Source organism: Scyliorhinus torazame, chromosome 12 (genome assembly GCF_047496885.1).
Source record: "Scyliorhinus torazame isolate Kashiwa2021f chromosome 12, sScyTor2.1, whole genome shotgun sequence".
NCBI classification, from domain to species: domain Eukaryota; kingdom Metazoa; phylum Chordata; class Chondrichthyes; order Carcharhiniformes; family Scyliorhinidae; genus Scyliorhinus; species Scyliorhinus torazame.
In genome coordinates this window covers 10,988,267-11,057,660 of record NC_092718.1, presented here as the reverse complement: position 1 = coordinate 11,057,660, position 69,394 = coordinate 10,988,267, and the positions used below count along the sequence as shown (strand labels likewise).

Here is a 69,394-nt window from a genome sequence, read left to right as displayed (position 1 = left end):
GCAGAGTATCGCCAGTACTAACAGTACTCCCACAATGTAGGACAGGGAATACCAGGTGATGAACTTGTCACACAGGTCGGTGTATCGGTAACTATCTCGGGGTTTAGTGTATGGCAGGGGTGGGAAACATTCACGGCTTGTGTGGTAGGGGTCAGGTGGGTAGCGTCCGCGCGCAACTGGAGGGATCCCGCTAAGATCCAACTGTAGAGCATGATGGTTGGCTTCATCTTTCCTTCTTTCTGTCTTCTTCTTTTCTTCTTCTCAGGTTCCCGGGTTCTATGGACACAAGCATAATTTCTGTTATTATCTTGTTTAAGATCTCGTCTGTCAGTCTGTCTGTCTTTTATTGCCAATCACCCATTATAATTGGTCACCATCTGTGACTCCCTCATTTTTTCTTATACCAAATATTTTGGACAAGACATCCGAGAAAAATACTGACACAGTGCGAGCGGTCTCACAGCATGTGCCATCTACCATCCCAGTGTTTGAGGATGTAAATAGCATCTGGAAGCAACCTAAGGGTTGCCATAAAGAAACAAAGGAGTTTTGAACTTAAAGAGCCAAATGGGGTGCGTATGGGCCGCGGCGGGTAAGAAATGGGTGGAATCCCCGGGTAGGACGGTGACCAATGCCGTATCTGCTCTACCCGAGCGTAGCTGACCAGAGGGGGGTCCTCAGGCAGGGTTTAATCCGTAATCGTCGGGCAGTGGGTCTGGGTCAGGGGCTTTAATGTACGTGATCTTGAACGGGTCGCTGGAATCATGTTCGGAAGCGCTGGGAGTGGGGCCTGGTGCAGGGGTATGATCGTAACGTGGTGTGCTGGGGCTGTCATCATCGCTATCGCTGTTGCTGTCGCTGCTGGTTGAAGGAAGGGAGAGGCGGAGTCATGCCTCTGGGGTGGAGTCGAAGTTGTGTCTGAGGACGGACTGGACTGGTTGGGGAAGGGTAGGAATACGTCGTACGTGGGCGGGGCGTGCTCATTTGCTGCTGCAAGCGAGATGTGGTGTGCATGGTTGTTCTGCGAGCCTTAAGCTGGTTTATGTGAAACCACGCAGACTTGCCATTCGGATAGGTGATCTTATACTCAGAGGGGCTGACTTTATCTGAGATGGAGTATGGTCCCGAAAATTTGGGGGAAAGGAATGAACTTGGGGTTGTATAGGGATAGCATCACTTGCTGCCCTACTGCAACCTCAGTGGCTTGTACCGTTTTATCAAAGCAAGCTTTGCTTTGCTTCTTGCAGGTTCCAAGCCTGACGGCTGTTGCAAGCTGGGTGGCCTTCACGTTCTCTATAACTTGTTGTACTGCTTTCTCATGCATGAAGGCGGTGACTGTGGATGGCCAAATCCTGTCCTAACAAATAGCCTGTCCCTTTCATGGGGTGTCCGGTCATGAGGGTGTGGGGGGTGTATCCTGTCGACGTGGATACTGTGTGTCGAATGAACATTACTGCAAATGGGAGAACTGAATCCCAGATGTTGTGCTGTTGCACCATTTTTCTGAGGGTGACTTTTAGAGTTCTGTTCATCCTTTCTATAATGCCGCTTGATTGGGGGTGGTATGCAATATGAAACTTTTGCTTTATTCCGAAAATTGTGAGGACGTTTTTCATCACTCGTCCTGTAAAATGGGAGCCTTGATCGGACTCTATACTGCGTGGGAGGCCCCATCTTGTAAAGGTGTGCTGGGTTAGGATTTTAGCTGTCGTTTTGGCAGTGTTTGTTCTGAATGGAAAAGCTTCCACCCATTTTGCGAAGGAGTCGATGACCACCAACACATACTTAAAACCATTTCTGTAGGGGGGTTGGGGTCCTATATAATCTATTTGCAAATTCGTCCAGGGGCCATTAACGGGGCGGGTGTGACTAAGCTGAGCCTTTCTTTCATATCTGTCCGGATTGTTGTGGGCACAGATTAAGCAATTCTCAATGTAGTGTGTAACATTGGCTTTTAAATCAGGCCACCAGCAGAGGGGTCTGAGGTGGGCTAGGTTGGGTTCAATTCCCTGGTGTCCATGATTGTCATGGAACTGACAAATAATTTGATTCCTGTCCTGGCTGGGGACTACATAAATGCCGTCTTTTAGAATCACACCGTCATGTGTGGTTACCGCATTTTTAAACTTATCATAAGGGGCTGGGAAGTTGCCTTTTAAAACTTCCCTGAGCTTCTCATTTTCCTTTTGAGCCTTTGCCAAATCTTGAATGTTGGTCTGTGAGACCTGAACTGCGTATACTGGGGCGCTTTCGGGGGGGGTTCCAAAAGTGACCATGTCTGAAACCTGCCTTTGCTAGGGTGTCTGCTTTACCGTTACCGAGGGGGAAGAACGATGATGACTGCGAACTTTGATGATTCCATATTTCCTATCTTTGGCCGTTTTCAGAATATGTTGGAGTAATGGGGCTGAGGGTAGGGGCTTTCCGTCTGTGGAAACAAATCCTCTAGTTTCCCACAGGGGTAGGAATACTGTTAAACTGTTGCAGACATATAAACTGTCCGAATATATGTCGGCTGGGGTCGGAAACGAGTCGGGGTGATCTACAATGCACGCTATGGCTGCCAGTTCTGCTGCCTGCGAGCCTAAATGTCCTGGTAATTTTAACAAAATCTCTTCTAGGGCGCATCCGTGCGCGTCCTCTACATAAATACCGCAACCGATAATTCTTTTCCCATTTAAAACTGTGGAGGAGCCATCCACATAGATTCTAAGGGGTGCGCATGTGTCTGTGGGCTGGGGTTTCGGCAGTAGCCAACCAGTCCTAGAAATGACCAGAGGGCTGAGACATTATGGGGCAGGGGTAATTTCACGATCGAGTCGATTCTTTTCTGCTCGATCTCACGTTTGCCATGTGTGATTACTGTTCCTAAGTAAATCACTTTTTCCTGTAAAATGTGGGCCTTCTTGGGGTTTACTTTACAGCCAATTTGTTGTAGGAGTCCTAAAAGTTCAGTGAGAAGCGAAATGTGCTCTCCCTTTGTGTCCGTCTGTAGTAGCAGATGATCTACATATTGGACTAGTCAATTGGGTCGGGAAACCTTTGCTAATCCATTTGCCAGCTGTCGGTGGACAATGGAGGGGGAGCTGTGGAAGCCTTGTGGAAGGCACGTCCACGTATATTGCTGTCCCTGGAATGTGAATGCGAATTTGTATTGGCACGTTTTATCCAATGGAATGGACCAAAAGCCGTTGCTAATGTCCAAAACCGAATTTAACCGAATTTGTTTTTGACTGTAGTCCCTGATTGAGCATGGTCTCGGGACTCGTGGCGGCGGTGGGGGCTGCTACTGGGGTTACTTTGTTCAGTTCCCGGTAATCAATGGTCAGTCGCCATGATCCATGGGGATTCAGAGAGTCGTGAACTCCGCCCAGTCCATCACACGAACCTGCCTCCCATCCATTGACTCCATCGACACCTCCCGCTGCCTGGGGAAAGCGGGCAGTATAATCAAAGATCCCTCCCACCCGGCTTACTCACTCTTCCAACTTCTTCCATCGGGCAGGAGATACAGAAGTCTGAGAACACGCACGAACAGACTCAAAAACAGCTTCTTCCCCGCTGTTACCAAACTCCTAGATGACCCTCTTATGGACTGATTTCATTAACACTACACCCTGTATGCTTCATCCGATGCCAGTGCTTATGTAGTTACATCGTATATGTTGTGTTGCCCTATTATGTATTTTCTTTTATTCCCTTTTCTTCTCATGTACTTAATGATCTGTTGAGCTGCTCGCAGAAAAATACTTTTCACTGTACCTCGGTACACGTGACAATAAACAAATCCAATCCAATTCAAATCCCTGATGGGCCAAATTGGTGCGTAATTCGTGGAGGCTACTGATCGGAGTACGCCTTGATCAAGCAAACTCTGTATTACTTTTGAGATTTCTCCCTCTGCTTCTTGGAGAAAACCGTATTGCTTTTGGGGTCTGGGATCAGGACCTGTAATATTCACTAAGCCAGCTATCTTGCCACAGTCGTGCTTGTGCTGTGCAAGTGCTGCTTTGTGTTGCTGCAGGACTTCCCTAACTTGTTTGTCCTGACTAATGGCTCGCGGGTCGAACCAGAAGTCTCCTACTGCGCTGATCCGATTTTTGTACTCTCCAATTGTGAGCGTGGTGGGGGCTCGTGCTGTCTTTGCCATTCTCCATACACATTTATTTACCAAGTCAAATGCGAGGTTGTGGCAGCTCATGAAGTCAATTCCTAAGATGTGTTCGGCTGTCTGGGGTAGATCGACCAGAACTACGGGGTGTTTTGTTCCACTGGGCTAAATAGCTGTTTTTTAAATCAGACCAAGGCAGACCAGCAGCACGGTTCAAATCCCGTACCAGCCTCCCCGAACAGGTGCCTGAATGTGGCGACTAGGGGCTTTTCACAGTAACTTCATTGAAGCCTACTTGTGACAATAAGCGATTTTCATTTCATTTGGATTGCTACAGGGGCTGTGATGTGTCCCTGCTGTAAATGTCCTGTAAAACCGCTGAGTGTAATGGTGTCGTTCGTGGGCCACGTGTCTCGCTGAAACATCGTGGAGGAATTGAGCGTGGTGCAGGACCCTCTTGTGTCCCAGAGGAATTCTACGGGGTCCCCGGACTGAGCCTGCCACTACCGGTCTACCGGACTTGTCGCAAAGGGAGTCGCAGGCCCAAGTTGGGAATCCCGAACACCGTCAGTTGGTGCCGTTTATATCTGCGTTCTCAGAACGGGCGCTAACGCTTTGGATTGGCTTTGCCCTATTCTTATTTAGGGTGCCTGTCTGTTGGTTTCTCTGCTGCTTCTGGGGTGCATTGCACTCTCATGCATAGTGTCCTAATTGTCCACAATTGTAACACTCCTGGGATTTGGGTTGCTGTGGGCTGTTCCTGCCGTCATTTACCCATGCGGGGTTCTGGTGCGCCCTTACTGGATGCATGTCTGCCTGTTCTTCCTCTGCTTTAACAAGCGCTGTTCTGCCTTGGATGGACTGTTCCCAAGTGCGGGACAATCTTTTCAAAACCCATTTCCCGTTGTGGGCCTCATCCGAGGGGTCGTAATTTGCGCAAGCTCTCTGTCCTGCCTCTGTCGCATGAGAGACTAGGATGCAAGTCCATTTGGCCATATTATCTGGGGACAAATGGGCGCGGGCTAACTCTCCGAATACTGCTGTGAAATGTATCCACAAGCATCCAGCAAACGCTGTGGAGTGCTCTGTTTTCTTTTGCCTACACTTGTTTAGTCCTTCGACGGGGTCTCCTTTGTTATAGCCGATCACATCTAGGATCGCCGTGTGCATTTCTTGGAGTGTGCCTCCTCCTACGTTCTGTGGGTCGGGAAGGGCTGCCACGACTGAAGGGTCAAGGCTTAAAACTGTGAGCTTCACTTGCACCTTTTCATCCAGGCCGTACATGGTCGCCTGCTGTTTAACTCTAGCAAAGAACTGGTGGGGGTCCGATGTGGGTAGGAACGGTGTAATCTTATCACACGCATCCCTTAATTGGGTGACGGTTAACGGGGTAGTGTATAGGAAATCTGAGTCTCCGTCTGTTGTGGCCCTGCGCTGTGTGGTTACAGGGTTCATAGGGGTGTGTTCTGCTTCTGCAGTCGGGGGTTGGGGTGATTTTCGTTTCTGGGGTTTTTCCTGTGTACATGTCCCATGTACATATCTATGGGCAGTCTCATTTAACTCCTGCCAATCGGGGCCGTTTTCCTGGTCTAATTGGGGTCCAAACGTACTCTGAAACCCATTCTGAACAGAAAGCAGAGATTGCAATTCTGCAATTTGCTTCCGGCACTTTGCGTGATCTACTGAGCTCTGCCTTTGTTCCGTTGTGGAAGTGTGGAGTGCTCGTAGGGCTGCTTTTAAATCGCGGCACTGTTTCTGCAACTGCTCGACTTGTTGTTCGGTTTCCTGTCTTACCAACACCGCGAGTTGCGTGTCCTGGTAGGCTTTGTCATATTGGGACTGAAAGCTGCTCAAATGGGCGAGACAAGGCTGGTATGCCCGCTTGGCATCCTCCACCTCCTTGTCCCTCACCGCTAACTGCTCTCTCAGTTCCTTGTTCTCTCTCTCATATCCGTTCACATCTCCTTCACTACTCTTGTCTCTCTCCTCAATCTCTCTACGGAGCGTCCTCACGACCTCCTCTGTGCATCGCAATTGTGCCAAGCAGGACACGATTGCCATCGGCTTGCGAGCTTTCCCTAAGCTCTTCTTATGGATCTCTGTCAAGTTCTCCCACCAAGTGAAATGAAAAATGAAATGAAATGAAAATCGCTTATTGTGACAAGTAGGCTTCAAATGAAGTTACTGTAAAAAGCCCCTAGTCGCCACATTCCAGCGCCTGTTCAGGGAGGCTGGTACCGGAATTGAACCATGCTGCTGGTCTGCCTTGGTCTGCTTTAAAAGCCAGCGATTTAGCCCAGTGTGCTAAACCAGCCCCTACACTCCCGGGACCTGTTTCGTCATTGGTGCAGAATTCACTCCAAATTCACATCCTTTCCCGTTGAGATATTTTCTGATCTCTTCTTCCCATACGGGACACTGTCCTACTCTACTGGTCGCTGCGACCTCGAATTCCTGGGGGTTCATAAGGCGTTCCATTGCCTTCATTGCCATTTTCTCTATCTCTGGGTTCTCTATACCAAATTTGGAACAGGAAGTGATAAAGTGGTGATGTAAACACGGGTACGGCTTACGCTAATTTCCGGCCTACAAAACTCCCGACGGTTTTACGCAACAAAATCTCTCAGGTTTACCTTATATCCCTGTTAGTACGCAAGCAAATAACACACTTCCGAATCTTGGAGGTTTGATCAGTATCGTTCTTACACTTGTGGTTTTGCTGTTTTCAATTAGATTCCAATTCAAATTTGGGTTCTCTCGGAGTGACTAGGCCACTTCTAGGTGAAGTCCCGTCAGATGTCGCCAGTAAATGTTGCTCTCTTTGGTTGTTACTAAATATGGTGGTCAATATGATCACCTTCCGTAATTCTAATTACCTTTGCTTTAGAGTCGCCAGGTATCTTTCGATACCGCCACAAGGTTCAAACCCGAATACTGATCAAAGAGTCAATACACCAGTTAGTTAGTTCAAAGTCAATACTATTTATTTACACACACAGCAATATCTACTCATGAGTGAAATACTACAGACTAAACTATCACTACTGCTAAAGCCTATACTTAGCTTCGGGCGCCCACATAGTCAGGGGAACAATGGCCGTTGTTCGGTTCTGAGGCTGCTGGGGTCGAAGTGGTGAAGGGGAACAGCTAAGGTCGTCCGTCTGGTAGTGAGCGTTGACCTTGGACTGACTTACTTCTGGTGCAGCTGGTGGACTGGTCTCTCCTCGGTGAGAGCCGGGTCCAAGAGAGCGTTTCTCTCTCGGGGCCTTCCTCTTATACCCGAAGGGGGCTTCACGCGCTTTTGGCGGGCCTTGAACTTGGCCCCAATCAATGGGGCCATTTCTTGATCATTCGCATTGATCCTGACCAATAAAGGGTGGGTGCCCTGATGGCTGGGCATGTCCTAGGTGGCCGTTGGCCTGCTTTGTTTCTGCTTTCGGTTTGGGGAACTGGCGCCCTGAGGTCTGGGGCCAGATCGGTTACTTAAGTATCTTCCTTTGTTCCCGGAGATGGGCTATCCATATGCTAATGTGCCTACAGTTTCAGTCTCGTCTGGGAGCTGTTTCTCCAATATGCAGACAGGCTCTGTGCCTGCCTGCTTTCGTAACATTGTCCATTTTTCCCTGCAATCTTTGCAAATGTCCATTTTGTATTCTGGAAGTGGCCATCCCAGATGGCTACTACCTGAATAATTGCAGCAAGACATCCCTGTTCCTGTACTCAAACCCTCTCGCTATGAAGGCCGACATACCATTTGCCTTCTTTACCGCCTGCTGCACCTTCATGCTTACCTTTAGTGACTGGTGTACAAAGACACCCAAGTCTCTTTGCACAATCCCCTCTCCTAACTTACGTTCATTCAGATAATAGTCTGCCTTCTCATTTTTGCTACCAAAGTGGATAACCTCACATTTCTCAAAATTACCCTGCATCTGCCATTCATTTGCCCACTCACTCAACTTGTCCAAATCACACTGAAGGATCTCTGCATCCTCCTCACAGCTCACCCTCCCACCCAGCTTTGTGTCATCTGCAAATTTAGAGATATTACATTTTGTTCCCTCATCTAAAACATGAATATATATTGTGAATATCTGGGGCCCTAGCACGACCCCTGCGGTTCCCCGCTCGTCACTGCCTGCCTATTGGAAAAAGACCTGTTAATTCCTACTCTTTGTTTCTTTTTTTATAAATTTAGAGTAGCCAATTCTTTTTTTTGCCAATCAAGAGGCAATTTAGCATGGCCAATCCACCTGACCTGCACATCTTTGGGTTGTGAGGGTTAAACCGACGCAGACATGGGGAGAATGTGCAAACTCCACAGAGACAGTGACCAGGATCGTACCTGGGTCCTCAGAGCCGTAGGCAGCAGTGCTAACCACTGCGCCGCCGTGCCGCCCTACTCTTTGTTTCCTGTCTGTCAACTGGTTTTCTATCCATCTCAATAAACTAACCCTGATCCCATGCGCTTTACTTTTACACACTAATCTCTTTTGCGGGTCTTTGTCAAAAGCCTTCTGAGAAGTCCAAATATACCATAGAACATAGAACATAGAACAGTACAGCACAGAACAGGCCCTTCGGCCCTCGATGTTGAGCCGAGCTTTGTCCGAAACCAAGATCAAGCTATCCCACTCCCTGTCATTCTAGTGTGCTCCATGTGCCTATCCAATAACCGCTTGAAAGGTCCTAAAGTGTCCGACTCCACTATCACAGCAGGCAGTCCATTCCACACCCTAACCACTCTCTTAGTAAAGAACCTATCTCGGACGTCCCTCCTATATCTCCCACCCCGAACCTTATAATTAAGCCCCCTTGTAACAGCTACATCCACCCGAGGAAATAGTCTCTGAAGTTCCACTCTATCTATCCCCCTCATCATCTTATAAACCTCTATTAAGTCGCCTCTCATCCTCCTCCGCTCCAAAGAGAAAAGCCCTAGCTCCCTCAACCTTTCCTCATAAGACCTACCCTCCAATCCAGGCAGCATCCTGGTAAATCTCCTTTGCACCCTTTCCAATGCTTCCACATCCCTCCTATAGTGAGGTGACCAGAACTGCACACAATACTCCAAATGTGTTCTCACAAGGGTCCTATACAGTTGCAGCATAACCTCACGGCTCTTAAATTCAAGCCCCCTGTTAATAAACGCTAACACACTACAGGCCTTCTTCACGGCTCTATCCACTTTAGTCACAACCTTCAGAGATCTGTGGACATGAACCCCAAGATCTCTCTGTTCCTCCACATTCCTCAGAACCCTGCCGTTGACCCTGTAATCCGCATTCAAATCTTTTCTACCAAGATGAATCACCTCGCACTTATCAGGGTTAAACTCCATCTGCCATTTTTCGGCGCAGCTCTACATCCTATCAATGTCTCTTTGCAGCCTACAACAGCCCTCCACCTCATCCACTACTCCACCAATCTTGGTGTCATCAGCAAATTTACTGACCCACCCTTCAGCCCCCTCCTCCAAGTCATTGAGAAAAATCACAAATAGCAGAGGACCCAGCACTGATCCCTGTGGTACACCGCTGGTAACTGGTCTCCAGTCTGAAAATTTTCCATCCGCCACCACCTTATATGTGATAGCCAGTTACGTATCCAATTGGCCAAATTTCCCTCTGTCCCACACCTCCTTACTTTCTTCATGAGCCGACCATAGGGAACCTTATCAAACACCTTACTGAAATCCATGTATACGACATCAACTGCTCTACCTTTATCTACACACTTAGTTACGTTCGCAAAGAATTCAATCAAATTTGTGAGACAAGACTTACCCTTCACGAATCCGTGTTGACCATCCCGGATTAAGCTGCATCTTTCCAAATGGTCATTGATCCTATCCCTCAGGACCTTTTCCATTAACTTACCGACCATCGAAGTAAGACTAACTGGCCTATAATTACCAGGGTCATTCCTATTCCCTTTCTTGAACAGAGGAACAACATTCGCCACTCTCCAGTCCTCTGGCACTATCCCCGTGGACAGTGAGGACCCAAAGATCAAAGCCAAAGGCTCTGCCATCTCATCCCTTGCCTCCCAAAGAATCCTAGGATATATCCCATCTGACCCAGGGGACTTGTCGACCCTCAGGTTTTTCAAAATTGCTAATACATCTTCCCTCATAACATCTACCTCCTCCAGCCTACCCACCTGTATCACACTCTCATCTTCAAAAACATATCCCCTCTCCTCGGTGAACACTGAAGAAAAGTATTCATTCAACGCCTCTCCTATCTCTTTTGACTCCATGCACAAGTTCCCACTACTGTCCTTGACCGGCCCTAACCTCACCCTGGTCATTCTTTTATTTCTCACATAAGAGTAAAAAGCCTTGGGGTTTTCCTTGATCCGACCCGCCAAGGACTTCTCATGCCCCCTCCTAGCTCTCCTAAGCCCTTTTTTTTAGCTCATTCCTTGCTACCTTGTAACCCTCAAGCGACCCAACTGAACCTTGTTTTCTTATCCTTACGTACGCTTCCTTTTTCCTCTTGACAAGACATTCAACCTCTTTTGTGAACCATGGTTCCCTCACACGGCCATTTCCTCCCTGCCTGATAGGGAAAACGTATCAAGGACACGCAGTATTTGTTCCTTGAACAAGCTCCACTTTTCATTTGTGCCTTTCCCTGACAGTTTCTGTTCCCATCTTATGCTCCCTAATTCTTGCCTAATCGCATCATAATTACCCCTACCCCAATTATAAACCTTGCCCTACCACATCCACTGGTTCCCCCTCGTCAACTCTACTAGTTACACGGGGGAGCACGATGGCGCAGTGGTTAGCACTGCTGTCTCACAGCGCCGAGGCCCCAGGTTCGATCCCGGCTCTGGATCACTGTCTGTGTGGAGTTTGCACATTCTCGTTGTGCTTGCGTGGGTTTCGCCCCCACAAACCAAAGGTGTGCCGGTAGGTGGATTTGCCACGTTAAATTGCCCCTTAATTGGAAAAAATTAACTGGGTACTCTAAATTTTTTTTTTTTTAACTCTACTAGTTACACCCTCGAAGATTTGTCAAGCATGATTTCCCCTTCATTAATCTATGCTGACTCTGTCTGATCCTGCACCTATTTTCTAAGAAATCTATAAAATCTTTTCTATAAAATCTTTGAGCATGAATTCTAGAATTCTTCCCAATACCAACATCAGGCTTACTTGTCTATAATTCCCTGTTTTCTCTCCTTGCTCTTGTACTCTATGCCCCTATTAATAAAGTCCAGAATACTGTATGATTTATTAACTGCTCTCTCCCCATGTCACCTCAATGATCTATACACAAATACACCCAGGTCCCTCTGCTTCAGCGCCCCTTTTAATATTTTACTATTTATTTTATATTGTCTCTCCATGTCTTCCTACATGGCAGCGCGGTAGCACAGTGGTTAGCACAGTTACTTCACAGCTCCAGGGTCCCAGGTTTGATTCCCGGCTTGGGTCACCGTCTGTGCGGAGTCTGCATGTTCTCCCCGTGCATGCGTGGGTTTCCTGTGGGTGCTCTGGTTTCTTCCCACAGTCCAAAGATGTGCAGGTTAGGCGGATTGACCATGATAAATTGCCCTTAGTGTCCAGAAACGTTAGGTGGGGTTACTGGGTTACGGGAATAGGGTGGCGGCGTGGGCTTAAATGGGGTGCTCTTTCCAAGGGCCGGTGCAGACTCGATGGGCTGAATGGCCTCCTTCTGCACTGTAACTTCTATGATACCAAAATGAATCACCTCACATTTCTCTGCATTGAACTTCATCTGCCACCCATCTGTCCACTCCACCAGCTTGTCTATGTCCTTTTGAAGTTCTGCACTGTCCTCTTCACAGTTTACAATACCTCAAAGTTTTGAAACATCTGCAAAATTTGAAATTGTCCCCTGCACACCAAGATCTAGATCATTAATATATATCAGAAAAAGCAAGGGTCCCAATAACGACCCTGGGGAACACTACTATCAACCTTCCCACAGCCCGAAAAAAATATCCATTAAATCAAATAAACAGTACTTTTATAAAGCAAATATGTTTTCTTGGCTAGGTTTTTCCAGCATTATCTGTTCTTGTTCCATGAAATCAAATCACTCTTTATATCAAATCATGGCATGGTTTGTCGGAAGAATCATGTGAAGAAATAATTCCTGATACTAGAAATGACCTTTTACTGATTAAACCTGTGCTCCACTTGTTCTGTTCTCACGGTTTTAATATAAGATAATATTCTGCTTAACAAATGATTATTCGCAGATAATCGTGAAGAACAACAGCCAGCACGTTAACTTGATTTTTGTTTTAAATTGTAAATGCTGGAAATGCAACAACAGAAAATGTAAAATGTGCAAGGCATCTGGGAAAAGACAGGTTAACATTTTGGGTGTCAACGGTCCAAATTCTCAGTATGAGATTTGGCAGAAGCTAAGAAAAAAGACACGTCACTGTCCGTGTGGAGTTTGTACATTCTCCCCATGCCTGTGTGGGTCTCGCCCGCACAACCCAAAGATGTGCAGGGTGGGTGGATTGGCCACGCTCAATTGCCCCTTAATTGGAAAAAAAAATTGGGTACTCTAAATTTATTTTTAAAAAGACAGGATGGTAACTGTTTGCACATTCTCCTTGTGTTGCGTGGGTCTTACCCCCACAACCCAAAGATTTGCAGGGTGTATAGATTGGCCACGATAAATTACCCCTTAAGTGGGAAAAAAAAGAATTGGGCACTCTAAATGTATTTCTAAAAAGGGTGGTAACTGTTCAAGGCAGTGTAAAAGTGGAATTAAAGGCTATGCAAGTTAAGAAACTATTTTGGCAGCATGTATACAATAGTAAACATAGAATGTCAAATTAAAAAAGACAACAGGACGGTGTTCACAGCAGGAAAATGGCGCATTACCGGGCTGGTGATTCCCGGCGAGAACAGTTTTGTAGATACTTAGAAAAGGCTGGTGTATTGGATATGCTTACACAAGTGTTGGATGCCCTCTATGAGGAGCCGGAAAAACCCAACAATGCAATGGATTTTTTGAAACAGCATTTGGGAACAGCAGGCCCTGAGACTGCAGATGTAGAAACACTACGACTTGAAGTGATAGAACTGAGGCAGAAATACGAGTTACTACTGGAGGAAAATAAGGATTTAAAAGCTAAGCTTGCACAGTTTGACCCTCCGAAAGAGGAAGGGCAACCTGAATAATAAATCAAGATTCTGTACATCATCAGAAGAATGCATGAAAGGGATCTGATAAAATCACCTTGCAAATTGTCTTGAGTTTGGGGAATTGACTCCTCTTCGGGGGAAGAAAATGGTTTTAAATGCAACCAGTCTTTTAGGTTACACCTGCCAAATGAGTTGCCACTTTCAGTTGACCACAGTGCAATGATACCACTGTTGTCTGCTTCTGCTGTGCAGCATTTGGAATTCGATACTGCAGCAGTTAAATTGTATTTAACTTAAGCCAATGTACCAATACAATCTGCAAAGAACTTTGATTCAAAGGTGGCCAATAAATCCACGTTTAACAAACATTGACCGAGCTGTCTTAAATTTTGTGTTGATATTGGCATGGTGTCACCAGAGACCTGAGATGCATTTCACATTATGTTTGACCAATAGAGTTTGTTAGGCACTCATTTCACACTTTGGGGGGAAAGCTGCACTGAGCAGATTAAGAAACATTATTTGTATTGTGCTTCCTGTTAGATTGGGGTCAGGGGAGGGATGAGCCAGGGATTAACAATTTAAATTAACACTTGGCCTCTGGAGCCTGGCACTGCACTCATGCTCACAAGCCACACTGAAGAGGTGTTACCATTGTTTGGGATTTCATGACATTCAAGTCAGAATATGGGTCTCCTTGTTGAATTGTTTCCTGTCATCATGCCAACAGCCTGGGGAAAGTTAATGGTGACCCACTGACAAAACGGTGTACACTAGTGCCTTGGAGCAGCAGGTCCAGGAGTAGTTGTATCAACGGACAAAGCATTTATCTGAAAACAGACCTTATTGGCTCATTTACACAAATTCAATTGTTACTTCTAGTTGTACAGGAGTTCAATTTTCCCTTTTTGTAGTTACTCAATAAATTCTCTTTGCACATCCAAAAAAAACTTTAAAAGGTAAGCGCCCAACGTGGGGCTCGAACCCACGACCCTGGGATTAAGAGTCCCATGCTCTACCGACTGAGCTAGCCGGGCTGATGAGAAACCAACACCCCTTCATTCATTCCGTGTATGGGGCTGGCTGACACTTGCTTTCTGGGTGGTGTTTTTTAAATTAGTTTATTTGATTCAGTTGCTTTGAGAGGTGGAACAGACAGAGATCCCCCCCCCATTCCTATTAATTTCACCTGGGGGGGAAACCTGAGGCGCGTTTCCCGCGCTGCCACTTCCGCCTGGTGGCTCACGTGACCCCAAATGTAACAATGCGTGCAACAATCGCGGGGAGGTGCGCGCGCAGCCGGTGTTCACTGCCTTTCAATGGGCAGGTAACGTTCCGGAGCAGAGCAAGTCTCAGCTGTTATCCTGAATCCACGGATAAAGGGAAAGGAATTTCCCTGTCCAAGGGGTCAGAAAACAGATAGCGGCTGGCTGCCCCCTCCCCGCCTTTTGGTAAATTGCTGTGATCTCAACATCAACTGAAAACATTCAGGGGGGGAAAAAAACAATATTTATTTGTTTAAGTTGAATCAAGTCCAATTTCTATTCCGCGCACGGTGCAACAGCAAGGAAGAAAGACTTGGCATTTACTTACAGGGCGTCTCAGTGGGGCATTTGCAGCACAATCATGATCCTTCACACAGAATTGAAATGTATCACCAGTTCATTTGTATCGCTGCCCTTCTTTCAACTTTGCCGTGAGCAGTGTGGTAATTTATCGTTTCTTCCCACAATTGACGAGGACATAGCCCATAGCTCTGTGAACTTTTATCATTCCATATTGATGGGGCGGAGACTTAAACTTTATTTAATTGAAATGCTTCAGAAACATTTTGGGAAAGGTGAGCATAAGCTTGCCCCACCAGAAGGTGGATTGGAGATGTCAAATGGACTTGACCCTTTAACATAGAACATAGAAAAATACAGCACAGAACAGGCCCTTCGGCCCACGATGTTGTGCCAAAGCTTTGTCCTAGATTAATCATGGATTATCATTGAATTTACAGTGCAGAGGAGGCCATTCGGCCCACTGAGTCTGCACCAGCTCTTGGAAAGAGCACCCTACCTAAGGTCAACACCTCCACCCTATCCCCATAACCCAGTAACCCCACCCAACACTAATGGCAATTTTGGACACTAAGGGCAATTTATCATGGCCAATCTACCTAACCTGCACATCTTTGGACTGTGGGAGGAAACCGGAGCACCCGGAGGAAACCCACGCAGACACGGGGAGGATGTGCAGACTCCGCACAGGCAGTGACCCAAGCCAGAATCGAACCTGGGACCCTGGAGCTGTCAAGCAATTGTGCTATCCACAATGCTACTGTGCTGCCCTTAAGAACAAATTAATCTACACTATATCATTTTACCGTAATCCATGTACCTATCCAATAGCTGCTTGAAGGTCCCTAATGTTTCCGACTCAACTACTTCCACAGACAGTGCATTCCATGCCTCCACTACTCTCCGGGTAAAGAACCTACCTCTGACATCTCCCCTATATCTTCCACCATTCACCTTAAATTTATGTCCCCTTGTAATGGTTTGTTCCACCCGGGGAAAAAGTCTCTGACTGTCTACTCTATCTATTCCCCTGATCATCTTATAAACCTCTATCAAGTCGCCCCTCATCCTTCTCCGTTCTAATGAGAAAAGGCCTAGCACCCTCAACCTTTCCTCGTAAGACCTACTCTCCGTTCCAGGTAACATCCTGGCAAATCTCCTTTGCACCTTTTCCAAAGCTTCCACATCCTTCCTAAAATGAGGCGACCAGAACTGTACACAGTATTCCAAATGTGGCCGTACCAAAGTTTTGTACAGCTGCATCATCACCTCACGGCTCTTAAATTCAATCCCTCTGCTAATGAACGCGAGCACACCATAGGCCTTCTTCACTGCTCTATCCACTTGAGTGGCAACTTTCAAAGATGTATGAACATAGACCCCAAGATCTCTCTGCTCCTCCACATTGCCAAGGACTCTACCGTTAACCCTGTATTCCGCATTCATATTCGTCCTTCCAAAATGGACAACCTCACACTTTTCAGGGTTAAACTCCATCTGCCACTTCTCAGCCCAGCTCTGCATCCTATCTATGTCTCTTTGCAGCCGGCGACAGCCCTCCTCACTACCCACAACTCCACCAATCTTCGTATCGTCTGCAAATTTACTGACCCACCCTTCAACTCCCTCATCCAAGTCATTAATGAAAATCACAAACAGCAGAGGACCCAGAACTGATCCCTGCGGTACGCCACTGGTAACTGGGATCCAGGCTGAATATTTGCTATCCACCCACTCTCTGACTTCTATCGGTTAGCCAGTTCGTTATCCAACTGGCCAAATTTCCCAATATCCCATGCCTCCTTACTTTCTGCATAAGCCTACCATGGGGAACCTTATCAAATGCCTTACTAAAATCCATGTACACTACATCCACTGCTTTACCTTCAGCCACATGCTTGGTCACCTCCTCAAAGAATTCAATAAGACTTGTAAGGCAAGACCTACCCCTCACAAATCCGTGCTGACTATCCCTAATCAAGCAGTGTCTTTCCAGATGCTCAGAAATCCTGTCCTTCAGTATCCTTTCCATGACTTTGCCTACCACCGAAGTAAGACTAACTGGCCTGTAACTCCCAGGGTTAACCCTAGTCCCTTTTTTGAACAAGGGCACGACATTCGCCACTCTCCAATCCCCTGGTACCACCCCTGTTGACAGTGAGGATGAAAAGATCATTGCCAACGGCTCTGCAATTTCATCTCTTGCTTCCCATAGAACCCTTGGATATATCCCGTCAGGCCCGGGGGACTTGTCTATCCTCAAGTTTTTCAAAATGCCCAACACATCTTCATTCCTAACAAGTATTTCCTCGAGCTTACCAGTCTGTTTCACACTGTCCTCTCCAACAATATGGCCCCTCTCATTTGTAAATACAGAAGAAAAGTACTCGTTCAAGACCTGTCCTATCTCTTCAGACTCAATACACAATCTCCCGTTACTGTCCTTGATCGGACCTACCCTCGCTCTAGTCATTCTCATATTTCTCATATATGTGTAAAAGGCCTTGGGGTTTTCCTTGATCCTACCCGCCAAAGATTGTTCATGCCCTCTCTTAGCTCTCCTAATCCCTTTCTTCAGTTCCCTCCTGGCTATCTTGTATCCCACCAGCGCCCTGTCTGAACCTTGTTTCCTCAGCCTTACATAAGTCTCCTTTTTCCTCTTAGCAAGACATTCAACCTCTCTTGTCAACCATGGTTCCCTCACTCGACCATCTCTTCCCTGCCTGACAGGGATATACATATCAAGGACACGACGTACCTGTTCCTTGAACAAGTTCCACATTTCACTTGTGTCCTTCCCTAACAGCCTATGTTCCCAACTTATGCACTTCAATTCTTGTCTGGCAACATCGTATTTACCCTTCCCCCAATTGTAAACCTTGCCCTGTTGCACGCACCTATCCCTCTCCATTACTAAAGTGAAAGTCACAGAATTGTGGTCACTATCTCCAAATTGCTCCCCCACTAACAAATCTATCACTTGCCCTGGTTCATTACCAAGTAGCAAATCCAATATTGCCTCTCCTCTGGTCGGACAATCTACATACTGTGTTAGAAAAGCTTCCTGGACACACTGCACAAACACCACCCCATCCAAACTATTTGATCTAAAGAGTTTCCACTCAATGTTTGGGAAGTTAATGTCACCCATGACTACTACCCTGTGACTTCTGCACCTTTCCAAAATCTGTTTCCCAATCTGTTCCTCCACATCTCTGCTACTATTGGGGGGCCTATAGAAAACTCCTAACAAGGTGACTGCTCCTTTCCTATTTCTGACTTCAACCCATACAACCTCAGTAGGCAGATACTCCTCGAACTGCCTTTCTACAGCTGTTATACTATCTCTAATTAACAATGCCACCTCCCCCCCCACCTCTTTTACCACCCTCCCTAATCTTATTGAAACATCTATAACCAAGGACCTCCAACAACCATTTCTGCCCCTCTTCTATCCAAGTTTCCGTGATGGCCACCATATCATAGTCCCAAGTACCGATCCATGCCTTAAGTTCACCCACCTTATTCCTGATGCTTCTTGCGTTGAAGTATACACACTTCAACCCATCTCCGTGCCTGCAAGTACTCTCCTTTGTCAGTGTTCCCTTCCCCACTGCCTCACTACACGCTTTGGCTTCCTGAATATCGGCTACCTTAGTTGCTGGACTACAAATCCGGTTCCCATTCCCCTGCCAAATTAGTTTAAACCCTCCCGAAGAGTACTAGAAAACCTCCCTCCCAGGATATTGGTGCCCCTCTGGTTCAGATGCAACCTGTCCTGCTTGTACAGGTCCCACCTTCCCCAGAATGCGCTCCAATTATCCAAATACCTGAAGCCCTCCCTCCTACACCATTCCTGCAGCCACGTGTTCAGCTGCACTCTCTCCCCATTTCCTAGCCTCGCTATCACGTGGCACCGGCAACAAACCAGAGATGACAACTCTGTCTGTCCTGGCTTTTAACTTCCAGCCTAACTCCCTAAACTCGTTTATTACCTCCACACCCCTTTTCCTACCTACTTCGTTGGTACCAATGTGCACCACAACTTCTGGCTGCTCACCTTCCGCCTTAAGGATCCTGAAGACACGATCCGAGACATCCCTAGCCCTGGCACCCGGGAGGCAACATACCTTCCGGGAGTCTCGCTCGCGACCACAGAATCTCCTATCTATTCCCCTAACCATTGAATCTCCTACTACTATTGCTTTTCTATTCTCCCCCCTTCCCTTCTGAGCCCCAGAGCCAGACTCAGTGCCAGAGACCTGGCCGCTAGGGCCTTCACCCAGTAGGTCATCCCCCCCAACAGCATCCAAAACGGTATACTTGTTTTGAAGGGGAATGGCCACCAGGGATTCCTGCACTGTCTGCCTGTTTGTTTTCTTTCCCCTGACTGTAACCCAGCTATTCTTGTCCAGTACCTTGGGTGTAGTTACCTCCCTGTAACTCTTCTCTGTCACTCCCTCTGCCTCCCGGATGATCCGAAGTTCATCCAGCTTCAGCTCCAGTTCCCTAACACGGTCTTTGAGGAGCTGGAGTTGGGTGCACTTCCCGCAGGTATAGTCAGCGGGGACACCGGTGGTATCCCTCACCACCCACATCCTACAGGAGGAGCATGCAACTGGCCTAGCCTCCATCCCCTCTTACCTTACAGAATATAGCTGCCTTGTGGACCAACTGGACCTCCGCCCTCCGACTCTGCTCCCAGTCAGCTGCACTCTCTGGAAACTCCTGGCTCTCTTCTCAGTCTTTGCGGAAATGTAGGAAACAAAATGAAAGGAGCACCTTACTCCCTCCTCACCTAACTCCCTTAGTCACCAAACTCTCACTATAGCACAATATAGCATCCTTTTGTTTCCCCAAGCACCGTCATTACATTTGTTGTTTAACCTGTGCTGGTTTTCTCAGACCTTGCCTTTTGTCCTTTCCCCCCCTCTGTTCCATCAATATACAAGGGGAGGCGTTGGCTCAGTGGCCATCCAGGGACTCGGGTGTTTATTTCTGGCGAGTAGGGTTTGAATCCCACAGACGGTGGTAATTGAATCCAATAAATAGCTACAATAAAAAGTTTAATGATGATCTCGACAATTATTGTAAAAACCCATCTGGTTCATTTGTACCCTTTAGGGAACAGAATCAGCCGCCGTCACCCCCATGTGACCCCGGATCCACGCAGTTGTATTTTAAAGACTCATTTATGGGATGTGCGCTTTGCTGGTTAGGTCAGCATTTATTGCCCATCCCTAGTTGCCCTTCAGAAGGTGGGGGTGAGTTGCCTTCTTGAACTGCGGTAGTCCTTGAGGTGTAGGCACACCACTGTGCTGTTAGGGAGGGAGTTCCAGGATTTTGCCTCAGCGACAGTGAAGGAACAGACGATATATATCCGAGACAGGGTGGTGAGTGACTTGGAGGGGTTCCTCCAGGTGGTGGGGTTCCCAGGTATCTGCTGCTCTTGTCCTTCTAGATCAGGCTTTAGACCATAAGACCATAAGACATAGGAGTGGAAGTAAGGCCATTCGGCCCATCGAGTCCACTACACCATTCAATCATGGCTGATTTCAACTCCATTTACCCGCTCTCTCTCCATAGCCCTTAATTCCTCGAGAAATCAAGAATTTCTCAACTTCTGTCTTAAAGACACTCAACGTCCCGGCCTCCACCGCCCTCTGTGGCAATGAATTCCACAGACCCACCACTCTCTGGCTGAAGAAATTTCTCCTCATCTCTGTTCTAAAGTGACTCCCTTTTATTCTAAGGTTTTTCAAAGTGGGGGTCGTGACACGCGGGTGGGTCGCGGCCAAATGTAAAAAGGGTCGTGGCACACCCTGAAATTAACATAGGTAACCCAACTACTGGGTAAGATCAGGATGGAAAACAGAAAATGCCACGAAAATGGATTTTGTGAGGAGAGATACGGGAGAATGCATGGCCCAGGAGTGAGCAATAGAGTGGGCTGGCTGGCTAACAGACATCCCAACAGCCAGCCAGACGGTTAGCTGTAATTTGGAACCGTCACACGGACAAGACTGAAGCCGAGTAACGGCCATCGGGTCGTCACCAATCAATCCGACTCTCACTGAACTGAAATCTTTCAATCAACTAAACTTAAACTGAGTAGCTTTTCAGGTTCACCCATCAAGAGACTCAGTACCCATTTCTGTAGAGAAGCTCGTACAGACCCCACGCTGCAAGCCCTCCTCTTACACACTCTCTCTCTCTCTCGGTCCTCTCGTTGGAAGGAGCTTTTGGGAAGCCAAACATCAGGTTGGAGATTTTACGCATCCATTCAAAATCTGTGAGGGACAATAGGGTTTGGAGAAAACTGTCTTCTTTCTTTCTGGGTTTGGGTATCGATCCTCACCCGGAGCAAAACTCACTGAAATTTTAATTATGTATTGAAAGATTTAAACTGTACAATAGGGACCAGATTAAACCTGGCACGGAACAATCACACTCGGTCGGTTCCACAACAGCTACAAAGGAAAATCCTCAGAATTTTATGGACACTCGCTGCCTATGTCTGCACCCGCCCCCCCTCCCAAAAAAAATCATCATGCACCATAAATGAAAAAAATATTGATATCAATCCCAAAAGCAGCTTTTCCGAGTTTAAACCTGTATGCCTTTGTCTTACTCTCACAGTTTAATTTACAGCAATGTTCTGGATTCATCTTTCCCAACCATTTATTAGCATATTGCATCTTCTCCTGCAAGTTTACCTTTCAGATTAAGGGCTATTAACCCTAAATTTCTGCAGTTTTTCCTCTGTGTTGTGACTCAGTGGGTAACGCTCTTGTCTCTACATCAGATGGGTGTGGGTTCACCCCCACATCTAGGCTAAGTGAGTACTGCAGGGATGCTGCCCTGCTAGAAATGTCATTTTCCCGTTACCATGTTTCAAGGAGGCTCTGCCTCTCATGTGGATGTAAAGTATTCCATGGGACTACACTGAATAAGAGCAGGGAATTATCCCTGATGGCCTCACTAACATTTAGCTCTCAATCAACATCACAAAAACAGATTATCTGGTCTTTTTCACATTGCTGCTTGAGTGCTCTTGCTGTCCATAAATTGGCATCACAGCAGTGACTGCACTTTATTGGTTGCAAACTACTTTATACTCATGTGGTTGTGAAGGTGCTTAGAAAATGTAAATCTATTTTTCTTCGTAATTCAAACATTGACATCAATCTCTTGGCTCTCCTCTGCACTTTGAATGTATCTCTACTTTCATAGAGTCATATAGTTTTGCAACACAGAAAGAGACCCTTCGGCCCATCAGATCTGTGCCGGCCATCAAGTGGGTCCCGAAGATCAGCCAGTTGGCAAACGTGGGTCCCGGGAAAAAAAGTTTGAAAAACACTGTTCTGGATGGTAGTGGCCGTGGGTTTGGAAGGTACTACCAGAGGAGGCTTGGTGAGTACCGGAGTGCATCTTGTAGATGGTACACACGGCTGACACTGTTTGTCGGTGGTGGAGGGTTTGAATGTTTCTGGAAGGAGGAGAAATCAAGCGGGCTGTTTTGTCCTGGTTGGTGTTGCTCTTCTTGAGTGTTGCTGGAGCTGCACTCATCCAGGCAAGTGGAGTGACACTCCTGACTTGTGCCTTGTAGAAGGTGGACAAGCTTTGGGGGTCAGGAGGCGAATTACTCTCCGCAGGATTCCCAGCCTTTGACTTGCCCTGGTAGCCACAGGATTAACGTGGCTAGTCCGGTTCAGTTTCTGATCAATGGTAACCTGCAGGATGTTGATAGTGGGGGATTCAGTGATGGTAATACCATTGAATGCCATGGGGTGATGTTTGCTTTATCTCTTGTAGGAGATGGTCATTATCTGGCACTTGTGTGGCATAAATGTAACTTGCCACTTGTCAGCCCAAGCCTGGATATTGTCCAGGTCTTGCTGCATTTGGACATGGACAGCTTCATTATCTGAGGAATTGCGAATAGTGCTGAACATTGTGCAGTCATCCACAAACATCTCCACTTCTACCTTATGATGGAAGGCAGGTCATTGATGAAGCAGCTAAAGATTGTTAGGCCTAGGACACTACCCTGAGGAACTCCTGCAGTGATGTCCTGGAGCTGAAGTGATTGACCTCCAACCACCACAGCCATCTTCCTTTGTGCCAGGTATGATTCCAACCAGCGGAGAGTTTTCCCCCTGATTCCCATTGACTCCAATTCAGCTAGGGCTCCTTGATGCCACACTCAATCAATGCTGCCTTGATGTCAAGGGCAGTCACTCTCATCTCACCTCTGGCATTCGGCTCTTTTGTCCATGTTTGAACCAAGGCTGTAATGAGGTCAGGAGCTGAGTGACTCTGGCAGAATCCAAATTGAGCAGGTTATTGAGCACTGTTGATGACTTCTTCTATCACTTTGCTGATGATGGAGAGTTGACTGAATAGCAGTAATTGACTGGGTTGGATTTGTCCTGTTTCTTGTGTACAGGACACACCGGGGCAATTTTCTATATTGCCGGGTAGATGCCAGTGTTGTAGCTGTACTGGAACAGCTTGGCTAGGGTGTGGCAAGTTCAGGAGCACAAGTCTTCAGTACTATTGCCGGAATATTGTCAGGGCTCCATAGCCTTTGCAATATGCAGTGTCCTCAGCCGTTTCTTGATATCATGTGGAGTGAATCGTATTGGCTGAAGACTTACATCTGTGATGCTGGGGACCTCTAGAAGAGACCGAGATGGATCATCCACTCGACACTTCTGGCTGAAGATTGTTGCGAATGCCTCAGCCTTGTCTTTGGCGGGCTCTTTCATCATACAAACGAACCAACACGGTTGTAGATGGTACAACTCTGTTTTATTATTCTGTTTAATAACAACTGTTAACTTCTGGCTGTGGTTCGTACTTCACCAGTTAACCTGTGGACCCAGCCCTAGCACTATCTTAGAGAGTCCCGCAGCACATGGTGTATGTCTGAGTAGCACGCTGTGAGCTCTGTGCTCTGAGCTATCTCCTGGTGGAATGAGCGGGAACTGTGGTGTTCCCTGTTTTATAGTGCGTGTGCTCTCACTGGTGATTGGCTGTGATGTTGTGTGTGTGTTGATTGGTCCGTCGATCTGTCCATCAGTGTGTGTGTGTGATTGCACCATGATATGTTAATATGGATATCATGACAGGTGGTAGCGTCGACGTGGGTGGACCAGGACAGATTTTTGGAGATGTGCACCCCTAAGAATTTGAAACTGCTAACCATCTCCACCTCGGCCCCGTTGATGCTGACAGGGGTGTGTACAGTACTTTGCTTCCTGAAGTCAATTACCAGCTCTTTAGTTTTGCTGCCATTGAGGAAGACAGTGTTCTCGCTGCACCACTCCACTAGGTTCTCAATCTCCCTCCTGTATTCTGACTCGTTGTTATTCGAGATCCGGCCCACCATGGTCGTATCGTCAGCAAACCTGGAGATGGAGTTGGAGCCAAATGAGGTGTCAACCTGGTGAAGCTACAACACAGGACTACTTTTATGCAAAACAACATAAGCAGCAAGTGATAGACAAAACTTTGCGATGCCACAACCAACGGATTAGTCCTGCCACATCCAGTAGTGAATGGTGGTGAACAATTATCAACTCACTTGAGGAGGATGCTCCACAAATATCCCCAGCACATCAGTGCAAAAGACAAGGCTGAAGCGAACGTCCATTCTCCCCGTGGCAAACCTATGGTTGTTTCTTATCGGGGACCCCACCAAGGCTCCCGTCTTTCCCCTATGCCGTCTCCACTGTCCCCAAATTTTCAAAGTCGCCACCACCACCGGGCTTGTGGTGTATTTCTTCGGTGAGAACGGCAATGGGGCCGTCACCATAGCTTGTAGGCTAGTCCCCCTACAGGACGCCCTCTCCAATCTCTTCCACGCCGCTCCCTCCTCTTCCCCCATCCACTTACTCACCATTGAGATATTGGCGGCCCAGTAGTACTCACTTAGGCTCGGTAGTGCCAGCCGCCCCCTATCCCTACTACGCTGTAAGAATCCCTTCCTCACTCTCGGGGTCTTCCCGGCCCACACAAAACTCATGATACTCTTTTCGATCCTTTTGAAAAAAGCCTTCGTGATCACCACCGGGAGGCACTGAAACACAAAGAGGAATCGCGGGAGGACTACCATTTTAACTGCCTGCACCCTCCCTGCCAGTGACAGGGATACCATGTCCCATCTCTTGAAGTCCTCCTCCATTTGTTCCACCAATCGCGTTAAATTTAACCTCTGCAATGTACCCCAATTCTTGGCTATCTGGATCCCCAAGTAACAAAAGTCCCTTGTTACCTTCCTCAGCGGAAAGTCCTCTATTTCTCTGCTCTGCTCCCCTGGATGCACCACAAACAACTCACTTTTCCCCATGTTCAGTTTATATCCTGAGAATTCTCCAAACTCCCGAAGTGTCCGCATTATCTCTGGCATCCCCTCCGCCGGGTCCGCTACATATAACAACAAATCATCCGCATACAGAGATACCCGGTGTTCTTCTCCTCCTCTAAGCACTCCCCTCCACTTCTTGGCACCCCTCAATGCTATTGGCAGGGGCTCAATCGCCAGTGCAAACAGTAATGGGGACAGAGGGCATCCCTGCCTTGTCCCTCTATGGAGCCGAAAGTATGCAGATCCCCGTCCATTCGTGACCACACTCGCCACTGGGGCCCTATACAACAGCTGCACCCATCCAACATACTCATCTCCAAAACCAAATCTCCTCAGCACCTCCCACAAATAATCCCACTGCACTCTATCAAATGCTTTCTCGGCATCCATCGCCACCACTATCTCCGCTTCCCCCTCTGGTGGGGGCATCATCATTACCCCTAGCAGCCTCCGTATATTCGTATTCAGCTGTCTCCCCTTCACAAACCCAGTTTGGTCCTCATGGACCACCCTCGGGACACAATCCTCTATCCTCATTGCCATTACCTTGGCCAGAATCTTAGCGTCTACATTTAGGAGGGAAATAGGTCTATAGGACCCGCATTGCAGCGTGTCCTTTTCCTTCTTTAGGAGAAGCGATATCGTTGCCTCAGACATAGTCGGGGGCAGCTGTCCCCTTTCCTTTGCCTCATTAAAGGTCCTCATCAGTAGCGGGGCAAGCAAGTCCACATATTTCCTGTAAAATTCAACTGGGAATCCATCCGGTCCCGGAGCCTTCCCCGCCTGTATGCTCCTAATTCCTTTCACTACTTCCTCTATTTCAATCTGTGCTCCCAGTCCCACCCTTTCCTGCTCCTCCACCTTGGGAAATTCCAGCTGGTCCAGAAAGCCCATCATTCTCTCCCTTCCATCCGGGGGTTGAGCTTTGTATAATTTTTTATAAAATGCCTTGAACACTCCATTCACTCTCTCCGCTCCCCGCTCCATCTCTCCTTCCTCATCCCTCACTCCCCCTATTTCCCTCGCTGCTCCCCTTTTCCTCAATTGGTGGGCCAGCAACCTGCTCGCCTTCTCCCCATATTCGTACTGTACACCCTGTGCCTTCCTCCACTGTGCTTCTGCAGTACCCGTCAAATTCTACGTGTAGCCTTTGCCTTTCCCTGTACAGTCCCTCCTCCGGTGCCTCCGCATATTGCCTGTCCACCCTCAGAAGTTCTTGCAGCAACCGCTCCCGTTCCCTACTCTCCTGCTTTCCTTTATGTGCCCTTATTGATATCAGCTCCCCTCTAACCACTGCCTTCAGCGCCTCCCAGACCACTCCCGCCTGGACCTCCCCATTGTCGTTGAGTTCCAAGTACTTTTCAATGCACCCCCTCACCCTTAGACACACCCCCTCATCTGCCATTAGTCCCATGTCCATTCTCCAGGGTGGGCGCCCTTCTGTTTCCTCCCCTATCTCTAAGTCTACCCAATGTGGAGCGTGATCCGAAATGGCTATAGCCGTATACTCCGTTCCCCTCACCTTCGGGATCAACGTCCTTCCCAAAACAAAAAAGTCTATTCGCGAATAGACTTTGTGGACATAGGAGAAAAACGAAAACTCCTTACTCCTAGGTCTGCTAAATCTCCACGGGTCTACTCCTCCCATCTGCTCCATAAAATCTTTAAGCACCTTGGCTGCTGCCGGCCTCCTTCCAGTCCTGGACCTCGACCTGTCCAGCCCTGGTTCCAACACCGTATTGAAATCTCCCCCCATTACAAACTTTCCCATCTCGAGGTCCGGGATGCGTCCTAGCATCCGCCTCATAAAATTGGCATCATCCCAGTTCGGGGCATATACGTTTACCAAAACCACCGTCTCCCCCTGTAGTTTGCCACTCACCATCACGTATCTGCCCCCGCTATCCGCCACTATAGTCTTTGCCTCAAACATTACCCGCTTCCCCACTAATATAGCCACCCCCCTGTTTTTCGCATCTAGCCCCGAATGGAACACTTGCCCCACCCAACCTTTGCGTAGTCTCACCTGGTCTATCAGTTTCAAATGCGTTTCCTGTAACATAACCACGTCTGCCTTAAGTTTCTTAAGGTGTGCGAGTACCCGTGCCCTCTTTATCGGCCCGTTCAGCCCTCTCACGTTCCATGTGATCAGCCGGGTTGGGGGGCTTTTTACCCCCCCCCCCCCATGTCGATTAGCCATCCCCTTTTTCCAGCTCCTCACCCGGTTCCCACGCAGCTGTGTCCCCCCCAGGCGGTGCCCCCCCGCCCATCCCACCCCATACCAGCTCCCCCCTCTCCCCAGCAGCAGCAGCCCAATAATTCCCCCCTCCCACCCCCCCCCGCTAGATCCCCCACTAGCGTAGTTACACCCCCCATGTTGCTCCCAGAAGTCAGCAAACTCTGGCCGACCTCGGCTTCCCCCCGTGACCTCGGCTCGCACCGTGCGATGCCCCCTCCTTCCTGCTTCCCTATTCCCGCCATGATTATCATAGCGTGGGAACCGAGCCCGCGCTTCCCCCTTGGCCCCACCCCCAATGGCCAACGCCCCATCTCTTCCACCTCCTTTCCTCCCCCCACCACCTCCTGTGGAAGAGAGAAAAGTTACCACATCGCAGGATTAATAACATAAAACTCCTCTTTCCCCCCTTCTTCGCCCCCCATACTCGCCCCACCACTTTGTTTCAAACGTTCTTTTTTTTAATAACCTGCTCATTCCAATTTTTCTTCCACGATAAAAGTCCACGCCTCATCCGCCGTCTCAAAGTAGTGGTGCCTCCCTTGATATGTGACCCACAGTCTTGCCGGTTGCAGCATTCCGAATTTTATCTTCTTTTTGTGAAGCACTGCCTTGGCCCGATTAAAGCTCGCCCTCCTTCTCGCCACCTCCGCACTCCAGTCTTGGTATACGCGGATCACCGCGTTCTCCCACTTACTGCTCCGAGTTTTCTTTGCCCATCTAAGGACCATCTCTCTGTCCTTAAAACGGAGGAATCGCACCACTATGGCTCTAGGAATTTCTCCTGCTCCCGGTCCTCGCGCCATCACTCGGTATGCTCCCTCCACCTCCAGCGGACCCGCCGGGGCCTCCGCTCCCATTAACGAGTGCAGCATCGTGCTCACATATGCCCCGACGTCCGCTCCCTCCGCACCTTCAGGAAGGCCAAGAATCCTTAGGTTGTTCCTCCTCGCGTTGTTCTCCAGCGCCTCCAGCCTTTCCACACATCGTTTATGGTGTGCCTCGTGCATCTCCGTCTTCACCACCAGGCCCTGTATGTCGTCCTCATTCTCGGCAGCCTTTGCCTTCACGACCCGAAGCTCCCGCTCCTGGGTCTTTTGCTCCTCTTTTAGCCCTTCGATCGCCTGTAATATCGGGGCCAACAGCTCCTTCTTCATTTCCTTTTTGAGTTCTTCCACGCAGCGTTTCAAAAACTCGTGTTGTTCAGGGCCCCATATTAAACTGCCACCTTCCGACGCCATCTTGGTTTTTGCTTGCCTTCCTTGCCGCTGCTCTAAAGGATCCACTGCAATCCGGCCACCTTCCTCTCCTTTTTCCATCCGTATCCAGGGGGGGTTCCCTTCTGGTTCACTGCACAGTACTTTTAGCCGTTAAAATTGCCGTTGGGGCTCTTATTAAGAGCCCCAAAGTCCGTTACACCGGGAGCTGCCGAAACGTGCGACTCAGCTGGTCATCGCCGCACCCGGAAGTCGGGGCTAAAGGTATCTAAGGATATCGGGGGGAAATTGGAACAGGTTACTGAGTTGGATGATCAGCCATGATCATCATGAATGGCGGAGCAGGCTCAAAGGGCCGAATGGCCTCCTCCGGCTCCTAGCTTCTATATTTCTAAGTTCAATAGTGCTTTGTTGGCTGTCAAGGTCTTTGCAACATCTAGTGGCTGCCAAGGGCACTGCATAGATGCTGGTCTTGCTTTCTTTACTAGCTTTCAACCTGTTACATCTCTTTTTTCTAATTCTGGTGAAAGAGCATCGACCTGAAACATCCATTCTGCTTCTCTCTCCAGCAATGCTGAGCATTTCCAGCATTTTCTGTTCTTCTAACAGAAACAGGCCATTTGGCTGAAGCGCTCGATGGTGTCCGTCTTACCCCCCCCCCCCCCCACTCCATCCAAACCCATCAGAAAATCCTTCCCTTCATCCCTCTATCGTGCTTTTCCCCCTCGGTACAATACCGATGCTATTCACCTCAACCGCTCCTCGGGGTAACCCATTTCACATTGTAAATGCTCTCTGGGTAAATGCCTTCTTTCTGAATTCCCTATGAGACTGATCAGTGACTATTTTAGATTCAATGGTCTCCAATTCTGCCCCCAAAGTAAAAACACTTCTGGCCTTCTCTGGAAACCCCTCCCCATCAACCCTCTTCGAGTTGTTAAACACCTCCAACGGATTAGCCAGCACTCCACATTCTAACTGCAAGATAAAAGTGTCCCAATGTCATGTGAGAGCACCTTTAAGAAATGGGTGTTTATAAATGGGTGTGTTTATAAGTATCTGTAGTGAGAGTACCTTTAAGAAATGGGTGTTTATTACTGCAGTGATGTCAGAGTGTGGATGGAGCGGGGCTGTCTGTCAGCTTTTTACTTTCGTTTTAGGCTGTTTGCTGCAGGGTGTTTTTTGGTTTCGTTTTCAGAGCTGGATAGCTGCAGTCACAGCCAGAAGGTGTATGAATCTCTCTCTGTAATCTAAACACTGTAAATCGATCCTGGTGATTTAAAACTAATAACAGTAGTGACTTCAACTTGATGTGCTTTTGGTAAAAGGTGTTTTAAGTCTTACGGATGTTAAAAGGAAAGCTTAAAGGATTACTTAGTGTTGTAGTCTTTAGGGGTTGTATTTGACTTAATGGTTGCTAAGATGTTCACTGCATGTTTTAAAAAGGTTAACTTGAGTTCATAGAATAAACATTGTTTAGCTTTTAAAAAAAACTTTTCCATTTCTGCTGTACCACACCTGTCGAGTGGGCCGTGTGCTCCCCATACCACAATCTATTAAAAGTTGTGGGTCAGGTGAACTCCATGATACACTTCGGGGTTCTCTAACCCCTGGCCCCTAACACCAACCAGTTCAGCCTTCCCCAGTGCGGTAGAAGCGCTCAGTTCTGTAATCGACTTGTAAATCATTCCGTTTTACACAACCTCCGCCTGTTTCTGAACCTTTAGTTGAAATAACACCCAGGCCAGAGCTGTGCACCGTCCTCCAGGCGGAGTCAGACCGATGCTCCTTGTCAATAGGAAAGAGGAGAATCCTTTCGAACTCGTTTCGAGAGGTGCGCTGTTTCATTTTTTACTTTTCGGAGAGAAAGAAGTGAGATTCTGCTATGTGTGTGTGTATCCCATACCAGGATTGTCGCTTTTGCCCATACATTGCCCTGGATGCAGAGAATGGGAGGGGGGGGGGGGGGGGGGGGGGATAATACATTTCCCTGCAATTCATGAACATACTTAGCAAACAAAAAACCTTCTCGAGGTTTGATGACTTGTGGAAATCTTGGCCCCAAAGGGTTTGCCGATTCCCACCCTCTGTACAGGGAGAAAACGCCCAGGGTGAGGGGTGGGATTTGTTCCTGGGATGGACTCCCGTCACCCCCAGGAATTTCAATTCGTGCAATGACAGAAAAGCTCAGGACATTTTATTTCATTTTATTATCTTACCGAATATTAAAAGTGAGTTGCCACAAATTCTCGACGGAAAGCCAGTCACTAATTTACACGATCAACATTCAGAATAACGCACGGATTAAACACAGACATACACACACAGAGACACAGAGAATACAAATTCACTCGAAGGTATCAGAGGCAGCGCCTCACCGAGAATTCCTTCAATATTCCGCAATTATTCCGTGAGACGAGACATTCCTTTCCACTGGGAATCACTCCGTCTCCCCCCCCCCCCCCCCCCCCCAGTTGCTTCCCCTGTCGTTTTCACTGGGGTTTCTGAACCGGTTGCTTGAAGGCGGAGATGCTACAAGCTGCTGAATGAATGGGGGCAATTCATTGACTTTCACATCCAGCCTCCCTGCCGCCAGCTCCCGGTGATCAGACGTTCACAAAGCTGGCGAGAGTTTTTCACACGTTGGCCGCCACGAAGTTCACCCCCATGCCCCAGGAATCCTCACCCCATCCCCAAATCCTGGAATAAATCCCATGCATTTAAATCCAGGAATGAAGGATATTGTCATTCACCTGTCCTGGGCTTTGATGAATTCCATCAATACGGTTTGACTTAAAAACACATTTAAAAAACAAATCCAATCTAAATCTACCAGAGAAACAGAAAAAGGATCGATCTCCAATTATGGGATGGCGAATGATCCGTGCCTGGGAGAGAACTCCACACTTGCCTGAACCCTTGTGTGCTCTGAGATATGGTAGTGTTGGGCTTGGCCGGGGCACTGGTTTTGGGCAGGAGTTTATTAGAATAACTCGCCCCGCCGCCCCTCACTCAGGGTGCGAGGACACAGGACACAACAGTTTAACTGGGGTCTCCCAGTTGTTGTTGGGATTCAAACAGAAGTTGCGTTACAGTGCTCGCTCACAATAATATTCAGAGGGATGCCCACCTGTTCACCCAGTTCCTGTTTTAAGGTGCCCGAAAAGGGTCGAATGGCACACGGGTGGGTCACCCCGGGCGAGGACATCTTCCAGAAAGCTTCCTTCATTGATTTCCTAAAATCTCTCCTCAACAGGCAGTACAACACCGGATTCAGGCAGCTGTTTGTGTGTGCCAAGCAGATAGTGACTGGGAACACATAGGCGTGGAGGATGTAATATGTTTTGTCCCAGGGCACCGCGTTAAGCTTAACTAAGACCCCCCAGAGGGTGATAACATGATTGGGGAGCCAACAGAGAAAGAAGGAGAGCATGACGATGGTGATGGACCGGGTCACTCGCGATTTTCTCTTGGGGTTGTTGGTAGCGATGTGCTGTTGTCCAAGGAACCTCACCAGGAGTAAGTAGCAGATTGACAGGATGATGGTGGGCAGGACAAAGGCCAGCGTGATCTTCTGGATGTGGTAAAGGGCGAGCCAATACTGCCCATCGTCCGGGAAATTCAGCAAGCACAGTTTCTCGCCTGCAAACGTGCTGGCGGTGGAGAAGAGCGCGGTGGGCAGGGTGGCGAGGCTGGCGGCGACCCAGAGGACAAAACTGACCCACTTCACCGAGCAGCAGACCCGGCCCCTCCTGCTCTTCAGCCCCGAAGCCACCGACCAGTACCGCACGGTGCCCATGGCCGTGAGGAAGAACACACTGGCGTACATGTTCATCACGGTGACGGACAGGATGATCTTGCACATGGCGTCCCCGAAGGGCCAGCTGAAATCCAGAGCAGTGTCCACTGCCCAGAAGGGCAAGGTTAGCACGAACTGGAAGTCAGTCACTGCCAGGTTGAGGATGAAGAAGTTGATGGTGGATTTCTTGCGCCCTTGTTTCATCTTCATCAGGAAGAAGACCAGCAAATTCCCCACCAGCCCAATGGCACAGACGATGGAATAGGCGATGGAGATGCTGATCCTCAGAGCTGGGGACCCGTCCCCGGGGATGTCAATGTCATACAGATTGGAGCTCTGTGGCCCCACGGTTGAATTGTAAGTCCTTGCAGTAGTATTCAACATGAGGTCATCCATCCTCTGCGTTAACCAGCTGCTCTCCATCGCATCCACTGACTCCAGGTTTGCTGCTGGGATCATACCATCCGCTGGTAAACTTCATCAACTTAACCCATTCATCCCACCCAGAGGGAATTTGTATTCCATAAAGTCAACTCTTTTTGTTAATGATTGTAGGTGTACAGCCCCCTCACTCCCTCCCCTCACTCTCTGCACTCAATGGGGCACAAATCCATCTTCGCGCTGCCTCCTCGTTTTGTGCTTTGAAGACAACTCGGATCATCCGTTTGAATCAACCAACCCTGGAGGCCCGCCCCTTCCAGTCTCCCATTGGCCTTTCCTCGGTTGTTTCTCCTTTTTAACTGGCTATTGAATGTGTCAATCAAAAGGCTTTGCCGGGAGAGGGAGGGGGGGCCACTTGGCTCTGGCACGCCTGCGCACAGCCGCTCTCCAAGGTGCTGAAACAGAATGTACCTTCGGTCAGGAGAACTGGAAAAGGGACAAAACCGGCAATTACAATCACCCAACGTGCATTCGATGCATTTATTCTCGTATGGAATGTTACAACATATTGGCTTGCGATAGCAGTCTTTATTTATATGAGATAATCAATAAATGTGTTGAGTTATATTACCAGTCGTGTCTTATAATGAACGCGTAAAACACCACTTTCAGGTGCCTCAGCCTCCTCCCAGCACTCGTCCCCCCTTTAAAGACACTCCTTAAAGCCTGACCAAACTTTTGTTCTTTTAAAAAATTCATTTATGGGATGTGGGCAATGCTGGCATTTATTACCCATCACTATCTGCCCTACATTTCAGAGGGCATTTGAGAGTCAACCACATTGCCATGGATCTGGAGTCACAGGTAGGCCAGACCGGGTAAGGACAGCAGATTTCTTTCACTAAAAGGACATTAGTGAACCAGATGGGTTTTTATGACAATCAGCAATAACTTCAGAATCACCATTAGACTTTTAATTTCTGATTTTTTAATTCAAAAATTGCACCATCTGCCCATGGTGAGATTTGAACCCAGGTCCCCAGATCTTGCCCTGAACCTCTGGATTGTTAGTCCAGCAACAATACCACTGCCTCGCCAACCAGCCTAATGTCCGTATTTGGTTCAGCACCTTTTTCTGTTTTGTAATATTGCTGCAAAGCACCTTGTGATGTTTTATTGTGTTAAAATTGCTCTATAAATACAAGTTCTTGTTGAAACGGGATTCTCATGTTTAAGGATGGAGCCACTAAATCTAAAGTCTAATAGGGTTGCAGTACATGTGTGCGAATGCATGGCGTGTGATAAATCAGTTTGGTAAATTTCAGATGCAGATATCCGTGTGGAAATATGATATTGTGGCGATAACAGAAACCTGGTTCAAAGAAAGCCAGGAATGGCTATTAAATATCCCTGGATGCAAGGAGAGGCAGAAAAAGGGAAGGTGGTGATGGTATTGATTAAGAAGACCATTGCAGTGTTACAGAAAGAGAATGTTCCAGAGGGGTTAAGGGCAGAATCTATTTGGCTAGAGTTGAGGATCAAATAACATGGATTCCATTACTCAGTGTAGTCTATAGACCACCTATTAGTGGGACAGGTTTATTTCCAAATAACGTTTCAAGGGAATTACAGGGAGGTGCAAGAGTAGTTATAATAGTGGACTTTTATTATCTGAATATATTATGGAAAGTTCACAGTGCAAAGGGCACATAAGGCAAGCATTCCTATTGTGTGTCCAGGAGACTTTTCCACAGTAGTATGTTTCTTGTACAATAAGAAAGGAGGCACTGCTGGACCTGATTCTTGGGAATGAGCTGAGCTAAGTGGATTAACTTTCAGCCGGCGAAAATGTAGGGGATAATGGTCATTGCATCATAAAGGTGAGGTTAGCAATGGAAAAAGACAAGGAGCAAGTCAGAGGAAGAATAATTAACTCAGAGAAAGTCAACCTTCAATCGGGTCATAATTGATCTAGCCATATAAATTGGGATCAAAGATCAGCAAGAACGGCTATGACTGAACAATGGGTTGCATTTAAAGAAGCGATAGTTCAAGTACAGTCACGGTATCGTCCCAGAAAGGGGAAATAAAGGGCAAAACTAAATACAGAGCTCCCTTCATGATGAAAAAGATAGAGATTAAGATGAAGTGGGAAAAAGTGTGCTAATGAGAGATATCAGGTGAATAATGTACTTGAGAACCAGGCTGAATATAGAAGTTCAGAGTGGAATTAAAAAACAAAAAAGAAAAGCAAAGAGAGAGTATGAGAAGATGTTGGCAGCTAACATGAAAATGAATCCTAAGTTTTCTATAAGCATATAAATAGTAAAAGAGTGGTAACACGAGGACTCAGGTTGATTCGGGACCAAAAAGGGGATTTACACATGGAGACAGGGGCATGGCTAATGTATTAAATTAATACTTTGCGTCTGTTTTTACCAAGGAACAAGATGCTTCCCAGGTGATGGGGAAAGAGGAGATAAGTTCAGAAACTTGAAGGGTTTAAAATTTATGAGGTGGCATTGGATAGGTTGTCTTTACTTAAAGTTGATCAGTAAACAGTATGATCAAGAACAACAATAGCCCCAACATCCCCTCTTCCCCGTAATATTCGATGGCAATCAATTCTCGAAAGTGCAGGATTAACAGTCCCCATGAGTTGTAGAACCCTTCATTCATCCCACTCAGCTCAAAGAGTTCAAGAGTCAGAAATTCCAGCAGGTCCTCCCACCAAGCCAAGGCACAGGGTGGAGAAGATGACCGCCACCCCCAACGGGACCTGCCTCCAGGCAATCAGCGAGGCGAAAGCTAAATCATCTGCCCCCGCACCTGCCTGCTGCCCGAGCCGGCCCGAAACCCCAAAAATGGCTTCGAGGGGCCCTGGTTCCAAGTTCACGTGCACTAACCCCGAGATGACCTTAAAAACCTGCCTCCAATATTTATCCAGCTTCAGACAGGACCAAAACATGGGAACATGGTTTGCGGGGCTCCTCCCACAACGTTCACACACATCCTCCACCCCCTCCAACAGTTGGCTCATTCATGTCCTCATGAGGTGCGCCCTATACATGACCTTTAGCTGCATCAGCCCCAACCTCGCGCATGTGGTTGAGGCGTTTACCCTCCAGAGTATCTCACACCTCAGACCGTCTTCCATAGCCTCCCCCAACTCTTCCTCCCACTTGGCTTTGATCTCCTCCATGGACACCCTGTCCTCCCCCAAAATCCTCCCGTAGATCGCTCACACCACCCTCTTCTCCATTCCCCCTGCCGTCAACTATAAGGGGGTCGGCGCTATCGGGAAGCTCTGAACCTCCTTTCTAGCAAAGACTTGGAGCTCCTGGTATCTAAACCCTTCCCCTTGCCCCAGTCCGTATTTCTCCCCCAACTCTTCCAACCTCGCAAAACGTCCCCCCAGGAACAGTTCTTTTAATACTCTGATCCCCCTCAACTCCCATCGCCGAAACCTCCTGTACAGCTTCCCTGGCTTAAACCTATGGTTCCCCCTAATCAGCATCTCCTCTGACCAAGCCCACAGCTTAAAATGCTGCCTCAACTGCCTCCAAATCTTTAGTGTTGCCACCACCACCGTACACCCAGAGTATTAACCCGGGGCCATCGGGAGCGGTGCTGTTGCCAACGGCCTCAACCCACCCCATGCACAGACTCTCCTCTATTCTAACCCACTGGGACTCTCCCCCCCCCCCCCTGCCCCCCCCCCCCCCTGCCCCCCCCCCCCCCAATCCCCCCAACACAACTCCTCATCTTTTCGGCATTCGCCGTCCAAAAGTAATATAATAAATTCGGGAGGCCCAACCCCCACTGCCTGCCGCCCTCTTTGCAGGACCACCTTCCTAACCATGGCTACTTCCCCATCCAAATAAATGAGGTGATCAACTTGTCCCCTTCCTTAAAAAAAGGTATCCGGCAAAAAGATCGACAGAAGCTAAAATAGAAACAGAAATCGCGGCAACACATTCATTTTAATCACCTGTACCCTGCAGGACCACCTGTCACCTGCCAGTGACAGAGGAAGACTATCCCAACTTGCCAAATCTGCTTTCACCTTCCCCACCAAGCTTGTAAAATTGTACCGACAAAGTCCCCCCCCCCCCACCCCAGTCCCGCACCACCTGTACCCCCAAATACCTGAAGTGGGTTGCTGCCCTGCGAAATGACAGCCCTCCCTACCCTGCCTCCACTCCCAGCCTGGACACCACAAAGTATTCACTTTATTCCAGCTTTAATTGATAGCCTGAAAAAGACCCCAAAATTCGGGGAATGTCCATTACGTTCCTCATCAACGCACTGACGGCTCTGATATATCTAACAATAAACTGTCTGCGTATGGAGATACCCTATGTTCCCCCCCCCCCCCCGTACTATTCCCTTCCACAGTCCCAAGCTCCTTAAAGCGATGGCCAAAGGCTCTATCACTAATATAAATAACAGAGTGGTCCCCCCCGGTGCAGAGCAAAGTATCCCAAACTCATATTGTTTCTGCGGACACTCGCCCTCAGTTCCTTATATAATGACTGTACCCACTGTACCCACTCTGTGAATCTCGGCCCGGGTTCAACTGGTTAATGACAAACTAAAAGCTACTACCCCCTTTAACTGTCCCACCCTCTACCCACACACACAAGACAGACAAGCACAGAGGGGGAATGGGTGAGAATCATATGGCTGAAAGTCAAAAGTTAAGAGTCTTTGCTTCCAATGGTGGTTCTTTAGCGCACTTTCTTCACAGCGATCTTGCAGACTAGAGCCTTTAGTTTTCAGCTGGTAATGAACTTCTTTGTAGACTCATTCATTTGCAACCCCTGTAGTTTAGAAAATGCAGCAGTCACAGGCAGCAGGCTTTCTTGAGAGACACCTTATTTCTCATCAGACTGTTCATTTATTTGCTTTCAGGCCTCTATCTTTCTGGAGAGACACTTTATTTCAAATCAAACTTTTCTTTCCACTCGTGGTTTGACTTCAGGTCTCTGCAGTCTCAAGAGAACAACGCCCAGAGACTGCCTGAAGACAGAGTCAACACTCACAGTGCTTCTGGAGAGAATAGCTGGATCTTCTTGGAGGGAGTGAGTTGGATCTCTTCACCAGCCTGCCCAAATCAAAACTGAAACCAAATTCAAGCCTTGGGACTCTGAAAAACATCAGTGGGATCAGATCCAATCGCCCCCTGTTACCGGACAGAACACAACCTTTTAGGCCAATTCATTGGTCATCAGCCAATCAATAAAACTGAGTCCTCACTGATACTGGTCAGTCTGCAGTTGTCAGTTTAAACCAGCTCAGCCTTGGGATTCTTCTGTTTAAAGGTACCTTTAAAGGTACAGGCGTCTTATGGGCTGCTTGCCTTAGAGTAAGATGTCCATCAATCATTAATAGATCAAAAGTGCAACAGCAAAATAAATGAAAGGAGAAATAAGGAAATAAACAGGGAATAAACAGGAAGGACCCTTACAGGCACCAGAACTGGATGCGATGCGTTCAAGTAGACTGAAGGAAGTGATTGTGGAAATAGTGGAGACACTGGTCATAATTTCCCAATCCCCCTTAGACTCGGGGCTGGTGCCAGACACCTGGAGGATTGTAAATGCTTCACCCTTGTTCAAAAAGGGTGTAAAGATAAGCCCAGTAACTACAAGCCAGTCAGTTTTACGTCATCGGTGGGGAAGAAATAGAATTGATAATTCAGGACAGAGTTAAGAGTCACTTGGACAAATGCAGGTCAATTAAGGTGGAGGCCAAGTCACTGAGTGTCTTTGAGACAGAGATAGATTGGTTCCTTATTAATAAGGGGATCAGAGGGCAGCACGGTGGCGCAGTGGGTTAGCCCTGCTGCCTCACGGTGCCAAGGTTCCAGGTTCGATCCCGGCTCTGAGTCACTGACCACGTGGAGTTTGCACATTCTCCCCGTGTTTGCGTGGGTTTCGCCCCCACAATCTAAAGATGTGCAGGCTAGGTGGATTGGCCACGCTAAATTGCCTCTTAATTGGAAAAATTGAATTGGGTACCTTAATTTATTAAGATAATAAAAAATAAGGGGATCAGGGGTTATGGGGGGAAGGCAGGAGAATGGGGATGAGAAAAATATCAGCCATGACTGAATGGCGGAGCAGACTCAATGGGCCGAATGGCCTAATTCTGCTCCTATGGTCTAATGGTTAAGGGTAAGTCATGTTTAAATAAGCTGCTTGAGTATTTTGATGAGGAAACAGAGAGGGTTGATGATGGCAATGCTGTTAATTTGATGTATCTGGATTTCCAAAAGGCAATTGATAAAAATTAACTTGATACAGATTTGTGAGCAAAGCTATAGCTCATGGAATGAAAGAAAAATAGCAACATGGGAAATTGAGTGAGAGACAGGAAACAAAGAGTACTGGGGAATGATTGGTTTTCAGACTGGAGGAAAATTAATGAGGAGTTTCTAGGGACCAGTGTTATGTTCCCTGTTCTTCCTGATGTATATATATATATATATATTAATGACCTAGACCTTGAGGCACAGGGAACAATTTCAAAATTTGTAAATGATTCAAAATTTTTAAGTATTGTGAACCATAAGAAGGAAAATGTGGAATTTCAAGATAACTTGAGTTTGTAGAATGGGCAGATAAATAGCAGGTGGGCGGCACGGTAGCACAGTGGTTAGCACTGTTGCTTCACAGCTCCCGGGTCCCAGGTTTGATTCCTAGCTTGGGTCATTGTCTGTGCGGAGTTTGCACGTTCTCCCCGTGTCTGTGTGGGTTTCCTCGGGGTGCTCCGGTTTTCTCCCAGTCCAAAGATGTGCAGGTTGGGTGGATTGGCCATGCTAAATTGCTCTTAGTGTCCAAAAAGGTTTGGAGGGGTTACTGGGTTACAGGATAGGGTGGAGTGTGGGCTTGGCTAGGGTGCTCCTCCAAGGGCCAGTGCAGACTCGATGGGCCGAATGGCCCTCCTTCTGCATTGTAAATTCTATGAGTGAAATTTAGTGCAAAGTGTGAGGTGATTAAGTTTGGTTGGAAGAAGGCAGAGAGACAACATAAAATAAAGGGTACAATTCTATAGGTGGTGGAGGAGCAGGAGGACCTGTGTGTATATCTCCATGAATCGTTGAAGGTGTCAGGACAGGTTGTGAGAATCTTGAGCTTTAGTAACTGATGATCTGCTTGTATTGGGCATTTCATTAAGATTAAAGGAAAACTGTCGTGCAAGTGATAGGAGGTCTGTCACCTTGAACAAAATATATAAACATAATAGAATTCAGGGATGCAACAAGAAATAATGTGATTAGGGTAATAAAAGTGAACATTATAACTTTTTACCTTAGGTTGCAATTGTATTGATCTTAATTCTGTAGTCAACGTCATGGAGATATGTACACACCATACAACATTTCCTTTTCGAGCCTGGGGTTTAAAGATGAACATTTTCCCCTGTCGAAGAATATTCCATCAACAATCTTATTGTTCTAGATAATGAGTTATATTGCAAATGTCACCCTCTGCGAGAGAGGAAACAGTAAAGAATAGTCAATGCATCAAGAGCCAGGTAATGAACAAAGAGTGAGAAACCTGTTTGTCTGAACTGCCTCCAGGAACAAAGGAGGATTGCAATGTCAGCATGTGCTGCATTGTTCATGTGCTCTGACCCACGGAAATCATAATCCAGATTTCGACTTTCCAGTGATTGCTGTAGGTTGATGAATGGTTTGGAGAAAGGTTGAAATGTTCACTGTATGAGTTTAAAAGGTTTCAATTTATTTTTGTAAAAAAAAGGTCAGCTCCAAAATGTTGAAAATATTGGAATATCAAAGATAACTGACATGCCTTAAGCTCATGTCCGAATGTTTAAACAGCGGAATATTGTTACTTGTGACTCTCTACTGTTACTTTTGGAGTTTTCATTATTTTTACATAAAAGATGCTTACTGATGTTCATTATGTGAGAACATTGAGACATGACATGTAGCGAGTACGGCACAATGAAAACAGAATGTGCTGCAAATACTCAGCAGGTCTGGCAGCACCTATGAGGAAAAAACATCACTGAATATTTCAGGTCAATAACCTTTTGTCCATGTCATCTCCTCCAGTCTTACACAATTTGAGATCTCTGTACTCTTCATAATCCTGATCTGATATGCAATTTCCTTCGCCCCACCATTGGAGGACATGCCTTCAACTCTCGAGGCCATAAAACCTAGAATTCCCTCCCTAAACCTCTCCACCTCTCCACATTTCCCGACTCCTTTAATTCATTCCTTAAAAGTTAAAATTTTGACCAAGTTTTCATTGTCCTGTCTTAAAGCAGTGCAAATCTATCTGCTAACTTGTCTGTGAAGCACCTTGGGATATGTTATTTTTTAATTTTAAAAAGGACCTTATAAAATTTAGTACAATGAGATGGCATTAATGTCCTAATGTTTAAACAGCGGAATATTGTTACTTGTGACTCCCTACTGTTACTTATGCAGTTTCCATTATTTTTACATAAAAGATGCTTACTGATGTTCTTCCTGCATATGTATCAATATAAATTAACTGAGAGCTTAAAATGGTATATAAGTAGAGTAATAGATATGTATTGTTAACAGCTTAAGAAGCCTGAATGAAGATTACATTCCTGTTATTTGGTAAGTGTATTTAAATAATTATGGGTTTTCTGTCAGTATATGTTGGCCATCAATATCATTCATTGGCAGCCTTCTGTATAAGGTGATGATTTGTGCAGTAGGTGGTCAACTCTGTGTTAATAATCATCTAGTGTGTCTCAGGCGCACCACCCTGGCATGGCAGTCTCTCTCTGTCACACTTGCTGCAGAGGAAGACTGTGGGCTGAGGAGATGCAACCTGGTCTTGTCTAGGCCCTTTTCTTGACCAGCTGAGCTCATGGCTGTCAACAACCATGTCCCATCTGTCAGTGTCAATGTCTGCCATCTTCATAGCTCTCTGATAGGTGCAGGGACATTGTGTCCCAATGGCCAGTTCACAGTATAGATAGAATGTATTTGAATACTGTCATCCAGCTGATGAATGTGAGTGAATGTGCTCAGTCCATGACAGGAGACTCTCAGGAGGACATTAAACCTGCTTTGGGATAAACAGGATTATCCCTCAACTCCTCATCATAAGGAATGTGAGATCCCATTAAAAACCTCCTACAATACAGATCTAATCCCCACTATTAACTGATATAGAGACAACTTTGGTTGTGTGTTGAGCATTCATTAAAAAAAAATTTAGAATGGCCAATCATTTTGCTTTTCCAATTAAGAGGCAATTTAACATGGCCAATCCACCTGCGCTGCACATTTTTGGGTCGTGGGGGTGAAACCCACGCAGACATGGGGAGAAATTGCAAACCCCACACAGACAGTGACCTGCGGCCGGGATTGAACCTGGGTCCTCAGCGCTGTGAGGCAGCAGTGCTAACCACTGTGCCACCGTGCCATCCAGTGTGTTGAGCATTCATGTCACTAGTTGTCAAACTGTTAATCAGGCTCCACTCCACCCCTCCACTCCTTCACAATTTCCCCCCAGGTGAAGATACAAAAACAATATGGAACATGGCAATTATTTGGGTTGATTATAAAATGTAACGAGTTGTCTCTGCAATGTTGTTCCAAAGTCTTTGATCGGCTTTAAGTGCAACTTCCTTACTGAGATTGCAGGATTGGAAAAGTTATCCCAGTGAATAAGGGGTATGTACAAATTGTCACTAGTTTCAAGTTGGATCGGCTGTAGCACAGAGCAAACAAATCATAAGCTCCTTTCCTCTTTAAGGAGGCACTAAACCGTTTTATCCAAAATGTGAGGGAATGCTCCTTCATGTGCGTTCTACAGGAATGTCACCTTCCATTAAACCCGAGAGGCCTGTGAAGTAAAATGCTGTTGGCTCAGATCCAATTCCCACCTTGCCAGCTGATTGCTATAAAGCATATTATTTTGTCGAGTATAAAACACACGCAGAGCTGCATATTCCCCAACAGAGGCTTATAATAGTCTAAGCACACACACAAGATTTGGACTAAAAACCTGGGAGTGATTACACACCATAATTTAATCAAAGGATGGTTTGTTTTAATCATGGTGTTATGATCCCAGTTGATGGTATAATGGGACTGGAAGATCCCAGATTGGAACCCTGGCTCTAAAGACCACAACATTTATAAAAATAAAATGTGGCGGAGCAGAAACACATCGCTAATTAGTTTTAACAAGAAAAGAACATTTATTAAACATGAATAAATTGGATTATAATACAATACTCCTTCATTCCCCCTTTAGTTTAACAATTGCACACATGTTTTAGGATTGACATGGATGACAAAGTACATTTTAAGCCACAATGGTCTCATTAACACACAAAGTCAGTTTTAAGCACACAGGATGACCATGGTCAAAATACAACGAACTCCGCTCTGAACCCAAGTTAGTGTCTTTGGATTTCTCCTCCGAATTGCTGCACATAATTGTAACATGAGAGTTTCCAAACTGCACTCCTTGAACTTTAAACTCTTCTCTCAAAAAGTATGCTTTCCATTCTGAAATCATTCAAAAAGTATGCAGTTTGCATTCTGAAATTCAGACCAGGTTTTCCAAACGACACTTTTAAACAAATTCTCCATTCCACTTTTAACAGTGAATCCAGTCCATGAGTTTGCACCAACCCCTTCTTTGTCTTGGCCGCTTTTACATAAATTCTGAGATCCAGCCACCAATTCTTTTCTTTTTAAAAACAATTTGTTTTTATTCAAAATTTTTCAATAATTTTTACAAACCACTACAAGAAAAACAGCGAAAAGAAAACATAGCAATAAAACAGGAAACAACTTAACCATTTAACAAAACAAGGTGGGGAATCTGCCCTTTATAAATTAAATCCATCCACCACCCAAACTCCCCCCCCCACCCCCACCCCCCCCCCCCCCCCCCCTCCCCCCCCCCTTCCCCCTCCCCCCCACCTCGGTTTGCTGCTGCTGCTGACCTCCACCTAACGTTCTGTGAGAAAGTCAAGGAACGGTTGCCACCGCCTGGAGAACCCCTGCAAGGACCCTCACAAGGCAAACTTTATCCTCTCCAACCCGAGAAATCCCCGCAATGTCACTGACCTCTACGCTGGGGGGTTTCACGTCCCTCCACATTAACAAGAGCCTTCTCCGGGCTACCAAGGAGGCAAAGGCCAGAACTCCGGCCTCTTTCGACTCCTGCACTCCCGGATCGTCTGATACCCCAAATATCGCTATCCCCCCAGCTCGGTTTTACCCGAGTATCCAAGACCCTTGGACATAGCCTCCGCGAAGCCTTTCCAAAATCCTGTAAGTGCCGGGCATGCCCAGAACATAATGGACGTGGTTTGCTGGGCTCTCTGAGCACCTCACACACCTGTCCTTCCACCCCTGTCCTGTAATCATAGAATTTACAGTGCAGAGGAGGCCATTCGGCCCATCGAGTCTGCACCGGCTCTTGGAAAGAGCACCCTACCCCAAGGTCAACACCTCCACCCTATCCCCATAACCCAGTAACCCCACCCAACACTAAGGGCAATTTTGGACACTAAGGGCAATTTATCATGGCCAATCCACCTAACCTGCCACATCTTTGGTCTGTGGGAGGAAACCGGAGCACCCGGAGGAAACCCACGCACACACGGGAAGGATGTGCAGACTCCGCACAGACAGTGACCTAAGCCGGAATCGAACCTGGGACCCTGGAGCTGTGAAGCAATTGTGCTATCCACAATGCTACCTGCTGTCCTGTATCCTCCGGGCAGGCAGCAGCGGGAATTCTCCCACCTGCTTTTTCACGAACACCCAAACCTGCATGTACCTAAAGGTATTCCCCGGGGGTAGCCCAAATTTCTCCTCCAGCGCCCTCAGACTAGCAAAAGTCTCATCAATGAACAAATCCCCCCACCCTTTTGATACCCGCCCTGTGCCAACTTAGAAACCCCCCCGTCTATTCAACCCGGAACAAACCTGTGATTGTTCCGTATCGGGACCCAGACTGAAGCCCTTGCCTCCCCCCTGTGCCGTCTCCACTGCCCCCAGATCCTCAATGTCACCGCCACCCACCGGGCTCGTGGTGTACCGCGTCGGCGGAAGCGCAACGGTGCCGTTATCAGTGCCCCCAAGGCTAATATCTTTACAAGACGCCGCCTCCAACCGCCTCCACGCCGCCCCCTCTGACTCGTACAATTTGCCGTAAAAGTCCTTGAAGACCTCGTTAATCCTAGCCTAGCTCAGCACCGTGTCACCCCCCCCCCTATCTCTAATCCCCCAATCTCCCTGGCCACCTCTCTCTTCCGCAGCTGATGCGCCAGCATCCTACTTGCCTCTCCCCTATACTCGTACACTGCTCCCTGTACCTTCCTCAACTGAGCCTCAGCCTTCCCGTGGTAAGCAGCTCAAACTCCGCCTGCAGGCTCCGGCGCTCCTTCAGCAACCCCTCCTCGGGGGATTCCGTATACCTCCTGTATCTCCCCCACCAATCTCTCCCTCTCCATCCTATCCCTCTTTTCTCGTGTGGGCCCTGACTGAAATTAGCTCCCCTCTGACAACTGCCTTCAGCGCCTCCCAGACCACACTCACCGAAACCTCCCCATTATCATTGGTCTCCACATAGCTTTGGATACACCTCCAAACCCGCCCACAGACCTCCTCATCCGCCAGTAGTTCCACATCCATTCTCCACAGAGGGCGTTGGCCTCTCTCCTCCCCCAGCCACAACTTCCACCCAGTGCGGGCATGGTCCGAGTTCGCAATGGCCGAATACTCCACCCCCTCCACTCTCGGGATTAGTGCCCTACTTACCACGAAAATCTGCGAGTATGCCTTGTGCACATGGGAGAAGGAGGAAAACTCCTTCGCCCTTGGCCTGGCAAATCTCCACGGATCCACTCCCCCCATCTGGTCCATGAACCCCCCCTCAGGACCTTGGCCGCTGCCGGCCTCTTATCCGATCTCGATCTAGACCGGTCCAGTGCCGGGTCCAGGACCATGTTAAATTCCCCCCCGCCATTACCAAACTGCATGACTCCAGATCCGGAATGCTACTCAACATCCGCTTCATGAACTGTGCATCGTCCCAGTTCGGAGCGTACACATTCACCAGCACCACCTGGGCCCCCTGCAACCTGCCACTCACCATAACATAGCGACCCCCTTTATCCGCCACAATACCCACCACCTCAAATGCCACCCGCTTGCTCACCAAAATTGCGACCCCCCTGTTCTTCGCATCCAGCCCTGAGTGGAAAAACCTGCCCCACCCATCGTTTCCTCAGCCTGGTTTGATCCACGATCTTCAGGTGCGTTTCTTGTAGCATGGCTACGTCTGCCTGTAGCCCCTTTAAGTACGAAAACACACGGGCCCTCTTGACCGGCCATTCAGGCCTCTCACGTTCCACGTAATCAGCCTGGTCGGGGGCTACCCACCCCGACGACTAGCCATCTCCTATTTTAGGCCAGCCACGTGCCCATATCTCCCACACCCCTCCAGCCCCCCAGGCGGAAGCTCCCCACCCCGACTCTCCCCTTTAACATCGATTCCCCCAAGACAGCACAGCAGCATCCCAGCCCCCCCCCCCCCAGTCAAGCATCCGCTTAACCCCCTTACCCCCCCATTGACCCAGGCCACTCCTGCCTCCACCTCCGATCCCCCTGTGGGTTCCCCTTACAGGGTAAACCGCGCTCCCTGTCAGGGCCGACCCCACCTCCTGTGACCGCAGCTCTTCCCAACTGCGACCTCGCCCAAAGCCTCGAGAGCCCAGGGCAAAGGGGCCACAAAAACACGAGAAAACACGGGGAAAACCCCAACATAACACCGCCCCCCCTCCCCCCCCCACCAACAACCCCACAACATACTGCAGTCCATTAACTCGAGTCCAGCTTCTCATTGTTGATGAAAGTCCACGCCTCATCCGGCGTGTCGAAATAGTGGTGCCGGTCCTGATATGTAACCCACAGCCTCGCCGGTTGTAACAACCCGAACGTCACCCCCCTTTCCCGTGGAGGACCCGCCTTGGCCTGGTTGAATCCCGCACACTTCTTGGCCAGCTCTGCACACCAGTCCTGATAGATCCGGATCTCGGTGTTCTCCCACCTTGCTGCTCCGCTCCTTCTTCGCCCATCGCAGGACACACTCCTTTTCGTGAAGCGGTGGAACCTTACCACCATCGCTCTCGGCGGCTCATTCGCACTCGGCCTCCTTGCCAGGACTCTGTGCCCCTGCGCCCACCAGCGTACCCAGCATCGTGGTTACATATGCCCCGACATCCGACCCCTCCACGCCTTCAGGGAGACCCAGAATCCGCAGGTTCTGCCTCCTTAACCTATTCTCCAGGTCCTCCAGCTTCTCCTGCCATTTTTTGTGCAGCGCCTCGTGCGCCTCCACTCTAACCGCCAGGCCCAGAATCTCGTCCTCATTATCAGAGGCCTTCTGCTGCAGCTCCTTGATCGCCGTCCCCTGCACCTTCTGGGTCCCCACCAGCCTTTCAATCGACGCCTCCATAGGGGCCAGCATCTCCGCCTTTAAACCCGCAAAGCAGTTTCTTAAAAACTCCTGCTGCTCCCGGGACCACTGGGCCCACGCTGCCTGATACCCGCCAGCCGCCATCTTGCTTTTTCACGCCCGTTCTCCTCTCTTCTCCAAAGCATCTTTTTTAACCGCCCCACTCCTGGTCCACTCCATACAGCGCTGGGGGACCCTCAATGTTTCCTTCCCACACCGGGAATCGTCGTCAAAGTGCCGCTGGCGCTCCTTAAATGGGCCCAAAAGTCCGTTATCGGCGGGGGCTGCCGACCGTGCGACCTACCTAGACATAGCCGCAACCGGAAGTCCCAGCCACCAATTTTTATAGTCATCTCAACTCACGATCCACAGGCTGTAGTAAAATCTCACAAACCTGCAAATCACTTCAGAAATCTTTCTGGTGTCTCAGCCTTTTTCTCAGCTCTGTCTGTCTTTACTGAACAGTACTCTGCTCTAGTACCTTTAACCTCAGCCTCTCTCTAGCCTGCTAAACCAACTGTTTCTAGCAGAGATGTGAAAGCTGCCTTCTCCCTCACTGCCTATCTTCAACTGACATCAAATTGAACTAAACTAAAACTTAAAAGCATCTCTACCTTACAAGGCCCCAGTTACGAAGAAACCACTGCCAGTTAATTTATTGGGTGGGGCGCTCTTTCCAAGGGCCGGTGCGGACTCGATGGGCCGAATGGCCTCCTTCTGCACTGTAAATTCTATGTATGTAACCCAAAGATGTGCAGGGTAGGTGGATTGGCCACGTTAAATTGCCCCTTAATTGGCAAAAAATAAATTGGGTACTCTAAATTTATCTTTTTAAAAGGAACATGAAGGAAGGATAGGTTTAGTAGCCACAGGTGTGAGTTGTGTTATCCCAGTGTGAACTGAGAAATCAGTTCAATGATTGTGAATCTGTTGGTTATTATATACAAAGGGGAATGGGAGGAAATTAGCAGCACTCCGAAAGCTAGTGATTAGAAACAAACCCGTTGGACTTTAACCTGGTGTTGTAAGACTTCTTACTGTGCCCACCCCAGTCCAACGCCGGCATCTCCACATCATCACAATCTATAGCAGTAGTTCTGTTGTTTACAAAACATATTAGAGTCCTGAGGTCCAATGATTGCCTGTTGGACATCATCGTGTAATATTCACTTTTTCAAAATTTCCCACTTCTTAGGATGTTGGCACCTTGCTGGGCTGTGATTTGAAATGTGCCTTCTGTTACCCCAATCTAAGCTTGCCTCTTCATTGTAAGCTCTGGTTGAACGGCGCGCGAGATGAGGGAAAGATTGAAAGAAAAGAAAACGTAAATTTCAAACCCGCCAAAATAGAAAAGGCCGACATCTGGCAAAATAGAGGATTTTGGTTTCTTCTGAGGAAATCTCACTCTGTCGAGCCCTTTGATGTTGGGCGGCAGTGGTTAGCATTGTTGCTTCACAGCGCCAGGGTCCCAGGTTCAATTCCTGCTTACTGCTCGTTCTCCCCGTGTCTGCCTGGGTTTCCTCCGGGTGCTCCGGTTTCCTCCCACAAGTCCCGAAAGATGTGCTGTTAGGTGAATTGGACATTCTGAATTCTCCCTCAGTGTACCCGAACAGGCGCCGGAATGTGGCGACTTGGGGATTTTCACAGTGACTTCATTGCAGTGTTAATGTAAGCCCACTTGTGACAATAATAAAGATTATTATAATTATTATTGTCCAACTCCAGCCTGCATGTGTGCCCGGTTTTGTTCGGCACACCATGGGGGAAATTCTCCGGTATCGGCGCGATGTCCGCCGACTGGCGCCAAAAACGGCGCAAATCAATCGGGCATCGCGCCGCCCCAAAGGTGCGGAATCCTCCACATCTTGGGGGGCCGAGCCCCAACCTTGAAGGGCTAGGCCCGCGCCGGACTAATTTCCGCCCCGCCAGCTGGCGCGGAAATGACATCTCCGGGCGGCGCATGCGCGGGAGCGTTAGCGGCCACTCACAGCATCCCCGCACTTGCGCTGTGGAGGAAGTCTCTTCCGCCTCCGCCATGGTGGAGACCGTGGCGAAGGCGGAAGCAAAAGAGTGCCCCCACGGCACAGGCCCGCCCGCAGATTGGTGGGCCCCGATCGCGGGCCAGGCCACCGTGGGGGCACCTCCCGGGGCCAGATCGCCCCGCGCCCCCTTCCCAGGACCCCGGAGCCCGCCTGCGCTGCCTTGTCCCGCCGGTAAGAGAGGTGGTTTAATCCACGGCGGCGGGACAGCATTCTAGCAGCGGGACTTCGGCCCATCTGGGCCGGAGAATCGCGGGGGGGGGGGGGGGGGGGCCGCCAACCGGTGCGGCGCGATTCCCGCCCCCACTGAATCTCCGGTGCTGGAGAATTCGGCAACCGGAGGGGGCCGGATTCACGCCAGACCCCGGCGATTCTCCGACCCGGCGGGGGGTTGGAAAATCTCGCCCCATATCTCACACGCTAAATATTCAATTGAAATCCATGTATGCAAGTTTGCATACATTTCAATTTCTGACAGTAAAGCACCCTATCCCGTTCCTCTCTGGTGAGGTAGAGATCTCTCTCCCACCCCCAAACATTGTCATGATTCTTTCCTTTCTCTAAAACATCCCTCCCGACATAGTCCATATCATTCCTCCTCGAGGCCAACACGCTCTCTCCAACTATAGTGAATCATAAAACAGCACAACACAGAAGCAAACCACTTAGATTATCAAGTCTGTACCAGCTCTTTCAAGCAGCATTCCATTCATTTCCACACCCCCTTCCACTTACCCTTATCCCTTCACTATTTTTCACCTTTGAGCATTTATCCAATTTTCTTTTGAAGACTAACTACCATAGCTCTATGTTCCCCAGCCTATGATGTAGAGCGTTCCCAGTTTTAACCAGTCGTTGTATAAGAATGCTTTTTCACATGTCGTGTTTGGCTCTTGGACCCACCCTTGAAATCTGTGCCCTGTTGATCACCCTTCCAGTCACTGGAAATATTTTTTTAAATATCAAAATCAAATGGCGACAATCTCTTTGGGTTCCCAGACTCTGGTGTACTCTGTAAATTGATCCTGAGATTTGCATTTTACTGTCTCAGCTTTCCCAGTCAGTAGCTCTCACTCTTGACTCAGAAGGTTGTGGATTTGGTGGCACAGTGGTTAGCACTGCTGCCTCACAGCTCCAGGGGCCTGGGTTCAATTCCGGCTTGGGTCACTGTCTGTGCGGGGTCTGCACGTTCTCCCCGTGTCTGCGTGGGTTTCCTCCGGGTGCTCCGGTTTCCTCCCACAGTCCAAAGATGTGCAGGTTAGGTGGATTGGCCACGCTAAATTTCCCCTTAGTGCCCAAAAAGGTTAGGTGGAGTTACTGGGCTACGGGGATAGGGTGGAGGGGTGGGTTTGGGTAGGGTGCTCTTTCCAAGGACCGGTGCAGACTCGATGGGCCGAATGGCCTCCTTCTGCACTGTAAGGATTCTAAGATACTATGAACTCCCATATTTCCATAAACCTCCCCATCTCTACATCTCTCTTCTGCTTCAAGACATTCTTCAAAGCCTACCTCTTTGACCAAGCTTTTAGTCACCGATATTAAAATCTTTTTCTGTGGCTCAGCATGAAGTTGTGCCTGATTATGCTCCTGTGAAATGTTTTGGAATGTTTTACTATGCTGTTGTTCTCCGAAGAGCTTTCTGTGATAGAGAAAGATGACAATGAAGCAAAGTTCCTACTCCTGACTTCTGCAGGAAGGTGTCCAGTGTGGACTCTAGGTATGAATAAGACTGTACTTAATCAGATGTCATGTCGACACACTGTCTATGTTCACATCTAAATAATCTGAGGGACAGAAAGGCCCCGAACACTTTTGCGTTTTACACACTGAATCATCTTTCAGTTTGTGTGGCAGGAGGTTCAGAGAGAGAAAGTGAGAGGAGGCATGCACATAATAAAATATTTTTTAAAGTTAGCACAGCAACAATGTGATGCATAAAGCAACAGCTGGGCTGGAAAGTTACAAGTTTCTAACATAATCGGGAGGCTTCAAGTTACCTCATAAAACTGCACCAGCAAAGTGCAAGTCCTTTACAAACCCAGTCTCAACTCTTTGACTTTGTTGCAACATAATTCCCTTCATGGACTTTTTAATAGAGTGTGGGTCATTTTTATATTGGTGTATTTTAATGGTCATGAAAGCTGGGTATGTTAGCAGGGGGCGAAGAGAAGGCAGATGTCAAATATTTTAGTCTACTTTGAATCAGTAGAGCGCAAGTCACATCCAGAACTTTGAAACTTTTATTCCTGAGGTGTTTTCATCGCTGGCAAGGCCGACTTTTATTGCCATCCCCCAGTTACAAACATATGAACATACGAAACAGGAGCAGAAGTAGGCCATTCGGCCCCTCGAGCCTGCCCCACCACTCTACAAGATCATGGCTGATCTGTTTGAGTTAACAGTTCCACATTCCAATTTACCCCTGCTAGCGTTTGATTCCCTGGCCTAATAAGAATCTAACTACCACCCCCTTAAAAATATTCAATGATCCCGCCTCCACTGGCTTCTGAGGCAGAGAGTTCCAAAGTTGCACAGTCCTCAGAGAAATTAAATTCTCCTTGTTACTCTCCAAGGGCGGCCCCTAATTTTAAAACAGTGGCCCCTAGTTCTGGTCTCACCCACAAGAGGAAACATCCTTTCTACGTCCATCTTGTCAAGACCATTTAGGATCATATATACTTCAATCAAGTCACACCTTACTCTTATGAACTCCAATTTTCTTAAGCAGGTGGTTTAATAAAACTGAGTGGCTTGCGACGCCCATTTGGAAGCAAGTTGAAAGTCAAGCATGATGGTGCGAGACTACAATTACAGAAAGGCCCAGGCAGGGGAAGGGCAACATGTTTCCTTCCTTTAAAAAAAAAATAACTTTTATTCAGGTTTTCATAAAATATCAATAACAAAATGAAAAAGGAATCCAACAGGGTTAAGTACAAAACACGGTCTAGAAAAGCAACCCTCCCTACCCCCCTCCCCCTGTCCATAAATAATAAATTAACATTAACACCCCAACTTAACACAACTGGTATATACACCCCCGTGGACCCTCCAGTGTAAATAACAGAAACAGAAATAAAGTAAAGTAACCCCCACCCCCCACGGGTTGCTACTGCCATTGACCAATGTCTACCGTTCTGCCAGGAAGTCTAAGAACGGCTGCCACCGCCTAAAGAACCCTTGTACTGACCCTCTCAAGGCGAATTTCACCCTCTCCAATTTCATGAACCCTGCCATATCGTTGATCCAGGATTCCACGTTTGGGGGCCTCGCATCTTTCCACTGAAGAAGAATCCTTCGCCGGGCTACCAGGGACGCAAAGGCCAGAATTCCGGCCTCTTTCGCCTCCTGCACTCCCGGCTCCTCTGCAACCCCAAATATTGCGAGCCCCCAGCCCGATGTGATCCCGGATCCCACCACCCCCGACACCGTCCTCGCCACGCCCCTCCAAAAATCCTCCAGCGCTCCTTCGGCATGCCCAGAACATATGGGTGTAATTTGCTGGGCTACCTGAGCACCCAACACACCTGTCCTCACCCCCAAAAAAACCGGCTCACCCTTGTCCCGGTCATGTGTGCCCTGTGCAGCACCTTAAACTGTATGAGGCTGAGCCTCGCGCACTATGAGGAAGAGTTCACCCTCCCTAGGGCATCTGCCCACGTCCCTTCCTCAATCTCCTCTCCCAACTCCTCCTCCCACTTACCTTTCACCTCCACCACCGAGGCCTCCTCCTCCTCCTGCATCACCTGGTAAGTTTCCGAGATCTTCCCCACTCCCACCCACCCCCCCGAGAGCACCCTGTCCTGTACCGTGTGTGGCAGTAGCCTCGGGAATTCCACCACCTGCCGTCTGGCAAACGCCCTTACCTGTAAGTACCTGAAGGTGTTCCCCGGGGGGGAGCCTGTACTTCTCCTCCAGCTCACCCAGGCTCGCGAACTCCCTGTCCACAAACAGGTCCCCCAACTTTCATATCCCTGCCCTGTGCCACCCCGAAAACCCTCCACCTGTTCTCCCTGGGGCGAACCGGTGGTTCCCCCGTATTGGGGTCCACGCCGAGGCCCCACCTTCCCCCCTATGCCGCCTCAACTGCCCCCAGATTTTGAGGGCAGCCGCCACCACCGGGCTCATGGTATACCTCCTTGGGGGTGAGCGGCAGCGGCGCCGTTGCCAGCGCCCCCATACTCGTACCCACACATGACGCCGTCTCCAGCCTCTTCCGTGGCGCCCCCCCCCCCTCCATCACCCACTTGCGCACCATCGTCTCATTGGCTGCCCAGTAGTACCCACAGAGGTTGGGCAGTGCCAGTCCCCCCCTCTCTACTCCGCTCCAGGAACACCCTTCTCACCCTTGGAGTCCCTCGCGCCCACACAAACCCCATATACTCCTGTTAACCCGCCTAAAAAAAAGCCTTCGGGATAAACACGGGGAGGCACTGGAACAGGAACAAAAACCTTGGGAGCACCATCATTTTGATTGACTGCACCCTACCCACCAACGACAGCGGCAACACGTCCCACCTCTTGAACTCCTCCTCCATTTGCTCCACCAGCCTTGTAAAATTAAACCTATGCAGGGTCCCCCCAGCTCCTGGCCACCTGGACCTGCAAATACCTGAAGCTCCTCTCCTCCCTTTTTAGTGGGAGCTCGCCAATCACCCTCTCCTGGTCCCCTGGGTGAACCACGAACAGCTCGCGCTTCCCCATGTTGAGCTTGTACCCTGAAAAGTCCCCAAATTCCCTAAGAATCCCCATTACCACCGGCATTCCCCCCACCGGGTCCGCCACATACAGCAGCAAGTCGTCCGCATAGAGCGACACCCTGTGCTCCTCTCCACCCCGCACCAACCCCCTCCAGTTCCTTGACTCCCTCAGTGCCATAGCCAGGGGTTCAATCGCCAGTGCGAAGAGCAGGGGGGACAGGTGACACCCCTGTCTCATCCCTCGGTGCAACCGAAAGTACTCGGACCTCCTCCTATTTGTGGCCACACTCGACATCGGGACCTCATACAACAGCCTAACCCACCTGACAAACCCCTCCCAAACCCGAACCTCTTCAGCACCTCCCACAGGTACCCCCATCTACCCTATCGAAGGCTTTCTCAGCGTCCATCGCCACCACTATCTCCGCCTCTCCCTCCCTCGCCGGCATCATGATAACGTTCAGGAGCCTCCGCACATTCGCGTTCAACTGTCTCCCCTTCACAAACCCCGTCTGGTCTTCGTGGATAACCTGCGGCACCCAATCCTCAATCCTCGTGGCTAAGACCTTCGCCAGCACCTTGGCATCTACATTTAGCAACAAAATTGGCCTGCAAGACCCACTCTGCAGGGGATCCTTGTCCCGCTTCAGGATCAAGGAGGTCAGTGCCTGGGACATCGTCGGGGTCAAAGCACCCCCCCCCCCCTCCCTTGCCTCATTGAAGGTCCTGACTAGCAATGGGCCCAACTGGTCCATATATTTTTTATAGAATTCGACCGGGAGACCGTCCGGCCCCGGTGCCTTCCCCGCCTGCATGCTTCCTATCCCTTTGGTCAGCTTCTCCAGCCCAATCGGGGCCCCCAATCCCGCCACCAGTCCCTCTTCCACCTTTGGAAACCTCAATTGGTCCAGGAAGCGGCCCATCCCTCCCTCCTCCCGTGGGGGCTCGGATCGGTACAATTCCTCGTAAAAGTCCCTGAAGACTCCACTCCGCACCACGCTCCCTCCCCTGACCTTAACTCCCCCGATCTCCCTAGCTGCGTCCCGCTTCCGAAGCTGATGCACCAGCATCCGGCTTGCCTTTTCCCCATACTCATAAACCCATTTTCCCCGTACTCGCCCCCTGGGCCTTCCTCCACTGCACCTCCGCCTTCCTGGTGGTCACCAGGTTGAATTTGGCCTGGAGGCTGCGCCTCTTCCTCAATAATCCTTCCTCGGGCACCTCCACATACCTCCTGTCTATCTTCACCATCTCCCCCACCAGCCTCTCCCTCTCCCCCCGCTCCCTCCGCTCCTTGTGGGCCCTGATGGAGATCAGCTCTCCCCTCACCACCGCCTTCAGTGCCTCCCATACCTTCCCCACTCGGACCTCCCCGTTGTCGTTGGTCTCCAAGTACCTCTCTATACTTCCTCGGACCCGCTCGCTCACCTACTCATCCGCCAACAGCCCCACCTCCAAGCGCCACAGCGGGCGGTGGTCCCTCTCCTCCACCACCTCCAAGTCCACTCAATGCGGGGCGTGGTCCGAAATGGCTATTGCCGAATACTCAGTATCCTCTACTCTCGCTATCAGCGCCCTACTCAAAATGAAGAAGTCGATTCGGGAATAAGCCTTATGGACATGTGAGAAGAATGAAAATTCCCTAGCTCCCAGCCTTGCAAATCTCCAAGGGTCCACCCCTCCCATCTGGTCCATAAATCCCCTCAACACTCTAGCCGCCGCCGGCTTCCTACCCGTCCTAGACCTGGAGCGATCCAGTGCAGGATCCAACACCATGTTAAAGTCTCCCCCCATTACCAGGCCCCCCACTTCCAAGTCCGGGATCCGACCCAACATACGCCGCATAAAACCCGCATCGTCCCAATTCGGGGCATACACATTGACCAGCACCACCCTCTCTCCCTACAACTTACCACTTACCATTACGTACCTACCGCCATTATCTGCCACAATGCTCGACGCCTCGAATGACACCTTCTTTCCCAACAAGATCGCCACCCCTCGATTTTTGGCATCTAGCCCCGAGTGAAACACCTGACCTACCCACCCTTTCCTCAGTCTTACCTGGTCTGCCACCTTCAGGTGTGTCTCCTGGAGCATAACCACATCCGCCTTGAGCCTCTTCAGGTGCGCGAACACGCGGGCCCGCTTAACCGGCCCATTCAGTCCCCTTACATTCCAGGTTATCAGCCGGATCAGGGGGCTGCCCGCCCCCCTCCTGCGCCGACTAGCCATGACCCCTACTCGGCCAGCCACGCGCCCGCACCCCCCTCCCGGCCCGTTCCCCACGGCGGCAGACCCCCGTCTCGACCCCCCCCACTCGCCCCAGCTCCCCCTTGACCATAGCAGTAGCAACTCGATCCCCCCCCCCCCCTCCCCCCCCCTCCCCCCACCCCGGCTAGGACCCATCCCAGCAGATTCACTCCGCCCATTGCGGTTCCGCAAGTCAGCTGACTCCTGCTGACCCCGGCCACTCCCGCCTCTCCTTCAACTCCTCCCATTGTGTGACACACCCTCCTCCATCCATAGGCTCTCCCCCTTCCATTCTAAGCATGGGAAACAACCCTCGCTTCCCCGCCCCTGCCCCGCCCCCCTCCAGTCTTCAGCGCGGCAAAAAACCCACGCTTACCACCTACCCGGCCCCGCCACCTCTGACGCAGCTCCTTTTACAGGCCCAGTCCCCTCACACCTGACTCGGGCCTCCCCCTCCCCCGCGGGGCCCCATCTCACCGCCGGCCACCACCCCTGTTCCGTTTACCTACCCCCCTCCAAGAGCCCCTCCGACCAACCCAACCAAAACAGTGCCCAACCCGCCCCAACCACCCTCACTGACCCGAAAGAGAGAAACACAGAGAAAAAGAAACCAGGAGCAAAGCAAAGGCCCCCCACTTCAAAAAAACAACAACATATCAACCGCAGTCCCCAAACGCCCATCCCGACCCTCAGTCTGTGTCCAGCTTCTCGGCCTGAACAAAAGCCCACGCCTCCTCCGGAGACTCAAAATACTGGTGCCGGTCCTTGTAGGTAACCCACAGTCGCGCCGGCTGCAACATGCCAAACTTCACCCCCTTCCTGCACAGCATCACCTTCGCTCGATTGTACCCGGCCCTCCTCTTCGCCACCTCCGCACTCCAGTCCTGATATATTCGAACCTCCGCGTTCTCCCACCTGCTGCTCCTCTCCTTCTTGGCCCACCTGAGCACACACTCCCAATCGACGAACCGATGGAACCGCACCAGCACCGCCCGCGGAGGCTCGTTAGCCTTGGGCCTCCTCGCCAGCACTCTATGGGCCCCTTCCAGCTCCAGGGGCCCCTGGAAGGACCCCGACATGTTTCCTTCCTTAATGGACAATTGGATGGATGTGGATTGGATTTGGATTTTGGTACAGTGAAAAGTATTTTTCTGCGAGCAGCTCAAGAGACCATTAAGTACATGAAAGGAAAAGGAAATAAAAGAAAATACATAATAGGGCAACACAAGGTACACAATGTAACTACATAAACACCGATATTGGGTGAAGCATACCGGGGTGTAGTGTTAATGAGGTCAGTCCATAAGAGGATCGTTTAGGAGTCTGGTAGCAGCAGGGAAGAAGCTGGTTTTGAGTGTGTTTGTACGTGGTCTCAGACTTTTGTATCTCCTGCCCGATGGAAGAAGTTGGAAGAGTGAGTAAGCCGGGTGGGAGGGGTCTTTGATTATGCTGCCCGCTTTTCCCAGTCAGTGGGAGGTGTAGATGGAGTAGATGGATGGGAGGCAGGTTTGTGTGATGGACTGGGCGGTGTTCACGACTCTCTGAAGTTTCTTGTGGTCTTGGGCTGAGCAGTTGCCATACCAGGCTGTGATGCAGCCAGATAGGATGCTTTCTATGGTGCATCTGTAAAAGTTGGTCAGGGTTAATGTGGACATGCCGAATTTCCTTAGTTTCCTGAGGAAGTATAGGCGCTGTTGTGCTTTCTTGTTTTTATAGCAATCCCACGTCTGATGTCAATGACCATCATGCACCATCCTTTTTGCAGAGCCATTGAAAACACTACCATACTTCCTCAGAGGCACTCCAGCTGGTTTACCAAACGTTAGAGTTAGTCAGATATTCACACATCTTACCAACGATATTGGGAGAATGCTCATATATCTTCATTATGTAATACTTTGAGACATTTCATTATGTAAAGGGCACAATACAAATACAAGTTGCTGTTTTAAGAGCTTGCACCAGGGCTACACTCTGCCAAATTGAAGCAGTTTCCTTTCTCCCTGCGATGTGGATGAATGTGGGTATTCAGGTATTGTTGGATCACTGCCGAGCTCTGTGCCCAGTATCTATTGTACAGTCTGAGCTTCCTGACACAGTCTATTGATGCTTCTTCTACTGCAGGCATGGATATTAGACTGATCCCCATTGGGAAACCCATTGGTATCACAGTGGTGGCAATGCAGAAAAACGTCATTAAGCGGCACAGCAGCACTGTGGCTAGCACTGTTGCTTCACAGCTCCAGGGTCCCGGGTTGATTTCCGGCTTTGGTCACTGTCTGTGCGGAGTCTGCGTGGGTTTCCTCCGGGTGCTCCGGTTTCCTCCCATAGTGCAAACATTTGCAGGTTAGGTGGATTGGCCATGCTAAATTGCCCTTCGTGTCCAAAAAGGTTAAGTGGGGTTGCGGGGATAGGGTGGAGGTGTGGGCTTGAGTGGGGTGCCCTTTCCAAGGGCCGGCGTAGACTCGATGGGCCAAATGGCCTCTTTCTGCACTGTCAATTCTATGAAATCAAAGGCAGCTCACCATTACCTGCTCAAGGGCAGCTAGGATTGGGCAATAAATGCTGGCTGAGCCTGGGTTGGCCACATTCCATGAACTGATAAACTGAAACCATACCTCTTCCAACCTCCTTGTGTGCGTGAGCATGTTACAGCAACAGCAGTGAATTCCCAATTAATACTTATCACCTGAAGACAATTAACACCCAATGGTTATACAATTAATATTTAGTACTAAATTCTATCCAATTGAACAGGACCCTGTCCCAGAATGTGCCTCCCCAAGCAGTCACAGTGATACTGTAGGGAGTGTTATATTACTTGGAGTAATATTTGTTACTCATTTGTTTATGCCGAGAGTTACTTAACTTTGATGATGATGAATACTCAAAGTTGTCCGGTGATAACAAATAATTTATTGAGTAACTAATCAATTAACTTGTGAGTTTGATTCTTCAATACTTTTACTCGTAGTTAAATTAAACAAGATAGAATTAGAATAATATACTTTACACCCTGAGCTAACTATGCATTTCTGTTCTCTAGCCACAAGACACCCGTAGAGAGCGGGACAACAGATTGAGCTTGTGTTTATACTCCCTGTAAGTGTTGCCCTCTAGTGATCATCTGACTGTATATACATATACAGAGATCCCGAGTACTGGGATTAATGGGATAGCTCTTTCAAAAAGCTTCAGTGCTGTCAGATTCTATGGTTGGCACATAATAAGATAGTCAGTTTTGAAAATATAAATGCAAAGTGTCTCAATTGACCGGATTCAACAAAGAGGATTATTTTGATACAAAGTTGACTTACATGACAACAATTTAATTATAGAACAGCCATCATAGCATACATTTTATGGACATCTTGCTGGTCTTTTAACTATAGATGCATGAATGGCCAGTACACAATTAGCGCATACAATAGATTGGGTGAATGACTCATTGTTACTTCTTTATCTGCCTGTCTTCTGAAAAAGCTGATATCTATAGTAAAGAGAATTGTAATCCTGAGAATGTCTGCAGTGATCTGGAAGATCAGATTGTAGGGATTAAGGATTTAGTTCCCTCTGGTAAAACTGGTTAATTTGTCCCTGTAAAAATTAACTAATTTTTTCACCCAGTTATAATCAGATGGTCTTTAAGGGAGGAACAAAGTCCAAGGTTTAGCATTTCACACGGGCCACATCCTTGCCCAGAAAATAAAACTAGCAAATTCTACACAAATCAGCCAGTATGGATCTGAGGATGTCACTCTGTGTCTACATAGCTTTCCTCCGGGTGCGCCATTTTCCTGCCACAGTCCAAAAATGTGCAGGTTAGGTGGATTGGCCAGGCTAAATTGCCCCTAAGTGCCCAAAATTTTAGGTGCGGTTACTGGGTTACGAGGATAGGATGGGGTCCTGACCCTAGGTAGGGTGCTCTTTCAGAAGGTCGGTGCAGACTCGATGGGCCAAATGGCCTCCTTCTGCACTGTAGGGGTTCTATAGTCACAAATTTATAACAATGGTGGTGAGTGGGATGTTCCCCTCCAAGCCACTCAAGATTCTGACTTGAATACATATATTAATGTGTATGTCCACAATTATATGTAAACATATCACATTGTAATAATATCCTCCAACCAGCAGAGGTGCTAAAGCCTCTGTTTTCCCACTGGGGAATACCCAGACAAGGAACAAAGGTCCACAGAGTAAAACACCGCCAAAGTTGGAAAGAGAGAGACTGACATAATTGAGGATAATACGAATAAAAGATTGGATTTTGTTAGTCCACACATGGTAGAAGATACAAAAGGAGGTGGAAGTTCTGTAGTTACAAGTAGATAATGGTGCAATGAGAATTAATTCCAACATAGCAAGCATGCAAAGAGAAGGTAAATATGTTTGGAGCTTAGAGAGAAGAGAAATATTCAGAGGAGCACTGACTATAATATATATATGTGAATGTGGCTACAAGAACAGGCCAGAGGCTTCAAATGCTGCAATGAGTAACTCACCTCTTGACTCCCCAAAGCCTGTCCACTATCTACAAGGCACATGTCAGGAGTGTGATGGAATACTCTCCACTTGCCTGGATGAGGGCAGCTCCAACAACACTCAAGAAGCTCGACACCATCCAGGACAAAGTAGCCCGCTTGATTGCCCCTCCTTCCAGAAACATTCATTCCCTCCACCACTGACCATCTACAAGGTGCACTGCAGAAACTCACCAGGTTCCTTAGACAGCACCTTCCAAACCCACGACCACTACCAGCTAGAAGGACTAGAGCAGCAGATAGCTGGGAACCCCACCACCTGGATGTTCCCTTCCAAGTCACTCACCACCATGACTTGGAAATATATCACTGTCGCTGGGTCAACATCCTGGAGCTGCCTCCCTAACAGCACAGTGGGTGTACCTACACCTCAGCAACTGCAGCGGTTCAAGAAGGCAACTCACCACCACCATCTGAAGGACAACGTGGGATGGGCAATAAATGCAGAACAAGGGGGCAATTGGCCACTTCCTGTTCTTATGTTCTCTCACTCTTAACATCACTCACCTTCTCTGTGAAGTTAATACCACTTGAAGTGCTGATTCGATAACAAAATGAAACGGTTCCACCTTAAACAAAATCAATAGTCTTTGCGCCAACAATTTTTCATATCCATGATTACAATCCTCATAAACTTCGAACTAGCTTGACAAAATTGTTCTGAGTGGATCTTCCTGAGATTATAACAATTTGGAATCTTTCTATCTGATTAATTGTTCAATCAGCAACCTAGCTTAAAGCGAGACAGTAAGTATTGGACAGGAAACGAGTATCATACACAATGAGGTAAAGTGCTTCTCTGCCTCTTGTTAAAGCTCAGCAGCAGAATCAACATGAATCAACAGATCCCGAGCCTTGTGAAGGGGAGACTTCAATAATCTTTTGCTGCTTCCTCTCGCAGGAAACGTTGAGAGTGGAGGCTATGAGGGCACAGCCCAGGGGCTGAATCATGCCCAGGATACTGCAAATAAGTCTGGCTTGTCAGCTGTTTGATGGGGGAGAACAAGGACTTGCATTCGCATAGCACCTTTCATATGATCACTAGATGCCCCAAACCGATTTATAACCAATGAGGTACTATTGAAGTGTATTCACTGTTGTAAATAATGTAGAAAACGGGGCATAGCAATCTTCCACAAACAGCAATGACATATTGGCCACATAATCTGTTTCTCTGACGCTGACTGAGGGATAAATATTGACCAGGACAACCAGGGATAACTCCTTTAATCTTCCAGAAAATGGTGTCATGGGATCTTTTACCTCCACTTTACTTTGCAAAAATATACATTGTTTATAAAATATTTGAAATACCATTGGAGACATTTGAAAATGGTCATTACAGAAAGTGCAATGATATTCAGGTATTTTACAGAGACCAATGTTATGCTCTGAGGTTCTTCAATACAATTGTGATACGTGTAATATGCACCGTATACATTCAATGTGAATCATACAGCCCGGGGGGGGGGAGTGGGTTCTGTACAATGTCCAGCCGCACAGTGCACTGTGGCTGAAAGGTTTAGACTGCAACCTACCCCCATTGTGTCTGTGTGGTGGCTGCCCCAAGCTTTAGTGAATCCCTCAGCTTGTAGTCCTGGACATTGGAACCAACATTGTGACCAACACTCGGTCAGGAACAACTCTTTCCACTGGAAGATCAACAGGTTTCGGGCAGACCAAAGCGCTTCCCTCACTGAGTTGATGATCTTTCAGCGGCAGTTGATGTTTTTCTCGATCTGCGTCCCAGAGAACAGCCTGTAGAGCAGAGTCCTGTGTCACAGAGCTGCTTGGGATGAACTTTTAAAAATAAATTTAGAGTACCCAATTATTTTTTTCCAATTAAGGGGCAATTTAGCATGGCCAATCCACCTAGCCTGCACATCTTTGGGTTGTGGGTGTGAGACCCACGAAGACACGGTGGGAATGTGCAAACTCCACACGGACAATGACCCGGGACCGGGATCGAACCCGGGTCCTTGGCGCCGTGAGGCGGCAGTGCTAACCGCTGTGCCACTGCGCCGCCCTTACCTCAGGAACACAGACCACCTCATCTCTCTCCAGACCTTCTTCGCAAACGCACATTCCACAAGGAGGTGGACAGGGGTCTCTCGCCCACCACAGTCACCTCGAGAGTAACGTGCGGAGGGGGTGAGACCCTGGGCATGTAGGAAGAATCTGACGGAGAGGGCCTTCCTCACCACCAGCCCAGCTACATTGTGGTGCTTGTTTGAAAGTTTAGGCGATGAGGCATTTTGCGAAATGACTGTGACAGTGTGCTCAGGCAATCATCCCACGGGATCTGCCAGCACCTTTTCCTGCAAGGCCTCTAGCATGTTCTGTGCAGCCCACCGGCTGATGGACATCTGGTCAAAGTAGAGCGAACAGACAGGGCCCCAGTTCAATATCTCAGCTGACAGACAGAACGCCTGACAGAGCAGCACTCCCTGGTGGATCAGTCTAGACATTGTACTTTATAAAGTTACATACATTTTAGCAACAGGGGCATCATCGTGGACAAGTTTCAAAAATGGCAAATGAGTCTTTATCACACCCAGTTCTTCTAATGGAAAGCATCCCATTGTTGTCCCACTGTGAGGCTCCATTTATCTCCACTCTGCCTAATTATTTGCTGTTCTGCCATTTGCCACTATGTGGCGCTCAAACACAAGGTGAAAGCAGCCCGTCAGTTTGACAGAATGTCCCAGGCAGCGAGATTCTCCCCCCGACTTTGGCCTTGTCCACAACTCTGGGAGAACTTGTCCAGAAGCCAGGGTGAAAAAAGTGAAGCAATCTGAAACTGACGTTTGAGATCCCATTTAAGCTCACAACCCCTGTTGCATTAAAGGCCGGGTTAAAGAGCACATCCATGTCCCTGGGAAGGGAGTGGGGGAATGGAGCTGGTTGCAATGGGAATGCTGTCCCGATTCCCGGGACATTCCCTCTCGCTCAGCCATTGCTCCGTTAAGTTAGGCTTTGCTGCAGCTCCGCTCTTTTTACAGGGAGGGGATTGGCCCAGTGAGAGGGAAAAGTTCACCAACTTGAGGGAAAGAAAATGTTTGAGGGCTGATTAAATATTGGGGGGGGGGGGGTGCAGTAACCACGGAAATTGGAAAGGTGCTTGACCAGCTCAGTAATGTATGTGAGTGCTTGACTGTGTTTGTGTACATGTGTGACTGTGACTCTATCTTTGTGTGTGTGTGTGTGTGGGGGGGGGGGGTCTACATGTATCTGTGTCTGTGGGCGTGTGTCTGGGAGTCTGTGTGTCTGTGAGCCTGTGTGTGTGTGTCTGTGGGAGCGTGTCTGTGTGTGTCTGTGAGCCTGTGTGTCTGTGTGTGGGAGTCTGTGGGAGTCTGTCTGTGTATGCCTGTGGGAGTGTGTCTGTGTGTGTCTGTGAGCCTGTGTGTGTGTCTGTGGGAGTCTGCCTGTGTGTGTCTGTGGGAGTGTGTGTGTCTGTGAGCCTGTGTGTCTGTCGGAGTGTGTCTGTGAGCCTGTGTGTGTGTCTGTGAGAGTCTGCCTGTGTGTGTCTGTGGGAGTTTGTGTGTGTCTGTGAGCCTGTGTGTCTGTGGGAGTGTGTCTGTGAGCCTGTGTGTGCGTCTGTTTGTCTGTGAGTCTGTCTGTGGGAGTGTGTTTGTGTGTGTCTGTGGGAGTGTGTCTGGGAGTCTGTGTGTGTGTCTGTGGGAGTGTGTCTGTGAGCCTGTGTGTGTGTCTGTGGGAGTTTGTGTGTGTCTGTGAGCCTGTGGGAGTGTGTCTGTGAGCCTGTGTGTGCGTCTGTTTGTCTGTGAGTCTGTCTGTGGGAGTGTGTTTGTGTGTGTCTGTGGGAGTGTGTCTGGGAGTCTGTGTGTGTGTCTGTGGGAGTGTGTCTGTGAGTCTGTGTGTGTGTCTGCGGGAGTCTGTCTGTGAGTCTGTCTGTGGGAGTGTGTTTGTGTGTGTCTGTGGGAGTGTGTCTGGGAGTCTGTGTGTCTGTGGGAGTGTGTCTGTGAATCTGTGTGTGTGTCTGTGGGAGTGTGTCTGTGAGTGTGTCTGTGGGAGTGTGTTTGTGTGTGTCTGTGGGAGTGTGTTTGTGTGTGTCTGTGAGCCTGTGTGAGCCTGTGTGTGTCTGTCTGTGAGTGTGTTTGTAGGATTGTCTCTGAGTGTTTGTGTTCGTGTCTGAGAGTGTCTGTGTCTCCGAGTGTGGGGCGGGGGCAGGAGCTCTGTGCAAATAGATGGGAGCTGAAAGCAGCTGGTTTGGGAGGGGGGGGGGGAGTGTGTGTGTGTTTGTGCCTCAGGAACGCGCTGTGTTGTCAGATCAGGGGCCGTCCCAACTCAGTGACAGAGGAAACAGAGCCTGGGGCAGGGTGGCTGGGGGCTCGCCTCTCCTGCACTGTGAAAGCAGCCCAAACCCGGTTTGCAGAGCGGGTGACATGTTCCAGGACCCACGGCAGCATCGGGATAAACTTTTAAAGAATAAGAAGATCTTCGTCTCCAAAGCAGCGAAGGCGGAACCATGCGGATCCTGTGGAGCGGCAACACAGGCAACTTCCTCCAGACTTTGACAACCTTTCTTGCCTTTGTGCTAACTGAAGTTCAGGGCAAGGAGCAGGAGAGACACAGCGAGCAAGGTCTGTGCTTCGTCCCTGCTTAACCAACACAAAGCCACTCGCAGTAACTCCCCCAACAGCTTGGAAAAACAAATGGACCCAACATTTGGGAATCGGCGCCTGAGCTACCCTACTCTCCCCATCTTCCCTGGTATTGCTTTAAAAAAAAAAGGTGGCACTGGGTTATTTTCCAGCATTTGTGATGCGGTGTCTGCCATGGGGAAGCAGCTGAATTTTAGACAGGAGATTCTGCAAAAAAGAAACTTAGAAACTCCCAACACTTTTCCGAACTTTCAAGGTTGCCAATTTCTGCTAACGTGCAATTGCGATTTTCCCAAAGGGGGAATCAACTTTCCTGCCCCTGATCTGTTTGTTGGTGTTTATTTAAATTGTTGCTTAATAAATAGTTGCGTTTGGAGATTGCATTGAGCCAGGACACATTGCAGTGTTTTCAACAATTCTGGGAGTGATTTGGGAATCGTTGAGAATTCTGTCACCAATTTATCTGAGGTCAGGGTGTATTTTGGGGGCTTGAGTATATTTTTTGACACGTTTCATCTTTCCTTCCCAGAGCCCCGTCTTCAAACGCTGCCGCACCCTGAGCTGGTCCACCCGGTCAGGGTGGACCACCTTGGCCGTTTCTTGTCCCACGATGTGTCTCACCGGGCCAGGCGGGATCTAGCGGCAGAGCGGGAGGTTTACTATCGACTCTCTCACCGAGGAGGCCAGCTGCATTTCAACCTTACCGTCAACCGAGCCCTCCTGGCACCCGGCTTTGTGGCCGAGAGACGCTATGGAGGAATGAAGGGAGCAGCCATCAGCCGCCTGTCGCTGCCTGACTGCCACTTCATTGGGAGAGTGCAAGCCCCAGAGACTGGGCTAGCAGCCATCAGCACCTGTCAGGGCCTGGTAAGCACATCTGTAACTATGCATGCTCATTCTAACAATTACGCTGCATTGAACTTCCATACCAACCATCCAGACATGGCCCATCTTCCATACCAGTCACCCAGACATTGCCCATCTTCCATACCAGTCACCCAGACATTGCCCAGATTCCATACCAGTCACCGAAACATTGCCCAGATTCCATACCAGTCATCCAGACATTGCCCAGATTCCATACTAGTCACCCAGACATTGCCCAGATTCCATACCAGTCACCCAGACATTGCCCATCTTCCATACCAACCATCCAGACATTGCCCAGATTCCATACCAGTCACCCAGACATGGCCCAGATTCCATACCAGCCATCCAGACATGGCCCATCTTCCATACCAACCATCCAGACATGGCCCAGATTCCATACCAGTCACCCAGACATTGCCCAGATTCCATACCAGTCACCCAGACATTGCCCAGATTCCATACCAACCATCCAGACATGGCCCATCTTCCATACCAGTCACCCAGACATGGCCCAGATTCCATACCAGCCATCCAGACATGGCCCATCTTCCATACCAACCATCCAGACATGGCCCAGATTCCATACCAGTCACCGAAACATTGCCCAGATTCCATACCAGTCATCCAGACATTGCCCAGATTCCATACCAGTCACCCAGACATTGCCCAGATTCCATACCAGGCATCCAGACATTGCCCAGATTCCATACCAGTCACCCAGACATTGCCCAGATTCCATACCAGGCATCCAGACATTGCCCAGATTCCATACCAGTCACCCAGACATTGCCCAGATTCCATACCAGCCATCCAGACATTGCCCAGATTCCATACCAGCCATCCAGACATTGCCCAGATTCCATACCAGCCATCCAGACATTGCCCAGATTCCATACCAATCATCCAGACATTGCCCAGATTCCATACCAATCACCCAGACATTGCCCAGAATAGTCAACATTTTCCTAACAACTTGCATTGACTTTTTGAAAATCAATCGCAGCATCACTGAGAGAGGGTGCAGAGGAGATTCGGCAGGATGTTAATTGGGCAACCCAGTGGCAGAGTGATTGGCACTGCTGCCTCACAGTGCCAGGGACCCGGTTTGGTTCTGGCCTCGGCTGACTGTGTGGAGTCTGCACTTTCTCCCCATATCCGCGTGGGTTTCCCCCGGGTGCTCCGGTTTTCTCCCACAGTCTAAAGAGATGCAGGGTTAGGTGGATTGGCCATGATCAATGTGCGGGATTATGGTGAGGGTCGGTGCAGACATGATGGGCTGAATGGTCTCCTTCTGCACTGTAGAGATTCTATGTCTTCTGTGAAGAAAGGCTGGCTAAACTGGGATTGTTTTCCTTAGAGCAGAGAATGTGGAGGGAGAACCTTATCAAGGTGTACAAAATTATTAGGGTGGATTGGAAGGAACTTAGCAGAGGGGTCAATAACCAGGGGGCATAAATCACAGGTAAGGGGCTTTGAAGAAAGACCTCATCACCCAGAGGGTGGTGGGAACGTGGAACCCGCTGCCTAATGGTTGGTAGAGGCGGGAACCCTCACAACAGTTAAGAAGCATTTAGATGATCACTTGCAATCCCATAGCATACAAGGCTATGGACCATATGCTGGAAAATGGGATTAGAGCAGATAGATACTTGATGTTCGACACAGACATGATGGGCCGAAGGTGCTCTTGCTGTGCTGTAAAACCTGATGACTCAATGACACTGCCAAGCCTGATAATAATTGCCCACTTGCAGAAAGGAATCACATTTCAGGCCATCCCCCAACCTAGTCAACTCTGAGGTGCATTTCCAGATAAGACCATAAGAAATAGGAACAGGAGTAGGCCATTCGGCCCCTCGATCCTGATCCAACATTCCTCACGTCCACTTTCCCGATAACCCTTGATTCCCTTCCTGCTGTGTTACGACATCCTGGGCGAGCGCCCGGTCAATTCCATCCTCTAGGTGAAAAGGTTAGCCCTCAAAGCCCCTCCAACTGTTACGGTCATTACTTTAAATCTCTGCTCCCTGGTTATTAACGTCTCTGCCAACTTGCCATCCTTACAGTCTGGCCTACATGTAACTGCAGTCCAACCCTCTGTTGCCCTCTGAAGAGATCTAGCAAAACCAATTGTGTAAAGAATGAGTTGATGGTGTCAACATGTGTTTAAATGTAACTGGCAGGTCCCACCTGATAGGTAGCCTGATGGGTGGCACGGTAGCACAGTGGTTAACACTGTTGCTTCACAGCGCCAGAGACCCGGGTTCGATTCCCGCTTGAGTCACTGTCTGTGCGGAGCCTGCACGTTCTCCCCGTGTCTGCGTGGGGTCCCTCCCACAACTCCCGAAAAATGTGCTTGTTGGGCGAATTGGACATTCTGAATTCTCCCTCTGTGTACCCGAACAGGTGCCGGAATGTGGCGACGAGGGGATTTTCACAGTAACTTCACTGCAGTGTTAAAGTAAGCCTACTTGTGACACTAATAAAGATTATTATTATACTATTATTAATTAGGAAAACTTGGGGAGAATGGGATCAAAGGCTATGGGGAGAAAGCAGGATTAGGCTATTGAGTTGGATGATCAGCCATGATCGTGATGAATGGCGGAGCAGGCTTGAAGGGCCAAAAAGCCTTCTCCTGCTCCTATCTTCTATGTTTGTATGTATGTACCTGTGACTCCATCCAAAGTAAAAGCTCCGGCTAATTTAGAGGGAGCTTTGGAGTTTGACGTCTGCCTTAGAAATAGGCGTGGTTATCAAAGTCAGAAATAACATCATGAAATGACTGTCGTTATCCTTTTTATGCTTAATGTTTGACACTGAGGTATGACATCTGAAGAGTAATTAACAGGGAAATTTATATCCAGATAAAATGCGCTCTCGGCTTTTTGTATTTATTTTTAAATAATCATTCTTTTCAGGTAAGTTTTGCTTTTTCCCAAATTCAGTGGTTTATTTTTCTTACATTTATTCAAATAAAGTCAAAATCAGAATGAAATTGTGCCAGAGATTTACCTGTAAAATAAACAGAAGCAAAATAAATCC

General features: G+C 48.6%; 2 protein-coding genes, 1 non-coding gene and 1 pseudogene across 3 annotated transcripts in view; 2 read left to right on the top strand and 2 right to left on the bottom strand.

The window, feature by feature from the left end:
- The first annotated feature begins 12,958 nt into the window (after positions 1 to 12,958).
- On the top strand, positions 12,959 to 13,772 carry LOC140387145 (c-Myc-binding protein pseudogene; annotated as a pseudogene).
- Positions 13,773 to 14,217: 445 nt separating this feature from the next.
- On the bottom strand, positions 14,218 to 14,290 carry trnak-cuu (transfer RNA lysine (anticodon CUU)). Its single transcript has one exon. It is a non-coding gene; the product is annotated as a tRNA-Lys (tRNA).
- Positions 14,291 to 31,144: 16,854 nt separating this feature from the next.
- LOC140387144 (relaxin-3 receptor 1-like) lies at positions 31,145 to 33,068 on the bottom strand. The gene has a single exon (XM_072470153.1). The coding sequence runs from the start codon at positions 32,899 to 32,901 to the stop codon at positions 31,717 to 31,719; it is 1,185 nt and encodes a 394-aa protein (XP_072326254.1). The 5' UTR covers positions 32,902 to 33,068; the 3' UTR covers positions 31,145 to 31,716.
- A 32,092-nt stretch (positions 33,069 to 65,160) lies between these two features.
- The window catches only part of LOC140387312 (uncharacterized), a 404,134-nt gene continuing 399,900 nt past the window's right edge, over positions 65,161 to 69,394 (top strand). Inside the window, exons 1-2 of the mRNA XM_072470241.1 lie at positions 65,161 to 65,458; positions 66,009 to 66,346. Coding sequence (XP_072326342.1) covers positions 65,344 to 65,458; positions 66,009 to 66,346 — 453 coding nt within the window. The 5' untranslated portion in view covers positions 65,161 to 65,343. The remainder of the gene's footprint in view (positions 65,459 to 66,008; positions 66,347 to 69,394) is intronic.

What these genes read in the sequence shown, in the direction of transcription:
- LOC140387144 (XM_072470153.1), bottom strand. Translation starts at nt 32,901, where the DNA reads ATGATCCCAGCAGCAAACCTGGAGTCAGTGGATGCGATGGAGAGCAGC.